A 72,089-nucleotide genomic window follows, 5' to 3' on the forward strand; every position below is an offset into this window, starting at 1 on the left:
ATCCTGCCAAAATTGTGGTTGTGAAAAGCATTTCCTCAGAATGGGGTAGCAATGTAACTATAGATTTGATTGTCTATTCTAGTCTACTAAAACACATCCAAATCATAAACCATATGCCAGATTTTTACTTACTCCACTTTTTCTAACTTTTATCTAATAAAAGTAAACTTTTGGTGAATAAAACTATTAGAAATCTCTGTAACAAAACTACTATAATGAAGTGTTTCTTTGTATTTACATAAATCATATTTTACTGTTATAAAATGAAGAAAAAAGGAAATTTTTGACTAATATATCAGTGGAAGAGAGTTCTTGTATTCCCTAGGAAGTTTGTACTTAAAGAAATTCCCTAAACAACACTATCTTTGAAGAATGTGAAAGCTTTGAGAAAGAGAATAAAATAAAAAGATAGGGTTATCTCTGTCTAGAACTTCTCATTAAATAATTATGTAGCCATGACCTGATCCTTCCAATTAGTTATAGCTCTTGTGGCTCACCATTTCTTTTGTTAGCAGGTTAGTGGTAGGAAGCCAAAAGGTCACCTCTCTACATCAAAGATGATACTAGAGTGATGGAGTCAGAACCATAGAAGTTCTAGTTCAATAACCTGTGCCTTGTTAAATCATTGCTTGTCCATTTTGTTGTCCTGTCTTTACTGTAAGAAAAGTTCAATTTTGCTGCCTCTGTAGCATTCTATTCTATCTTTAACTATTGCACACTGTTTTGATATTATTCTAACTATGAACCTGAAGTCCAATATTAAAATCTACTAATAAAAATATTTTCTTGGCTCTTGTTCTATCCTCTATAATAATACAGCACACAGGACACTATATTGAAAACAACTTGTTTTCAGGGTGGGAAGGTAGGGAGAGAAGTGATGGTAGGGGTAAATAAAGGAGGAGGTAAAAATGCTCACATGAAATGTACTCATTACCCTACTCATGTAACTGTAACCCCTCTGTACAACATTTTTACAATAAAATTAATAAAAATACAGTAAAATCATTTTTCTATGTATGTCTTTCATACATTTGAAGGATACTACCAGATTCCCTGCTTAATTCAGGGATGTTTAAATAAACTATTATTTAACATGTTTCACATATAGAAACATCTGATTTTTGAAGTTACTGAGTTTTTTTCTGGCTCCTGTTCTTGGCAATTTATCCGACGTAAAACCATGTGTCTGCATCCAAATTTAAACGCAGTATACCAGATTTAGGAATATAATTATAAATTGTGCTTTTACTATAATTGGGATTCAAATTCTCATTGTTTTAAATTTGGTACATTGTTAAATCCAGGAAATTATAATATGAATAGCTCATCTCATTGTCTTAAAATTCAGGAGTACTACAGAGGAATCTAGCAATTCTTTAAAATTGTCTTTCCTATTTGAGGACCGTCATCCTCCCCATTGACTTTACTTTTACTTTTAAAAAATATATACTTTACATCTTATTATCTTTAAGTGTTTGTACATGGTAGGTACCATTTAACAAATAACAGTTTATGCATACCATACATCTTGATCAATGTCACCCCTTCCAACATTGTCACCCATCTCTCCTAATCTCAAATTCCCTCACTTTTCTTACTTTTCTAGAATATACACTAAATTCCTTAAACTTTTTGCAATTACCTTTAACTACTTTTCAGTTTCCAGTAGTTGCAGGTAATATTCACACAGAGTTTTTTTTTTTTTTATTGTTGTTGTCAGTCTTGGGGCTTGAACTCTGGGCTTGGGCGCTGTCCCTTATCTCTTCAGCTCAAGGCTAGCGCTCTACCACTTGAGCCACAGCGCCACTTCTGGTTTTCTGAGTGGCTTATTGGATATAAGAGCCTCACAGACTTTCCTGCCTGGGCTGGCTTTGAACCGTGATCCTCAGATCTCAGCCTCCTGAGTAGCTAGGATTACAGGCGTGAGTCACCAGTGCCCCGCTCACACAGAGTTTTTGAATGTTGGCAATTATTAACTTGTAGATTGCTATCCAAGAGTGGACTGCCTGGCACATATGCCAAAATTGTGTTTACCTCTGTGAGAAGCTGCTAAGCAGCTAAAGTTCACATGATTCTCTCACCAAGAATCCACGAACATTTCAATTCATCATCCCCATCAGCTCTGGGTAGATTGAGGAGAAAATCAAACCAGTGTCTTTCAGTGTCTCCTAAAGATCCTTTTCATGCTAAAGGGATCTTTCCACAGTGAGATCCAGATATTCTGAGGGGTTTGTTGGTTTCCTTCTGTGAATCCCTTGAAGGTTGGAACAAAGGGTAAGGTCCTATTTTCAGTGGAATAATACTAAAAAATGAACAATGAGAAATGGAGGGAAACTGCAAAGCAGAAGCAATGAATATATGAAATTCTGTTGTTTTATGTGCAGTGGACAATAAAGTTTGAACAACAGAGTCAAGATATTGTAGAGCTCTAACAGCTGTTCTAAGAAAGTCTATGGGACTATTGCTGTCTTCTGTGGTAGACACACTCTAATTGCAGGATCCCTACAAGCTTTAAAATGTGGTTCTACTCTCATATGCTGCCAAAAGAGCATTTTGTAGATCAGTTTGTATTTTACTACAATATGTATACAGCCTAATATCATTCCTGATACTTCTAAATCATAGAGATAGCATAGTGTGGTGCATGGATCATAGATTTTAGATTCAGGAGGTTTTTCCATTTGAACCTCAATTTAGTTACTTGTGGTCCTTTGAGCCCAAAATTTATTTAAAGTATTTGGACTGGAATATATTTCCTATGTTAATTGTGGGTAATAATATTGACCTCACAGTGTTAGTTTTAGACTTGTGAAACCTTAGTCTGGATCCAACAGAGCTTTCTTTTTTGATAACCATCAGATCTTCATAGTCAAATGGTATTTCACCAATATCTGCCAAAATGTCCTAAAACTAGGGAAAGGTTGAAAGCTAAAAAGAAATAACAATCCTCATCTGTATAATTACAATATATTCTTGATAATTTTTCCTTTGATTCTGAGGGTTTTAGAAAGGAATAGTAAAATGAACAGTGTCATACCCCATCTTGTCAACGATGATAGAGGTTTTTCAATGGAAATATTTATGTAATATTACCCTTCATACATATAATTGATTAGAACTTACTAGAAGACTTGTTAATATGAAATCCTACTTAATATCACCTCAAAGAAGGACCCAACAGTATTACTAAACAGATGTAACATAACTATGGAATTCACAGCAGCATACAATATGACCATCATAACCTAGTGCATGACTATGTACATTAGTGACAGCTCATGGACAATACTTTCTGAGGTTGGGATCCTGTCCTAAAAATGAGATCTATACAATGAATCAGTATTGATTTCTGGACAAATTTCCCTATTTGAATATAACTCTGGGAACAAAGCCGTGTATCTAAGTTTGACCCCAGACAACATTGCAAAAGCATGCTCAAGTAATTTGTATGCTCTTTCCAGGAAAGGCATGTGCCACTGATATAATGATCTTCATACTCAGGGCAGTGGACCTTTCATTAGACATCAGAAAAAGTATTGCTGTAATCCTGAAGCTGAAGTTCTACTTTGCCATTGTGGTGTCTTTTATCAGTGGACCAGATGGAAAAGAAATATGTTACCATATTAGAGTATCTAATTCAACTCTGAATACTATGAAAATTAAGTATTTTTAGTACACAAAAAAGAGTAGGAAAGGTAGATTTGCAATCAAGAAATTTGCTGCTCTGTTTCTTAAAATTCTATTTCCAATAATAATAATACATCTGCCAAGATACATGCCAACCCCATAGGCATTGTATAGAATATTGTTTACCTGATGGTGCCAATTTGATGAAGCAAGAATAACTTAAAATACCTACATGGTTTACAAGAAAGAAAGAGTTTGGGAGCAATACAATGTTTGAGATTGGAAACAAGAGTAAGAAATCTGGAAAATATTCTTTGCAGATTGAGACACATTCAGGATGAATGCCAAGGAGAACTCACCATGCCACTTATAATTTACATGCATGCTAAGGAAAATGTTACAAAATTACGAAGTCATTAATCTGAATTTTGTTAACGCAGGAAACAGTATATCTAGTTTCTGCCACTGAATTAAAATAATAATGCTTTGCACTATGATCATTTAAGGAGACAGGATAAATTCAGCTTGTATTGCTATCAGGAACTGGAAGGCACAAATCAAAGAAGCCAAATATACTAATTGAAATTTTCTTAATGACAAGATAAGATAATAAATGCCCAGAAATCATTGATTTCTTGGCATACATAAGCTCACTGGCCAAATAACAACTTTAAACTTGGGGCCAAATTATTATACAAGACCTGACTGGTACATTCCCCCAACCCAAACCCACAGACATTTGCATTTTCCCTTTTGACAGATACTTAATGAAAAGATGTGTTACAAATACATCTTTATAAGCTATTGTAACAACAAAGTTCAAGATTTTATATAGGACAAAATAATCATCTTCAAGAAAAATTCATGCCAGAAATATTACACCATCTTAGTCATGGTATAGCATGACAGTTACACCATGAATATTTAATTTTCTATATTAATATATCTAAGCCCTTAATATAGACTACCCTCTCCCATAAACACTTCTAATTATCCTCCATATGCTCCATAACTTTTAAATGATTTCTTTTTTAGTTTCTCTCTTATAAATTAATCATGATTGACAATTTTTCTGAGATTCTCTTTGCATGACATTTTATGAAGGAAAAAATAATTCCACAGATTTTTTGAGCTGTCATCACATCGACCTATCTCAATCTGGACTTCTCTATTTTTTTAAGTGCGTTTACCTTGGAATGGGACTAACTTCTCGTAATTTTTACTGTCCTGTTTCCTTGCTGTCTCTACCTCCCCATGCCAGGTGTTTATGGAAAAATTTAGAACTATGAAATATTGACTTGTCTGATAGTTTCTTCATTCAGAGTGATTTCAAGTCATGCACATAAGGAATTACATGTGAACACCTGATGGCTTTATACTTTTTATTTATTGCTGTGACTAGACCACACACTTGTGCATGTGTACGCACACAGAGACACACATACACACACATCACTTGCTATAGTTTCCTTCCCCTCCCCCCCGCACCCCAAGGGTCTGCTACTGTTGTATTCAGTGTGGATTCTAAAGTCAGACATCCTGAGTTGGAATTTGGGCTCTGTTACTCATTGCATGTTTGGATTTGAGATTTTCAACCTTGAAAATACAAGTTCTCAACTTGTAGAATTAAGATGAGAGGAGAACTATGACATTAGGTTATTTTCATACTAAAAGAGGCAACTAATGCAAAGGAAGAATTAGTGCTACATCGTAATTGCTCATTCAATGTTGTCTATTATTAGGTTATGGAAATAGCTATTGCCAAAGCAATAGAAATAAGAAATATAGATTATACATCTTAAACTTTAAGGAATGAAATGAAAGGAGTGAGATAGATTATGTGAGGATAACTGTGTGTGTGTGTGTATGCATGTGTGTGTGTGTTTGTGTGTGTGTGTGTGTGTGTGTGTGTATGGTCATGGTGTTGTCTGTGTGGGTGGTGGGTACGATGTGAGTACAATGTCTCTATTTCTTACAACAGCAGACAAAATACTCCCCCACTTCCAAAAGGAAATCTTCATTTTGTGCTTCAGTTAGCATGCCATGTATTGCTATATACTCCAAAGTGAACTTGTAGCTCGCATTTGCTTAAAAATATCCATGCCCCTCCTTTGACCATAGTGTTTAGTTCAGAGCAGCTGTTGGTCTTCAAAGATGTGACATTTAGACTTTGAGAATCAGGAGGCCTCTTTTTCATTTATATCAGGAACCTAAGGATATCAGATGCTGAAATTTTTGCAAAATGTGGGAAGTCTATTTAAATATAATGATGATACCCCAAAATGAATTGGAAAGTGGAACTGGTTGAGCTGTGAGATCTGATTGTACCATAAGCAAGTTCCATTCCTAGACTTGGAAATTTTGTGAGTCAGGAAATCTACATATTTTCTCCCATGAATTCTCTGAGTTCAATTTCTGAGTTCAAGATATTGACAATATCTTGAGCCGAGATGCAGGAATTTGTAATACATTAAGTTCTAGAGTGGGAACTAGAAGATAGAATTTAAGTCTTTGCCACACTTTATAGATGTTAAAATAGGGTGACTTACTTAAATTTTTACTATAACTTTTCTTATTATAAAATAAAGATATCAGTACTAATTTATACCATAAAACTTCAAGAAGTAGAGTCAAACTTAGAAGGCATATTTTATGAATGAGAGAACAAACATTCAGGATACCTACTGTATGAATGATAAAATTGCCATACCACTAAACCACAACTATTTTACTATTTATCTACGTTAATCTACATACTTATGTTAACACTTGATTTGTAAAGTAGTAAGTACAAGATTAAGAGTAATGAAATAAAACTACAAAAACCAGTATTTTGTAATGTTACTTAAAACAAATTATTTCTTTCTAGAAATTTCTATTTAATATTTTCAGACTACAGTTGACCACAAATACCTGACTCTATGTGAAGCAAAACTGTAGATGATAGATGGACTATACTATGTTACAAAAATAGATACCTGATGAGAATATACTTTATATTTAAAAACACCCAAATTATAAATGTATCAGTGATACTCATTTTAAAAAAGGAAAACACCCAACAACCTTTATGCTTAAATATCCCAAACATTTTAGTCAGCTGTTTTTGAATAGAATAGGGAAAGAGAATATAATAAATGTAATCTTTCAGATTATAATACACACATCTGAGTGTCTATGCAGTTTCAAAGTTTTCCTAGCATAATGATTGATCACAACCTTTAAAACTGCATACTCAGCTTAGTTGTCAGTGCCTTATTGCTACTGAGAAGAATACAGTAGTACAGGAAGGAAGTCCTGAGGACATTGTTAAATATCTTACATAGATCACAAGGACTAAGTCAGTGAATATTGAGCCTTTTCCTGCACTGTTAATGGCTCATTCTTGCTCATGAATTATTAAATGTGCATCTGTCTGATTGCATGATATACATTCACACAACAAAGAAAATAAATGTAATGTGCTTTATACTTTATAATTTGGGGAGAGGAAGGGAAATAACAAAATTCTTAAATAAGGATACAGGTTGACCCATTATAACAGTGAGATGTACATGACACTGTTGAAAATGAATTTTACAACTTGGGGGAGAGGGAGGAGTTGGGGAAGTAGGGAGGGGAAGGGATGGTAGGGGAAAAACAAAGGAGGACGTAACAATGCTCTATAAGAAATGTACTCATCACTTTACTCAGGTAACTGTAAACCCTCTGTACAGTATTTTTACATTAAAACATATTAAAATATTTTTTTTGGTCGGTCATGGGGCTTGAACCCTGGGCCTGAGCGTTGTCCCTGGGCTCTTCAGCTCAAGGCGAGCGCTCTACCGCTTGAGTCACAGCACCACTTTCGGTTTTCGAGTGGTTTATTGGAGATTAAAGTTTCACGGACTTTCTTGCCCGGACTGGCTTTGAACTGTGATCCTCAGATCTCAGCCTCCTGAGTGGCTAGGATTACAGGCGTGAGCCACTGGCGCCTGGCTTGTATTTTCAGCTAAAAGCAATAATAAAGATTTTCCTTATTATTGTACTGGGATGAATAGGTGATTAGAGTAGCATTTGAAAGCACAAATAAGAACTATCCAACACAAGGGCCAAACTCTTATATCAGAGTTTCAACTCTGCCTGGAAACACAGTGTCATGTTCACTGGCCTATAGAACAAGTGGCTGGGGTACCTGTCTGAGTTCAGTGATCCAAAGCTTAAGTCTATTGGAATATAGAATAGAGATTACACGGGAGTGGGAAGAAGGGGGAAGGAAAGAGGGAGGTTAAATAATGGGCAAAAAGTCAGTCACAAGAAGGTCTAGTGTTATATAGCATAATTGGGTAACTGCAGCTCACAATCATTTATTGACGTATTTTATTAATATGGAAAAAAGGAGTTCAAAATCGGTCAACATTTGAATTTTCTTGATGGTACATATTGGATACATCTACTGAAATTTCATACACTATCGCATAAATGAGTAAAAATTTAATGGGCTATCCTAAATTTTATAAATGTTAAAAGAGAGGAAAATATTAAGGTTTTAACTATTGTCTATGATATGGACACTGAAATAGGACACTGTAACTTAAAAATTGTTATGGTGGAAATAAAGAGTAAATTTACAAGATAATAAAAATCTACTAAAACCATGATTATAATGTGAGTAAGTTTGTTAGAAAGATCCTAACTCTGTTCTGAAATGAATCCACTGTGTCTAATATGGTCACATGTACATAGCTTTTGACCTTTTCTGCTTGTCCTAGACATATACTAGTTATTGCAAATAAGGGAAACCATGGGACCTATGTTTCTTTGGGCCTGGCTTACTTCAATTAATATATTTTTTTCCAAGTCTTTCCATTTCCTAACAAATGGGACATGCCATTCTTTCTGATGGAGATACAGAATTCCATATCACATTTTCTTGATCCATTCCTTTACTGTAGGGAATCTGGGTTGGTTCCATAGCTTAGCTATGGTGAATAATGCCACGAGAAACATAGTTGTGCAGGTAGCTTTAGTATGGCATTGCTTGTGATCATTTGGGTAAATGCCCAGAAGTGGGATTGCTGGGTCATAGGGGAGCTCTATGTGGGGTCTTTTGAGGAACGTCCATACTGCTTTCCAAAGTGGTTGAACAAGTTTACACTCTCACCCACAATGCAGTAGGGTTCCCTTTTGGCCACATCCCCTCCAGCATCTGTTGTTATTAGAGTTCTTTATTATAGCCAGTCTAATTGGGGTGAGGTGGTATCTCAGTGTTGTCTTGATTTGCATTTCTTTTCTGGCTAGAGAAGTTGAGCATTTTCTTCATGTGTCTATTGGCCATTCTTATGTCGTCTTCAGAGAAGTCTCTCTTTAAGTCTTTATCCCACTTATTGATCAGAATGTTGTTTCTTTGAGGGTTTGTTGTTGGGGGATTTAATTTTTTGAGTTCTAAGGATATTATAGATATTAGACCCTTGTCTGTTGTATGGCTAGTGAAGATCTTCTCCCAGTCCGTGGGCTTTCTATTGATCTTGCTAGCTATGTCCTTTGCCATGCAGAAGCTCTACAATTTCATGCAATCCCATTTGTCCAATCTTCCTTTGATTTGTTGTGCTTCTGGGTCTTCGTTATGAAAAATTTGGCCTGTGCTAAGGAGTCCCAGAGTTTCTCCTAATCTTTCCTGTAATGTTTTCACGGTGTCTGCTTTTATTTCAAGGTCTCTGATCCCTTTGGAGTTGATTCTGTTGCAGGGTGATATATACAGATCTAGCTTTAGTTTTGCCAGCACAATTTACTGAAAAGGCTGTCTTTCTTTAATTACATATATATATTATGTATATATATGTAATATATATGTATATGTATATGTATGCATGTATATATGTATATGTATATGTAATATATACATATATGTGTATATATATATATATATATAAATTGCTCTCTTATCAAAGATTTGGTGTCTGTAGGTCTGTGGGTTCATTTCTGAGTCTGAGTCTTCAGTCCCATTCCATTGTTCCTCAGGTCTGTTCTTGTTCCAGTACCAGGATGTTTTGATTACTATGGCTTTGTAGTATAGTAGAGTTTGAAATTTGGAATTGACATTCCTCCAACACAGTTCTTTCTGCTAAGGATTGTTTTTGCTATTTTGGGTCTTTTATTGTACCATATGAATGTTTGGATTGCTTCTTTCATTTCCTTGAAGAATGAGGTTGAATTTGTAGAGAGCCTTTGGCAGTATTGTTATTTTCACGATGTTAATCCTCCAATCCAGGAGCATGGGAGGTTTTTCCACTTCCTTAGTTCTGGTTTAATTTGCCTTTTCTGGTTTATAAAGCTTTTGTCATAGAGGTCCTTCACTTCTTTAATTAAGTTAACTCCTAGGTATTTTATTTCTTGTGGGGCTGTTACAAAAAGGGTTGTTTTTGTAAATTCAGCCGCACTCTTCTCGTTATTGATATACAGAAAAGGCATTGATTTCTGAGGGTTAATTTTATACCCTTGAGCACTAGGTTTTTCCTTTTACAGAAGTAATCTGATTTAATCTTTATAATGATATTAATCCATTATATCCATTTTGCAACAGTCACGCTAATAATATAAAAGTGAAATGATTAATCCAAGAGTATATAATCATTACCTGCAGCATTGATATCTAAACCCTCTTCTGTGTTCTTACTGCTCTGCTTTTTGATATTTCCCTTTCTTTCTTAATTGTATATTTTAAATAATAGAATAAACTTTCAATCATTTTATTTATATTAGTAAATAAAAAAGCCTAAAGATACAGAATATTAAGGAACTCAATATATCATAACTAGTATACCAATAAAATCAATATATAATAAAATTGTTTTTAGAAGAATGTTTATTATTTCAAAGAAAAGGTGACATGTTCTCCTGGAGATATCCTCAGGCTAAGAAAAAAAGAAAGCAAGAACCATGTAATAATATAAGGGAGAAACACTATTTTTTTATTATAATTTTGAAAATACTGTACAGAGGGGTTACAATTACATGGGCAACATAATGAGTACATTTCTTTTTTTTTTTTTTTTTGTCGGTCGTGGGGCTTGAACTCTGGGCCTGGGCGCTGTCCCTCAGCTCTTCAGCTCAAGGCGAGCGGTCTACCACTTGAGCCACAGCGCCACTTCGGGTTTTCTGGTGATTTATTGGAGCTAGGAGTCTACGGTCTCTCCTGCCCGGGCTGGCTTTGAACCGAGATCCTCAGATCTCAGCCTCCTGAGTAGCTAAGATTACAGGCGTGAGCCACCAGCGCCCGGCATGAGTACATTTCTTATCAAGCATTGTTACCTCCTCCTTTGTTTCCCCTTCCCAACCCTTCCTATACCCCCCAACCCCCTACCACCCCACCCTTCCCCACCAAAGTTGTACAGTTCGTTTTCAACATAATGACTTGTACATCTCATTGTTGCAATGGGTCCACCTATATCCCTATTTAAACGATTTGTTTTTTCCCTTCCCCTCCACAAATTATACCAACATCAAATACAGTGAAAGCAGGGGTTATACCTTGGGGGAGGAACATATAAAGCAACAAAGAAATCATCTTATAAATATGTTAGAAACAATCGCATGAAAGAAAAAAAAACATTTGAATACATATCTTAGGGTTCATTTCCCTAACATCAACTTATCTGGCCTTTTCTGCTTGACTCAGCCATATACTAGTTATTGCAAATAAGGAAACCATGGGAACCTATGTTTCTTTGGGCCTGGCTTACTTCACTTAATATAATTTTTTCCAAGTCTTTCCACTTCCTAACAAATGGAGCCATGTCATTCTTTCTGATAAATGTATAGAATTCCATTGTGTATATATACCACATTTTCTTGATCCATTCTCTACTGAGGGGCATCTGGGTTGGTTCCATATCTTAGCTATGGTAAATAATGCTGCAATAAACATAGTCGTGCAGGTAGCTTTAGTGTGGTCTTGTTTGTAAACATTTGGGTAAATGCCCAAAAGTGGGATTGCTGGGTCATAGGGGAGCTCTATGTGAAGTCTTTTGAGGAACCTTCATACTACTTTACAAAGTGGTTGAACAAGTTTACGCTCCCACCAACAATGCAGTAAGGTTCTCTTCTGTTCACATCCCCTCCAGCATCTGTTGTTATTAGAGTTCTTAATTTTAGCCATTCTAACTGGGGTGAGGTGATATCTCAATGTTGTTTTGATTTGCATTTCTTTTGTGGCTAGGGAGGTTGAGCATTTCTTCATGTGTCTATTGGCCATCCTTCTTTCCTCTTCAGAGCAGTTTCTCCTTAAGTCTTTATCCCACTTATTTATTGGGCAGTTGTTTCTTTGAAGATTTGTTGTTGGGGGATTTAATTTTTTGAGTTCCAAGTATGTTTTAGATATGAGGCCCTTGTCCATTGTATGGCTAGTGAAGATCTTCTCCCCATCCGTAGGCTTTCTATTGAACTTGCTAGCTATGCCCTTTGCCATGCAGAAACTCTGCAATTTCATGCAATCCCGTTTGTCCAACCTTTCTTTGATTTGTTTTGTTTCTGGGTTTCTATTAAGAAAATTTCAGCCTGTGCCAAGGAGACCTAGGGTTTCTCCTATTCCATCCTGTAATTTTTTCAGGGTGTCTGCTTTGACTCCGAGGTCTTTGATCCATTTGGAGTTGATTCTGGTGCAGGGTGATATATAAGGATCTAGCTTAGTTTTCTACAAGTAGTTAACCAATTTTGCCAGCACCATTTCTGAAGAGGCTGTCTTTCCTCCATTCTATTTTTTAGCTCCCTTATCGAAGATTAGATGGCTATAGGTCTGTAGGTTCGTTTCTGGATTTTCAATTCTATTCCATTAGTCCTGGGGTCTGTTCTTGAGCCAGTACCAAGCTGTTTTGATTACTATGGCTTTATAGTAGAGTTTGAAATTTGGTATTGATATTCTTCCAGCAGTGTTCTTTCTGTTGAGGATTGTTTTAGCTATTCGGGGTCTTTTATTGTTTCATATGAATTTTTGGATTGCTTCTTCTATTTCCTTGAAGAGTGAGGTTGGAATATTGATAGGTATTGAATTGAATTTGTAATAGCCTTGGGAAGTATTGCCATTTTCATGATGTTGATCTTTCCAATCCAGGAGCATGGGAGTTTTTGCCACTTTCTAAGTTCTGTTTTGATTTCCTTTTTCAAGTTTTTAAAGAAGAAACACTATTGTTGTATCTGTGTGTGTATGTGTGTGCGTGTGTTTGTGTGCACATGTGAATGCATACATGCATACATGCCTGTATTCTGTGGCATGAATTGTTACATGACAGTGTTATGTATATAAATTGTTACATATTTACTCTATAAAAATTCATAATAGCTACAGTAGCTCTTCATACACACATTTAGAATGTTTAGAATCACTTTCCACATTTATGTGTGAGTCATTGCACATCACACCCCTTAGGCATTTTGTATTATTCAAGCAAACTTCGGCTCAACTTGATGGAAAGAGAGTTGCTTGTAGAGATGCTACTTAGGATCAAGTGTGACCTGCGCACTCATCTGTCAGGTTCAGTAAGAATGAACGGCACTGTGTACTAGTTCTGAGACGTGACAGGATTTGAATTACATGTTACTTAGAAATATGGCTGATCAAATTAATAGGAGAATCAAATTCAAACATCAATTGCTCTTTTTTAGGTTTCAGTTCAATAGTGTATAAAAAACACGTTTAAAATTGTAAAGCAGGCCTCTAGGATCTACGGTATACATTCTCCTCTGTCTCTACTGGTGCATATTAATTGATTAAAGAAATATATGTTCACTCTATATCTAGCTTTGCATTGTTGTCAAAAGCTTGGCACATGCTGAGACCATTTGAAAATTTTGTGTTCTCATTATTACCATTTACACATCCAGACAGATATTTGGGTTCCCATAAACATGGTTTCATTTCTAAAAAGGGCAATAATTTCATGTCTCTGTCGTTACTGAGCAAAGTATATTCAAGGTATTTTTTGGCCAAGTAAATGGATTTGAACCACCTCCAATGAGTTGGTTTGTATGCATGTTTCTGCTTAATAATATCTCCACTAGCATGTTTGAGTTGTTAGGGAAATTACTTATATGATGATTACAAATTCTGAAACTTTTGGCTTAGTTTTTTTCTAATATGGTAAAATCTAGTTATATCTATAGTCCTTCAAAATCTATCAAATTATTTGGAAAAGGAAACCATATCCTCCATTTTCTCCCCACTACTTACAAAGGTGAAACCAGTATTATGGGTTAATATTGCTTCTAAGTGAGGATTTTCATTTCCTGTTATGCCCTTGTGTAGCTTGAAACCTGATTTGTCTGTATCAGGTTTCTTTAGAATGACAATTTATACAAGTATAGTTCAACGCTACTCAAACAGGGTATAAAAAAGATGGTAAAATTTGGTTATTTATTACACATTACCAGATACCAGAGGTATCGACATTTCATTACTTAAAAAATTAATTTAGATGGTCATTGGTGACTCACGCCTGTAATCCTAGCTACTCAGGAGGCTGAGATCAGAGTTTCATGGTTCAAATACAGCCTAGTCAGGAAAGTCCATGAGATTCTTATCCCTAATTAACCACCAGAAAACTGTCAGAGTGGTAGCGCATTAGCCATGAATGAAAGAGCCCAGCAAACAGCAAGCACCCAGGCCCTGAGTTCAAACCCTCCAAATGCCGAAAATTAAAAATAAAAGAAAATAAATTTAACACTAGTTCCAAAAAACCTATGACATTATTTCAAATCACTTTGGTTTATTGATAAAATAAGAAACAACTTGTCTTACTAATACTTATATGAGAAGAGTTCATATGAATTTTTTATTTTAAATATGTTAGGAAGTGATTCTACTGTGTAAATATTTTATAATATATAGTCTGCAAACTGATCTGAATTCTTAGTATACTAAAATATGTTTACCTGTGATGCCTTTGATTTGATGGATCATTATATGGCTAAATTTAGGCTATAGCTATATACTATTTATAACTCTTTATGAAGAGATGGTTTCTTATTATTCTTACTACTGTCTGTTCCTAAGGTCCAAACTGATTATAGATTATAGAAAGATCTGGGCGCCAGTGGCTCATGCTTGTAATCCTAGCTACTCAGGAGGCTGAGATCTGAGGATTGCAGTTCAAAGCCAGCCCAGGCAGGAAGTCTGTGAAACTCTTATCTCTAATAAACCACTAGAAAACCAGAATTGGCACTGTAGCTCAAGTGATAGAGAACTAGCCTTGAGCTGAAGACCTGAGGGACAGCCACCAGGCACAGAGTTCAAGTTCCACAACCGAAAAAAAAATTGTACACGGAAGGTCTAGATAATAGTAGAACCAACAAAGGTAAGCTGAAAAATTTTGTAACTGAAGTGTAGTAACCCAAATCTGCCCTTCTATTCAAGCAAAAGGGAATGTAAAAGACATAGCCAGACTTGGGTTCAAATCCCTGAATTTTATATGCCAAGTATCCGATCTTGGTTAAGAAACTGCACCTACATTATCATCTGTTTTCAAATTCGTTAGAGTAAATCTTCTTTGAAAGCATGCATATATGATGCTGCTCAAGCTTTCTCATGATAGTCTGTAGAGTAACTTACCTGTAAATTAACACTGTGCCCTGTCTAAATAACAATTTGATAAACAAATTTCAATTCCAGGAGGAAAAATGGCAGACAAAGAATATTTTATCCTTCCCATGTCTTCAGTCCTGCAATGGAGAGAAAGAGAAGGCCATGCTAACATTTTGTAATAATATGGTAATAACAGGAATATTTCAAGGTAGAATGTACACCAAAGGCAATAATGTCTTAATTAACTTAAGAATCTTAGAACTGTTTGCTTCTTTTTTTTCTGGAACTGTATTCTTTTATTAAAAACAGGCATTTTACATATAGATGCACATACCTATACATACAAATGTGTGTTGCCTCAATCTCGCCTCTTAATTCACACTATTAATATCTACTTCTGAACATTGTTTTTTTCTTAGGATCTCAGTGATGGTGACCCAGACTGAGACCCTAGACTTACCTGGTGACTTCTCTCACATACCATTACTAGCCTGGATCATCCAACCTTGGCTCTGACTTTTAAAAATATTGATTGATTGGGGGTATAATTCTGTAGTAAAGTGCTTTTCCAGTATATGCATGTCCTTGGGTTTGATCCTCAGCACCATATACAAAAACTCGTATCCTGTGTTTATAGTTATTTTATATAATCTTGGTAATAAATACAATGTGCCCTGGTAATAAATACAATGTGGTACTGGTTGTTGGACTCAGTGCCATATGCTTTCTTGGGAGCCACTCTATCACTTGATTCATTCTTCCCGTCCATTTTATGTCAGTCTTTTTTTGATATAGGGTATTACTTCATGTTCAGGCAGGCTTGTACTGAGATCCTACCTATGCTTTTCCAGTTCTCTGTGATGGACATATGCACCACCATGCATAGCCTCATGCTTCCCCTATGGATGGTAGGATAGAGTGTATACCATTACATTCAGCCATTGATTGAGATGGAGTCTGGCAAACTTTTTTCCCCCTGACCTAGCTTTGCACCTCAGTTTCTTGATATCTCGCAATAGAAAGAATTCAACACTAGAGTCACAATGCCCAGCAATTACATTTTTTTTTCTTAGAAATGATCTCCAATTAGCCACCAGAAAACTGGAAGTGAAGCTGTGTCTCAAAGTGGTAGAGCACTAGCCTTGAGCAAAAAGAGCTCAGGGGCAGATCCCAGGCCTTTAGTTCAAGTTTTATGACTGATAAAAAAGCAAACTTGTAGAAATCTGAATAAAATCATAGGCATGTCACTATCATATAGAAACAATTACTGAGCAAAAACTGATTTGTATTGTCTTGAGAAGCAATGAACCCCACAGATCTTAAAGCTATTCAACTCTTACCCAATCTATTTTGTGATTTTAGGCTAACCTTCTTTCCAGATAAAAAGAAGAAAAGTAGGATGAAATACCCAGGTTAGGACCACAGAATGTTGGCATTAACAAAGTGTGAATTGGTGTGGATAGGTGCCAGACATTTGGGTTCAGTTCCAGATGTAACTAAATCTCTCTTATCTAAAAAGAACTTGAGGTACAAGAAAGAGAAATCTAGCCAAAGATATTTTTTGGCATGAGAACATCAGAAATACCATAAGCACAAAATTTTGCACAAGATGATATTTCATTGTTTGGACATCTGGCTGATCCGCACAGGAAAAAAAAAACTTTTGTAGAGAATATATGCGAACTCTTTCTTTTTTGATAATGAAATACTTCAATGGAGGTTTCGCATTAGTTTTCCTTTGTTATGTGTGTTATATTTGTTTAGCGAAGCAAATTTCCTTTTCTCTTTGTTTAAGGAGAAGTAAAAGAAGACTCACGCTTATTGTACAACCAGAATTGCTTTTACATTTTACCACACTGCTCTGAGAAAACAAACTGGAAAGCTACATACATTATTTCTTCCTGTTTCCAACTGAGTGGAAAATTAGTATTTCAAAATGTCGATGCATCACATATAAATAAACATACCTCATTCATCTTAGATGCAACACAGACGTCCTTTTGGATAAATGACTTGATGAGGCACTAATACAACAGACAAAAGATATGCCTCTGAAAGATTGTTCTGTTACAAGCTGCCATTTCTCTTTGCCAAGGTACCATTCTAACGAAATATTTCTAATTTAAATTCAGAAACATCCATTTTTCTTAGGTATTGAGCTGTTTCTCTGTTCTGACACGTCTATAGGTGGCAGTGATTCTTCACCATTGCAATGATATGGTTATAAATGCACCAGGGTTGTAAATGGGAGATGAATGCATGAAATGAAATCCAACCCTAAGAGTCTATTTTCATGGAGGGTCATCTAATTTCATGAAAGTAATGGCTTGTTTTATATAAAGTGCCCTTGTAAATAAGAATGAAGAAACTTCATCCACCAGCTCAAAGTGTAATGCAATGCGCCCCTTTTTCTGGTTAGTGCTATGGAAGATGTGTGACAGGAAATCTCTGTTTCTTCAAAGTCCCTGAACCCGCTAAACAACATGTTTGCCTGATTCAGAAAATCACAATTGGCTAATCATCAATATGATGTGAAAACATTTTGATTTCTCTTAAGGTTAGTAAGTACGTTAGAGAAGAGCAGGGTAATTCCATCTTTTACAAAATTCACACTTTTGTCTAGCCCTATAATGATTCTACAGATACCTTGCAGAGTGCTTAACGTAACAGTTATACAAATGTTCCATCGATTTCTTTGTTCATAGAACCTCTGGTTTCATGCCTTTGATAGAAGATGTAACTTACCAAACAATTCTTTTCATAGTGAAAATGTCAAAAACACAGAGTATTGTGAAACAGCATTTTTATATAAATTAATAAACCAATTGGAGCTCATAAACATGGCTATATTAGCTAGGACTAACAATATAATATATAATATATGACCCATTAAACTATAATCTTTAAATGGTTTAATTCTTTTTGCTCCATGAAACAACTCTACTAGACTCTATCAGTTCTGTATGCAAACTTTCCCATGTTTTAACAGTTCTAAAATAGTTCTTAGAATTGGACTTCTTACTGTTGCTATCGATAAGATAAAATCTGGGGTGGTATTTGTTATCACCTTTGTGTCTGAAAACATCAAAATCTCTAACCTCACCATGTGCAAAATAGATGTGAGAAGCTCCAGAAGAAACCTCTAATGGCCCAATAGCCAGACATTTATCACTCATCGTTGATCAGTACCTCGTAATATGCTCTAGGAGAAACATTGAATGGATCTTGTTGCAGGGCTAATAATAGGCACTTTAACAGTGCCACAATATATTAACTACTTCTATTCATGGGTTTTCCTGATAGATTGTAAAGATTTGAGTACACTCTCCAGGAGTTTTCTCCATGCTGGGATATTTATTGTAGGAGAATGTTCTCAGAGAAAGTAATGTGATTAATATAGGCCTTGCCTGGAAAGAAGTTCAATCACACAGAATCCTCTATTACTCAGAAAGTAAACAAAATCTACTTAAGTATGAGCCAAGTGGATCTGTCAACAATCCTAATGATATTTTGAAGATTTTGTAATTTGTTTCTCTAGATGTTATAATTAGGTTTTCCTTGTGCAAGTTTTATGAAGAGAAACTAGTAAGATTTCACTGGCGGCCGTAAGCAGTGACTCACACATTATAGCTATCTGACAGGTTGAGGTAGGGAGGGTTATAATTCAAGGCCAGCCCAGGAAAAATATTTTCAAGAACACATCTTGACCAAGAGGTAGGTACAGTAGCTTGCTCCTTTCATGGCAGCTATAGCATGAAATACAAACAGGAGGATCACAGTGCAATCTGACTTGGGCAAAATAGCAAGACCTTATGTGAAAATAATCACAAAAACAAGGCCTGTTCTACCTAAATGGTAGAAGACTGGGAGTTGGTGTAGTTCAGCATACTTAGAAGGGATTGGAATTTTACTGAATAACTATATAGGATGGAAAATTAAAGTGATCTTTTAATGCTAATAGAAATCATCGTATATGTATATGATTTTTAAGTTTCCTAATCATATTTATATCTTAAAGTTTATTTGATCTTCTCAATGGTTTTGTAATATATTATCTTTCCTCTTTTTCTAAATGAGGAAATTGTGTCAGAGAAGGTGATCTTTATTTCAATTTCAATGATTTCTTGCATGTATCCAAGCATTTATTCAGTTTCTTTTAAGCACTCACTGCATGCAAAATCCCTTCATAAACATCAGGTACAAAAAGTATGGATTTATCAATACCCTTTGAAAGTCACAACCCAATCAGGTAGGTAGACATTAAATTTATTCATGTGATAATGGTGTCTACAGGAACAATAAAATACAAACATATAAAACAAAGTTGATATTAACAATGTCTAAACTAGTCTAGTTACTACTATCTTGTGAAAATTTGATTAGTCCTGCAAATATATAGGGCAAGATGCTCTACATAGAGTCTTAGCCTTGAGCATAAAAGCTCAAGGACAGTGCTTGAGCTCTAGCTCCAGGATGGGCACACATGCGAGTGCACATGCATGCGTACACACGCATGCACACGCATGCACGCACACACACACAAACACTACATGAAAGTATGCTGGTTAAATACAATCATGACTTTGGTTAATGCATTTTCTCTGAGGAAGGTTTCACTAAAATTGTTAGTTGTCCACCAAATTTCTCCTGGAATTTGGAATTCTATCTATAAGGAAAGAAGCAGAGAAATGTTCTCAGGGAGGTGCTTCAGCACATGAGACCTGTGCTCACAGGAACACAGCGGCTGGGTGTGAGGTCAAGGACCAGCTGCCCAACTCAGAGGGCTCTACAGTTAACAACAGCTCTACCCTGAGCTGTTGTTTGTCCAGACCTCACTTTTACTTTCAATACTACATTAGGTCCTAATAGGAACTAATGACATTTTCAGTCCTTGGAAAGAAAGTGTATTGATTTAACTTGCATTGTTGGTAGTTCATCCCAAATTCAGTATTGTCCTGATTGACTTGGAATCTAAGTTTGTGTTGCTTTCTCAGAAAAGCTTCAAGTATTAGGGCATGTAAAATAGTAATGACTTTAGTTTTTTGTTTGTCTATTTGTTTGTTTTTTTGAATTTCATTTCTGGACCTCCAAATAATTAGTTATATATGTTCAAAAATTGTGGAACATGTATCCTTCCTTGTGAATTTTTTTCTCAAATGAAGTAGCATCTAACTTTGTCTGTTTTGTATAACAAACGAAAGGTTTGGTATGTATGATGTTTTAAAAGCCTGCATGTCATATGATGTTTTAAAAGCCTGTATAAGCCAGGTGCTGGTGGCTCACGCCTGTAATCCCAGCTACTCAGAGGCTGAGATCTGAGGATCGCGGTTCAAAGCCAGCCCAGGCAGGAGAGACCGTGAGACTCCTATATCCAATAAACCACCAGAAAACCAGAAGTGGTGCTGTAGCTCAAGTGGTAGAGCGCTCGCCTTGAGCTGAAGAGCTGAGGGACAGCGCCCAGGCCCAGAGTTCAAGCCCCATGACTGACAAAAATAAAATAAAATAAAATAAAATAAAAGCCTGTATATCAGACAGTCCCAATAGACAGCATTAATTGATACAGAAAAGGATGAAGTATACCAGGAATTTTCTGAGGTGAATTAAAGGTATTCTGACGTATCTTTTCCAAACAACCAAAATATATTTTTATGAAAGCCAAGTGTCTTTTCAATATTGATGTTGTTGAAAATGAATAATATCTCATATTTTTTCTTTCATAGACATTATGGACATGAAACAGAGATATTGCTCCAAAAGCAGTTGTCGGAATATGAAATGCAAGCCCATCTTGAAAGTCAATGTTTTCACTGAATTTATATTAGAATCTCAGAATCATTCTGACTACTTGTAGGAGAATAATCATGATTTAACAATGTACCCATTACCTTGCCAACCTAAGCCAGCTTCATGATTGTTTTTGTAATACATTTTTTTACTGTAAAGATACTGTACAGAGGGGTTACAGTTACATGAGTAAGGTACTGAGTGCATTTCCTCTTGAGCATTGTTATCCCCTCCTTTGTTTTTTTCCAGCCATCCCTTCCCTCTCCACCTTCCCAACTCCTCCCTCCCACCCCCAAGTTGTAAAGATCATTTTAAACATAGTGTCTTGTACATCTCATTGTTACAATGGGTCAATTTTGTTATTTCCCTTCCCCTCCCCAAATTAGAAAAATGTATATATAAGATGCAGGGTACTGGAATCAAATACAGTGAAAACTGGGGATATGCCAGGGGAAAGAAACAAGAGAAAGAAACAAGAGAAATCACATAGTACATTATTAGTACATTAAAAACAACAGCAACAAAGATGAAACCTCTTGTGTCTCTATCTTGGGGTTCATTGGCTTAACATCATCTTATATGACCATATGTGCATAACTTTTGACCTTTTTCATGGTTGGTTTTATTTTTTATTTTTTTTTGGGGGGGGGGGAGTCCGGTAATGGGCCTGAACTCTGGGCCTGGGTGCTGTCCCTCAGCTCTTCAGCTCAAGGCTAGCGCTCTACCACTTGAGCCACAGCGCCACTTCCAGCTTTTTTCTTTTTGCTTATGTGGTGCTGAGGAATCGAACCCAGGGCCTCTGGCACGCAAGGCAAGCACTCTACCACTGAGCCACCTTTCCAGCCCCATGGTTGTTTTTAAATGGTTCTAAAGCATTGCAGACATATTCCTGACTCATATTTGTGGCATGCTCTGAAATAGGCCACAGGAACTCATTATCAGAAGAATGAGAATTTTCCATGATTTGGGACTATAGAAATATAGAAAAACTTTGTTTCCTCCACATTCCACTATTGCTGACAAATATTTATATGTGAAAATGTTTCAAGTAATAAAATGACAAGTAAGAATCTTGGCCATTTTCTTATTTCCTGTGCTTGATTTGCAATGTCATAAAAGTCCAAATAATGTATCCCTAAAGAAATGTAAATTTTCATTTTCTTTATTGTTTTAACAACCAACAATATTTAAATCATTTACCTCCCATTATAGGTCATCACATTTTAAATCATATAAATAAGCCAAACTTAGCTTAAGATATTGACAGGAAAATTTAGTGTACTGAAAAACTCAACTGAGATGTATTCAAAAATTGAGATTTCTAGGCTCCATTTACAGAGTTGCTAATTAGAATATCTTGGATGCAGTCCAGAAATTTTCCTTTTCAATAAAGTGGCATTATTATTTGGATGTGTGTGACCTGTTATTAGTAAGAAATAAGGATACAGATTGACCCATTGTAACAATGAGATGTATAAGACACTATGTTGAAAATGATCTTTACAGCTTGGGGGCCAGGGGAGGGAGGCGTTGGGGAGGTGGGGGGAAAGGGATGGTAGGGGACAAACAAAGGTGGAAGTAACAATGCTCGATAGGAAATTGCACTCATTACCTTACTCATGTAATTGTAACCCCTTTGTAGAGTAGCTTTACAATAAAAAATATTAAAAAGAGAAATGTTATTTTAAGGTATTTCAAAATAACAAATTTTCACTTTCTTTGGTTCAGAAGAACCATGTCTAAGTTACAGTAATTATTTTTATAGTGCTGAGTATTGAGTCAACCTTCTTTAAGCATTATAAGCAGGGAAACTGGGCCTACAATCATTCCTTCTATGTGTAGAACTGATATTACTTCAATTTGGGCACTGAAGATATATGAATCTTTGAACAACAGTAGCTTCTAGTTTCCAAAATTACTGTTCTCATCTTTAAAATAGAACAATAAAATGGACAGGAGGGTTCATTAGGAAGCCTTGGACAGTAGGGTCCACATGAGAAGGATAACTGAATTTAAAAAAATGCTTTCCTTACAATCCTAGCTACTCAGGAGACTGAGATCTGAGAATGGAGGCAGTGCAGGCAGACAAATTTGACATTCACATCTCCTCACATCTCAAACTAACATACAAAGAGACAGAACTGGAGGCTGGCTTGAGTAGTAGAGTGCCAGTCTCCCGGCCAAGCTGCAGTAACAGAAAAAAAAATTAAAAGTTTCTTCTGGGAATGGACTATACCACAGGGGGAATCTGGGCCTACTTCTAGTACAGTTATAATTTTCTTTATTTGTTTTTGAATAGTTTTGGAATAGTTGAGATGTTAGGGGTGGTTAAGGGTTATCATAAATGAATACATTCTGTGGCGATAGGAGAAACACACATTAGCTTCAATGCTGAAACTTAAAGAACCTAATGTAAGGAATTTGCAGCAAGGCAACCGTGAAAGAAGGACAACCAAGATGGAAAGGGGGAAAGTAATCCATCTGCGAGCATCAATTAAGTTTAATGCTTTGAATAAATGGACAATCTCAGAAAGATTAACTTGATTTAAGCCACTCATTTAAATGTTTCTCTTCTGTGGTCAAAAACATTGACAAATGAACCAGTAACCCAGATTTTAGTTTGCAAGTGTAATGCTTCTATTGATTTCCACCTCTCATAAAAGCACAGACCATGGAACACCAGAATACACCTCACTCTCGTGATTTCCTCCTTTATGGACTTGTACTACCCTTAAATTTAGCTGTCCATCGTTTAGAGATAAAAGGTGTCAGCATTTCTATCTCTAGGTATAGATCCACCCATGCATCATGCATTTATTATCCATTTCTGTGTGTCTCTCCTGTCTTTAAAAATAAGAATTTGTTTTTGAGTTACTTATAGCAATATATAACCACTGGACCTTTTAATTACTCATACTGCTGACAAGCAGAGCACATTCAGAGTTGGAGAAAAAAATAAAAGCCTGGTGCATGAAAACTGAATTGACACAGCGAATGTCTGCCCCTTTCCCATTAGATCTCTGCAAAATTTATAGTGCAATTAGCAAACCCAAGACAATGTTTACAGCCAGGAGGCACCCAGTCAGTAGGCAGTGAATAATACGCAGATGTAATTGACACATTCAGACTGTAGCCAAATATGTATAGACAAGGATAAAACAATGAACCGGGAATCCTTTCCCTCTCCCAGTTATGAATCCCAATTAACTGGGCTTTTTCTAAGGGATGTTCTAAAAAGTGTTGGAAGTTTTACAGGTTTTAAGTTTTTTGTTTTGGTAAATATTCAACATACACCAGGCATCTAGAGTTAAGCAGTGACAGGACAGGTAGTTATCAAGCATATCTTATCCACGTTAGAAATGCTGTTTCATTTTTATTATATGGTCAGAAATGGAGCTCAAAAAGCAATAGTTTTGCCTTTGTTTTCAGGCAGCATTTATGGAATGCCTAATGTATGCATCATATTAACATTATGCACTGTATTTTTATAATGTATTCATTTATTCATATGAAAAATTAGTTCACTCTATTCCCTTAGTAAAAGGAAGTGCTAAAGGTTTAATGGGATAAATGAAAAAACTACATTACAGACTCAAGAAATTAAATGAAGTCCATGCTATCTATGACACAGGATTAGGGTTCGACTAGAAGCTAGTGAGGCTCCTACAGGAATTATGGAATCAGAGTCACTTTCCTATCTTTTATGGTTTAATGTATTTTAATAACTTTGGGTGTGTTTTTATATTAACATTATCTTGCATAAAAACTAAATATATAAAATGTGTATGAGGAAAACAACCTGCAAATATCACAAAATAATCTCAATTAATATTTTCTAAATTTTTATTCTAATTTTACTTTATACACATGTATTAGTAGATGAAAATATTAGAATTTGGTAGACTTAACACCAGTAATGTATATTTTAATATTAACAGTTGCACTTGCCTCTCTGGAATACTTCATTTCTTTTTCCACAGATAAAACCTCAGGAAGATCTTATCATTTTTCTGGTAAATCATAAATAAGTAAAAATTTAGCATAAGGTTATGATTCTAAACTTAAAGGTTTCTGTCTCTTTCAATTTTGACTCTCAGATTTATGATCTCTGGTCATATGCTGTATAAAATTAGAGTTAAAACTTTAAGATGTGTTGGAATTTTGACGTGCTTTTCACTTCAGTAGTCTTGAGACACAAAAGGATTTTCTAAGGATTTATATGTTCATGCAGTTGGAATAAAATACAAATTAGTTACTGTCTTTTTATTTAATATTGTATCACAAGCATTTTTCTACATTGGGAGATCATAATACCTACTGGTAATAAGAAAATATCATTAATTTCATTAATGATATATTCTTATTCCCATTCTTATTAATGTTCAATATATATATTAATCATTGTAAAATGTAAACACTTGTCTAGTTTTTGAATTATCTTTAAGGATGAATTATTGCTACCTTGTTCTGGTGTCTCACACCTGTAATCCTAACTACTCAGGAGTCTGACATCTGAGGATTGGTATTCAAAGCCAGCCAGGGCAGAAAACTTAGTAACACTATTATCTCCAATAAGGTACTCTGCAAACACTGGAAGTTCAGTTGTGACTCAAGAGTACAGTGTTAGCTTTGCGCAAAAAGAAGCTCAGGGACAGAGCACAGGACCAGCACACACACACACACACACACACACACACACACACACACACACACACACACACACACACACACACACAATGAATTAGAGTCACTGAACCAAGAGATCAACATCTGATGGCTCTATAATGGTTTAGACTTCTTAAAACAAATTTCTCGGGCATCATCTAAATTCAGTGATACCCAATTCACTGTACCTTGAACAACAGGAAGTTTCATCTCTTAACATGCCCTGAATAATCAGATTACTATACTGTTATCCACATACAGGATTTAACATAGTGATTTTTATATGTATTTTCAAAACTATGGTCAAAGAAGACTTCAACTAGTCAGAGGAGATCAAGAAGGTCAGTTAATATGAATCAAGAGAAGAATCCAGCAAGGGAACTTAACAATTGTTTACACACACATACACACACACACACACACACACACACACACACACACACACACTCACATATCCTATGTATCTATGTACTTACTTCATTAAGCCTACACTACAGCACTTAAAAGCACAGATGGATCCCAGAAGTATGGTTATCAGAGACTTCAATACCATACTCTCACCAATAGAGAATTTATTTAGAAAAATCAATGAACAATAAAAGCCCATCAGAATTAAATCATAGTATAGATCAGATATCCTTAAAAGATATCTAAAAAATATTCCACCCAGAAGGTACAAAATGCACTTTTCTCTCAGCAGTGGAACTTCCTCCCAAATAGGTCAGATATTAAGAAAATAAAAACAAGTATTGGCAAATCCAAGAAACTGAAAACAGTTCCCTCTGTTTTGTCTAGTATTTCTCACATGTCAAATGCTTCTTCCTCTCTAGGAAATGACCAGGTGTAAAGTAATGATATAAGATTTACCAGGACTTCTGTATTTTTCCAAAGCTCATATGATATATCTTTAGAAAATGATTTGGATAAAATATTGTGTCCTGATTTGTTTTGACCAAAAAAGAAGTATAAATGGATCTCATTTTTCTCTCTGCCTCTTTCTGTCTCTGTCTGTCTCTGTCTTTGCCTGCCTCTCTCTCTCTCTGTCTCTCTCTCTCATTCTCTCTTTCTCTCCCTCCATATCATCTATCTTTAATATATACCTTAAAATACCTATTTGCCATCTATTTATAACACATAGAGAATATGCAGACAGGCTTCTAGATGTTTGTGTCTGTGTCTGTTTCTAGCATATTTTAAGTTAGTTTCTTTGCTCAGGGTAACTTGGATCCATTTGAGATTAAAACTATTTTGTCTGTTCTATGTATATAGTAGAATTCTATCATTAATATTTAGTTATTTTATTTTCTTTTAAAACTGATCTTCAGCCATTTGCTATGTATTTAAACTATTCTTTCTCTATTGTAGAAATTAAACTGTGAGGTATTTGCTTAGATTGTACCTTATTGGTTTAAAATTCTGTCTACACTCTATCTCTTCTAAAGGAGTGAGAATATTTAGCAAGGAATGCACTATTTCAGCTAACATCTCAAACCTTAGCAGCTTGGGTTTACGAAGGAGTCTTATCTCAAAGTTAATTTATCAGGAAGACAGGATTTCAAATGTTTTCTCCAGAAAATTTGAGCAAAAGGAGTTAGAGACAAAGAATTTGATGAAGGTCAGTTTTTAAATGACCTTTTAGAGTTTGCATCAAAGCCAGCCAAAGCTACATGAAAAAAAAATATTGTGCAGAATGAAGCCATTATTAACGAGAAGAAGCCAATATGAAGGGGAGAAAAATGCAAGGGCATAGGAACATCTAGGGTAAGCAATGGTCATATAGCTCTGAGTGTTTGTGGTCCTACGAGCTTTGGGGCAAGGGTTTTAGTTTTGAGTCAGCTGAGTGAAAGCGTCTTTCTTGATATATAAGCCTCTAGTTTCTGTTTTTCCTGTGTACAATTTATCCACTGTCCTTTCCTGGTTACGAGCCCTTTAGTTATATTAATAGATCTTAACGTTTGAAGCAATAATACTGAACAAATATAAGACAATGAGAATATATAAAAAGAATGCACTTGACCAAATAAATTATTTTTTATGTAGAACACATTTGCTTCTATAACAAAATTTAGCATACAATAATGTGCTACCCCAGGAGATTTACTCTTGGGCCATAGACAGAATATTAAGGAATACCATAAGAAAGGCTGGTATTTTATTAGATCATATAATTCTTTAAAGTTTAATATATGTTATTCTGAAATTTTCAATAGGAAGTGTTCCAAGGAGAAATGCTTGGGTAAATGCAAGGATAAAAACATAGGTACAGTAAGCTGTCATAATTCAAGTCAATTTTATTGGAATTCTAATGACATTTTTGTTCTATGAGGCAAAAATAAGGTCATTAATTTGGACACAACTGATGGAGAATTCAAATGGATTTGCACTTAAGAAGTGAACTTAACACTATTTATTTTCTACTTTCTGGTACAACTAACATCATCTTCAATAGGAGAATTTTATGCACAACTCCTCCTTAATATATTATTTTCTCAATGATCATGGTTTTATTTCTAATAGATTGCTTTTTTTTTCTTCCTCCCACATTTTTCAAAAATAGTCTGAGTTTTAATTTATGGTATTAAAACCATGCTGAAATATCAGAATATTGTTAGATAATATGTGAGACAGAGCTAATAATGTCTTGGAGAAAATATAAACTTGTGTTTTTAAAGCTTGAGGAAAATCATTAGTGAAATACTCATACAGGCAGCACTGGGAGAAAAATTTGCCCATGTTTTTAGTGTCAGGATACTTTAGCTGTGCATGAGGTTTTGTTTGCAACTGTGTGAGCCAGGTCTAATAACAACAAACTCCCAGATGGAAACTCTTGTTAGAAGGGAAGATGATCAAAAGAAAATTGACTCAGCAAACACACACACACACACACACACACACACACACACACACACACACACACACACACGCACACGCACACGCGCACACGCACACGCACACACACACACACACGCACTATGGATGTGTTTTAAATGTTCTTTTGGGCCTGGCATTGGTGGCTCCACCTGTAATCTTAGCTTCTTAGGAAGATGAGATCTGAGGATTGAGGTTCAAAGCCAGCCTGAGCAGGAAAAATTCTGTGAAACTCTTCAAATAAACTCTCAAAAGACCTGGAAGTGGGGCTGTGGCTGAGTACACCTCCCAACAGCAGAGTATATAGGTCTAAATCACGATAGCCAGCTTTTGTTTAAAATGGAAGTCTCACTTTTTAACCTGAGCTGGACTCAAACTCTGTTCTTCTTACACCAGCCTCTTGTTAGTTGTGTTTACAATTTAGTGTCACTACTGTAGCTCTGACAAAATTATTTTGTCTTTATGACTAGATTTTAGCTGCTAAATTGTGATATTAATTAAAAGTGTCACGTAAATTAATCTTGCATGTAATATTAGTTACTCCAGAGGCTGAGATCTGAGGATCATGGTTCAAAGCCAGCCCTGGCAGGAAAGTCAGTGGGACTCTTATCTCCCATTAACTAAAAGAAAACTGGAAGTGGAGCTGTGGTTCAAAGTGGTAAAACACTAGCCTTGAGCAAATGAGCTCAGGGACAGTGCCCAGGCCTTGAGTTCAAGCCCTATGACTGACCAAAAAAAAAATTGTTTTTGTTATTTTTCACAATTACTGCTTTCAAAACCCAAAGCAACAAAGAGTTCTTTAGGAAAATGTCTATTCAGTTCATTTACTCATTAATTGGATTATTGATTCTTTTTGTGCTTCATTTTAAGACCTTTGTATGGATTCTGGATATTCTTTATTCAGTGACTAGCCGGCAAAGATTTTCTCCCAATTTGTGAACCTTCTTTTGATTTTGTACATTGTTTGCTGTGTAGAAACTTTTTAATTTGATAAAATCTAGTTTTTTAGTATTCTTATTTTCTGAGAATTTGAAATTATATTTGGAAAAGTGTTATATATGATTATATATTCAAGGTTTTCCACTAAGTATTTTCTAGCAGTTTCAGTTTTTGGTCTTACAGTATCTTTTGTTCTTTTAGAATTGATTTTTTAACAGAATGAGGGCAGAGGTAAAGTTTAAGTTTTCTACAGGTGGATGTCCAAGTTTTCCAACAACATTTGTTCAAAGGCTATCTTTTCTTCATGCGGATATTTAGTATCTTTTTAAAAATTCAGATAGGGTTTATTCCTGGATATTTTGTTCAATTCCATTGATCTACATATCTTAGTACTTCATGAAAAAAGATCCCAAATCCTTAGCAATAAAGGAAATAAAAATAAAATGACACATATATCATCCTACCCAGTCAAACTGGCAATAAGCAAGAATTCACACAACAAATGTTGATGAGGATATAGGGAAATAGGGATCCTTATACATTGTAGATGAAGATGTAAATTAGTGTATACACTATGGAAATTAGTATGGAGATTCCTCAAAGAAACCTAAAAGAAAAAGCTATAGATGTACTACCAAATAATCCATCTGTCCATATGGCTCCTGGACATATATCTGAAGGAATATAAGACAGCATACAGTTGTCATATCTGCCAGTGTTCACAATAGACCAAGTATGGAATCAAATATAGAATCACTCTAGGTGCCCATAAATTGATGAATATGTAAAGAAAATGTGGAGTATATACATAATATAATATTATTAAGCCATAAAGGGATGAAATTATGTCATTTGATGGAATAATGGATGGAAGTAGAAGACATTATGCTAAGCAAAAGAAAACAGAATTGGAAAGTGAATTACCATATGTCCTTTCTCATATGAAGAATATAGCTCTTAAAAATAATGACAGATGTGCTGGAAATTTGGCTGAGTGGTGGAGTGCTTGCCTAGCTTGCATGGAGCCCTGAGTTCGATTCCTCAGTACCACATAAACAGAAAAATCTGCAAGTGGCACTGTGGCTCAAATGGTAGAGTGCTATCCTTCAACAAAAGAAGCTTAAGGACAGTGTCCAGGCCCTGAATTCAAGCTCTAGAACTTGCAAAAAAAATAATAATGATACAAAGGAAACAGTTTCTGTTTAGAAACTGTAGGAGGGGATAAAGTTAAAAGGAGAGGATGTGAAGGATGTGTATGATTGAGTAAATGATCTGTATGCATGTGAGACAATAGGCTTAAACCTGTTGAATTTGTTCTGTCGGGGGGGGAGGGAGAAGTATAGAAACGATCAGGGTACATTACAATGCATTTATGGAAACATCACAATGAAACACTTTGAAAATAATATATACTAATTAAAACAGAATGGTGGGAAAAGGATCTTTCATATATAATCATTTTAGTTATGCTATTATATATTAGTGTTTATATTTTCCTAGAAGTGTATATTTTTTAATTTGGAATGGTTGAGGAGAAAAGATCATGTCATTTATGCTCAACAGAAAGTTCTCTTGAGTCACTATTACAAAATATGAATAATTAATTGAAAATTCACATTATAATTTCAAGCATGGCTCAGCTTGATGTGGCATATAAAATGCTAAGCACCTTGAAATGCTAAGAACACTTAGACTTGAGCTAGAGATTCCTCTTTTGGGTAAAGCATAATATTGGGTTTCTTTGGATCTAGTACTCCCACAATCATTTTTTATGGTTAGAGTACAAGTTTGAATTGACAGAAGAAATTAAACAGGATTTTTTATTGGATAATGACTGTATATGCATCAGAAATTTAAAGCAATTAGGAATTTAACAACAACATTGAAGAGTAGCCAAGTATGTTTATTTAGTGAGATTAGTTTAGCTTTGAAATTAGGACTTTAAGTAGACTAACTACCCTATAATAGCTAAACTGAATTTCTTATTTTGTGATTCACTTATTTTACCTTTATATGTGCAAATCTCATTTTCTTGCACATTTTAGGATCACCACATGCATTCCTATGGTCATAAAAGGAAATGAAAGGAGATTAGAATGTAAAGTCGTATCATTCAATTCAGGATGTGCAGGTCTGAGAATCTGTGGATTTGCTGTTTGTGCCCTGATAAAATGTTATTCAGATGTTCATGTTTTAATGTCTGATTACAGATAGTAGCTTGTGGCCACTCTAACTCATCATTTAAGGATCATATCTTATTCTCTCATAGATACTTGCCTTACATATATTAACTACATATAAAATGAATAGGACATGATGCACTGGGCTCACACTCCAGGAAAACAAGCCTGTCCCCCCAGTTTTCAAGAAAATTCTTTGTGTTTGTCCTGCATATTTGCTCTTTGTCCAAATATGACACAGTGAACAAAAACTATAGGAATCATAGCTAGATGTTAAGTACAAGCTATGTCACATAGAATGTGATCCCATTTAAAACATTTTCCTGTTTTGAATAGATCTTTTTAAGAAACCTTCTCTTACCTCTGCTGATGGATGAGTTGAATGAACTTAAGGAAAATAAAGAATTAATTGAATAAAAATAAAATATAAAGATTTTTTTCTGTTATGGGGGTAAGTGGGCTCAGCTAAATCTTGAGGAAATGTTTTGAAATGTTCTTTTCAAAATGATATATAGTTGGTTCAATAAAAGAAAAGATGAAGGCCTAGCGTTGATTTTCAAAATCTGGGATTGTCTGTTGTTATTTATGTGCTTGCACTGGGGTTTAAATTATAGCCTTGGGCTTTTTAGACAGGTGTTCTACCAGGTAAGCCATGTCCCCAACCCTTTTGTGTTTTTCTTATTGTTTCCAGAGAGGATCTCATGCTGAGCTACGATCTTCCTACATGGACTTCTTAAGAAGCTAGGATTACTTGTGTAATCCATGATGGCTAAAGAAATCTAAACTTGTAAAAAGAAGATGATGTATATTTTCAAGTGCAAACCATGTAATACATAAATATCAAAATATAGCATATTCCTATTTATTTTTTAAAATATAATCAAGAATCAGTATTTTCTTATCATTAGGATCTCATACTACACACAAGAAGGTGCAAGCTGTATTCTCAGAGGGGTGTGTGTGTGTGTGTGTGTGTGTGTGTGTGTGTGTGTGTGTGTGTGTGTGTGTGTGTGTGTGTGTCTGTGTGTTAGAGGTCAGACTTTGCCTTTCTTAGGAGGGATAATGATTTTTGGTTTTGTTTCCACAACTTCAAAACTATGATGTTTTTGTCTGTATGGGCATTTCTACTATTTATTTGCCTATGCTTACATTATTTTTTTAAGATTTGGTGGTAGTTTTGTTTACTTCCCATACTCATTTGAAGGAAGAGAAAGTGATAAAAGTTTCATGAGTTCATTAAAGTTTAACAGGCACTGCAGTTCCTGGAAGAATCGCTGCTGCTCTGTCCCCAGAGAAGCTCTGCTGGTGCAGCACCCTGGCCATTATGGGAAAAGGGATTGGCATGAGGATGGTCAAAGGACAGAGGACAGAGGCAGAGGAAAGCCACAGCCAAACACTGTTCTTTGGACAGAATTCAGGGTCTGGTAGCCTTCTGTGCTGCTCTGTGGAGCTTGACAAACACAATCCGAGAAGAAAATAAATCCCAGAAAACCAAGTCACAGTGACTCACAGGAAACTACTCAGAGTTAACTAGACCAAGGATCTGAGGTAATTTGCTGAATTTAAAGGTCAAGTTTAATATGTATTAAAGCTAATTTGCTTAATTTATTCTTTCAAAAGAGTTTCTCTGATGATGGATATTCTTAATTCCATGTGCTATCTGTACTTCTACTAGACAATTAGTTTATATTGTTTATTTGTTTAGTGCATATTTGGATTCTTGAAATCAGCACTTGGGTGCTGTCTCAGCTTTTTTGCTCAGGGCGAGCATTGTTCCAATAGAGCCACAGCTCCATTTCCACCTCTTTTAGTGCTTAATTAGAGATAACCTCTGGCTATCTCTCATGGACCTTCCTGCTCTGACTGGCTTCAAACCATGATCCTCAGATCTCAGCCTCCTCAATGGCTAGGATTACAGGTAACTAGAACACCTGACTGGGATTATTGATTTTTCATAATGAAGACATGGCTCTAAATTCATAGGAAAGAGCTTGTGCTCTTACTTGTTTTTAAACATTTTTGCCAAATTTATATATGTTGTAGAATGATAGTAGCATGTCATGTGGAGAGAAGGGAATGAATGACCACACTAATAGAATCACCCCGCATGTGGATAGCTGGGAGAGATATGGGTAACCAAACAACAATATGTGTGAAAAACATTGACAAATTGAAGTAATAAAAGAAAAGCAGTTGAAAAGTTATAAAATATTCTACCCCAAATATTCAGCTATAGCACCAGAATTATTTTAAGCTGAAGGCAATTAAATTCATAAAATATTTTAACTGCTTAAAAGCACATGCTCAAAAAATAATAATTACTTTTGCAAAATTAATCATCCATGTTGGAAAATAACAGAAACAGATCCTCTGGAAATAAGTCAATGGTCAGACATCTTTTCCCTGGGACCAACTGTAATTCCCACTTACTGGAGAGAGTTCATTAACCTCAAGCAGACATTTGCACAAATGATCCTATCTCCCATCTATTCTCCTAAAGGCCCTTAATCTTTCCTAGAAGCCATTTGACTTTTCACAAGTGCCTTATCTTTCCCCTCATGTTTCTAGGTATACAGAACCCAAACTCTAGCCACCCCTTTGAGTTGCTAATAATCAAATTTTATCTATGTGCCCAGGTGATGTATATGATAAATATGTATCATTTTCTCTTGTGAATTAGTCTCTTGTTATATCTAATTAGAAGATCTCAGATAACCTAGAAGAGTAGAGAAAAACGAGATTTGGAAAACCTAAGAGGGTGAGGGAAATTATACTTTTCCTCTCAGGTGCTGTTGGCCCTTTATATATGAACATTCTGCCTCTGTGAGTTCCATACTCATGGTTTCAAGTAACTGCAGATAGAAAATATTTTTTAAGACAACAGTGTTACCTAGTATTTGCCTAGTGTATTTGAGGCCTTAGGTTCAATCCCTGGCACCAAAAATACTTGCATATAGCATATATATATATAATGACTATGTACAGACTTCTATGTATCATTTTCCCTAATCAAGGCAGCAATAACAACTCTTTCCAGGGCATGAGATGTTGCCTTTGGTGCTCTATGTATTCTGGATATATTTAAAATAAGCAGGAAGAGGGATAAAGCTTTTATGTGAATCCTGTGTCAGATTCTAAGGACTTTATCTGTGATATGAAGGCATGACCAGGTGTGTTTGGTTTCAGTTCATCAGTGATGATGCTAGCTGCCTTTTGCTGGGCTATAAATAGTTCTCTGCAATTTGCATCCCTTCTGCTTATCAGACATCCACCTTACTGATTATTGTTGTTGTTCCTTACTGATTTCTACTGAATTGTCTGTGTTTCTATTTTATCTCTGACATACTATACACAAAACTGTCCACTGGGGTGTCACTGATTACAGCTGTCGGATTCACACACAGATGACAGCTCTGCTATTGTCATTTAATTCTGTCTACTGTGACACACGGGCAGTTTCAAATACCATGCTGGACTTCTTTGAATCATAGGCAGTTTAGTGGAGTTGGTTTGACCAACTCCAGTGTCATCTCACTCATCATCCTTCGTTGATTGCCCCTACAACAATCACCTGATAACAAAAGAGTATGATTCTAGAATCCTGGTATTCAACTAGGAATGGGGAATTCATAGTAAGCTAAAAGTGTTCCCATTTCTTGCTACTTAATCTTATTAATAATGATCAAAGTCAAGTCTTTCTTTTTCAAAGAGGTATAGCAATTACACAGTAGTGGGGTCCTTTTCCATTTCCCTAAGTTCTCCATCTAGAGAGTTTTGAAATCTCTTAAATGGTAAGTTGAGTATCTTTAACTAGTTTTGATACTATCTTCTGCAATTGAAGAAGACATTCAATTCTTACATGATAGGAACTGTACAAACTTAACACAATGGAGTTTTTTTCCATTGAAATAGGATATTGATCCTTTTCCAAAGGGAGGATGGAAAGTTGAAAAAGAGATGTGAGGGCCAGTAGTATAAGAATGTGAAATATTTTTCAGATTAATTTTCTTATAAAATAACATGAATATTTCTCAGGTCTCCTTATTCTCTGATGTGAATGAAGCAGTAGCTATTGGAACTTTGAAGGTTAGAGCTGAATACCATAGAAAGAAAGAGGAGAAATGGACACAAATAATGCACAATGATTAACATAAAGCATTAGGCTCACCAGTGATTAGTGACTGTTAGCTTACAGTTCAATGACTTTCTCGAGCTAAATTTGTCAGGAGGTACCAAAGAAACATGAAGGGATTATACATTTACTATCATGGTAAAGGTTGTTGTTGTTGTTGTTTTATTATTAATCGTTATTATTATTGGTACTTGGATTTGAATTCAGGGCTTTCATTTGAGCCATGGTTCCACTCTTTTTGTTTCTATTTAGTTTTCAGTTTATTTTTTAATCTCAATTTTGTCTGAGGATGGTTTTAGACTGAGATTCTCCTAATTCTGCCATCCAAATTTCTGGAATTAATTTATAAGGGTAAATGTGCCTTACCTTCAGTGTAAAGTTTCATTACTCAGATGTTCATAGGGAAAAAAAGAGTAAGAGAGATGAAGGTACAGGCAAGGAGATGACTATAATTATAGTTGATAAGCTTGATGCATCATCTGTTAGATAAGAAATTTGAGAATTATGAAGAGACTATAGATTTCTTTGGTTTAATGTCTAAAAGTCAGGGAAATTTTGGAGATTGGCAGTTGGGATGAGATTTGGAGGAGACTATGATCACATCTAATATTACTACGAACGGTGACACGATGTAGAAAAATAGAAATCTAAGACATTTCTATATTTGTAAATTATATGGGACGATTTGTAATGTTATATCATATTTGTGTTACAAACACAGTAACAGCTATTTTACAATTTACTCCACTTAAATCACAAGATCAATACTCCTTGGAATGCTTTATTTGATTCTTTAGGCTCAGCTAAGTTTTGTACAATTGTTTCTTGGAAGCTGAAGTAGTCAAGCTACACAGATAATCCTTAACTACTTTAAAAAGATGTGAGAGAAAAGAAAGATTATGCATGGAATAGTTAGCGTGTGCCAAGATCTATCTTAGGTTCATTTTCAAACATTATCTAATTTGTTCCACACAATAACTTTTCTTTCTGGGCCAATAAGGAAATACCATAAGCAATTATTTAAAAATACAGTCTTATCATAGTAAAGTCCAGAATGAAAGTGTGAAAATTAAGATCAACCAAAAACTTATTTTAATTTATTTATGCAGTAATAACTGATCACTTGAAAGGCCTTGAACATATAACCTTGCTACTTAAACTTTAAGCTCTGTATCTAACACCTAATATCAAAATTGATCATGTAATTGAGTTTCCAGATTAGCAGAGGATAAAGATGTTTCATCACTTTAAAGAATTTCATCACTTAAAAGAATTTTATTGATGAAAGGGTCAATATAATAAGTGCATTTATGTTAATAAAGTTGAACCTTTTGAATATGTTTTACTTTAACCTGCACTTCAATATTTCTTTCAATGTTGAGTGGTCTGTGTCCCACTGTATGATGATCCATACATTTATTATATGATCTAGGCATAATACATATAGTTTTAACTCTGTAGTTAAAATACTAATTTACTGTGAAATAATCAAGCTTCAATAATTGTACATGTGCATACAGCTACACATTCTTTTGGGAGAGAGGGTACTAGGGATTGAACTCAGTGTGTTGTTCTTGGAAGGAGACGTGCCCCAACCCCTTTCTGTCTTGACTATTTTTGAGGTAGATTCTTACTTTATGCCTGGGCCAGCCTGGGCTCAATCCTCTTACTTATATTTCTCCTTGTCATTGTGGATAACACTAGCTTCAGTCAATTGAACATCTCCTGGAATAATAGATACTTGCCCCTGTTACCTTTCATTGGTTGAGGTGATGTCTTGTGAACTTTCATGTCAGGGCTGGACTTGAACAATGATCCTAAAAACTGCTTCCCAAGTAGCTAGGATTACTGGCTTAGGTCACTGCACATTGTTGAATAGCTTTTCATTTTTTCAATTGCTTTCTTAAGCAGATCATCCATACATTTTAAATAAATATTTAGCTAAGAATATTAGTTATTTAAATTTTACTTAAAATATCCCTGCTTTTATTATATACATAAATATTATTTACTACAAAATTTAAGAATATCTGGGATTTATATTTGTTGGTTAAAATTTATTTAAGTATAGCTCAGATTTATTTGTGAATATTTTCTGGTGAAGTTATGTAAGCAGTAGCTTATTTTCAAATATATGATGAGAGCATATAATAAGAATTATCCCTATTCAGATTATTGTCTTTATCTTGTTTGTTGACTGTGTAATTTTCAGTGGGTATAAATACTGCAATTATTTACCTATATTGTTATAACTCCTTCTGAGACCATATCTTGATTTAGAAAATCACATGCTACTGATTCACATTGATACTTAAAATAAATCTGAATATTCTATAGTATGTACATATATTTTGGTTGCATATATTAGTTTCAGAGCAATATATCACTGTGGAAATTTTTTTGTCATTTAAGCAACTGGACACATTAGACAACAATTTCTAACAGAATATTAGAAAGTACATGAACTAAACTCTTGCTGCTAGGAATATGTTTTGTTTACTTTATTACTAATGTATTCCCAGGAACTATCATTTCTGTCTAATGCAAGAAAATAAACAGTAAATTGTTAGCTAAATAAAGAAATTAAACTGTATACTTATAAACTTTAAAATGACAAAGTATAAAAGAAGACCTCTGGTAAGTATGATAATTCTGGCTATGTAAAAATTTAGACCATTTAATTGTGATATACAAAATGTAACAGCTTATATTAAAATTATTCTATTAACAAATATTCAAAATAATTTAAAGATGCAAAGAGCAAAAATTCTCAGTGATAATAGTTCTGAAATTTTGGTTAGTCATGGGGATTGAGCTCAGGGGCCCCATACTGTCCCTGAGTTTTTTGCTTAAGGCTAGTGCTCTACCACTTTGAGCCACATGGCTACTGCTGGGTTTTGAGTGGCTAATGGGAGATTAGAGTCTCATGTGTACTCTTCTGTCTAGGCTGGGTTTGAACTGTGATTCTCAGATCTCAGCCTCCTGAGTAGCTAGGATTACATGTGTGAGCCAATGGCACCTGGCTATAATGACTTATTTTTGAAAAATTATTATAGGACACTATTTTTAAATGTGGCTACCATCTTAATACTATCAATGTAACTAATTAATTTTTCTGGGTATGCTTTAAATAAAAATGACAAATTGTAAGTCATACACCTCACAGACACACCGTATTTTTTTATTTGAAATTATTTCCTTTTTTATTGTAAAAATACAGTACAGAAGGATTACAATTACATGGGCAAGGTAATGAGTATATTTCTCATCAAGCATTGTTGCCTCCTCCTTTTTTTCCTCTTCCCATCCCTTCCCATTTCTCCCCCCCACCCTACCCCCCACCCCAACCAAAATTTTAAAGTTCGTTTTTCGACATAATGACTTGTACATCTCATTGTTGCCATGGGTCCACCTGCATCCTTATTTAAATGATTTGTTTTTCCCTTCCCCTCCACAAATTATACTAACATTAACTACAGTGAAAGCTGGGGTTATATCGTGGGGGAGGGACAGGGACATATGATTGTTTCTAACATATTTGTAAGATGACACACCATATTTTTTGAATACTTTCTATTATTTTACTAATCGAAGGACAAAATACATAGTATACTTTGTTTTAATGTGATTTTTTAGTACTTTGATATGCTTAGATTTACTGTTATAGCTAAACTATTTAAAGGATTATTTTGAAAAGAATGATTGAGACATCATTTGCAAAACAATTTCTACTTATATTCAAACTTAGTTGAACAAATTAATTACTTTTGGTGAATTTAAATGGCTGTGGAAGTGTAACAAAAAGGAATTTTAGAACGTATTGTCACTAAAGGTTCATCTTGAGCTGTGACCATCCTGATTCACACTTACAACCCCGGGTAACTGCTGCTCTACTTTCTGACTCCATAGTTTAGCTTCTTCTGCATGTTTCATGAAAATGACTCATATAATATCTTGTCATTCATATTTAGGAAATATTATTTTAATGTATGCATTACAGTACATTTAGCAAAATGTTTATATATATATATATTCAGATCATAGTTTGTATCTATGCTTCATTTTTTGTCAAGTAATATTTGATTTTGTTTGTTTATGTGTATCCTCAAAATCTGTGTGATAAAAATGTGGCCCCCAGTGGTGACCTCATAGTTGTAGAAAATTTAATCAGTAGGGTCTGGTGAGAGATATTAGTCCATTGGGAATATGATCTCGAAGAGAAGAGTGGAGCCCTAGTTACTTCCTTCTCTCTGTCTTCCTCCCTGGTTTGTAATGAGATAAATGGTGTCCTGCCAAAGTGGAAGACAGAACAAAGTATAAGTCCACTTCATCCTCAAAATCCTGAACATTATAAGCCAAAACACGCTTGTGTGGATGGATCACTCAAGTACGTGTTGCAGTAATGGAAAGCTAGCACATTATTCTACTACATGAATATACATCTTTTATTCTTGTCTTCATTAGCTGAATATGGGAATTATTGCTGATGTTTGGCTAGTGAATATGGATTTTGCTGGATTTTTTTTCAGTTTTTATTTAGGGAGAGGGCTTAATGAGCTCCTTAGTCATATGGATATCAAAAATATTATTGAAAACATAGTAAGGAATCAGTTTGAAGGGAAATAGAAAGACAATCTTGGTGAGATTTTGATGATTGATGGACATGACTATTGATTCCTTTACTGAGAACAGATTGTAATGGATATAAGCGTCTGACTTCTCACCAGCAGTCAAGGTCTAGTGATTTAATTCTTGAATGCATTTCACACTTAAAATAATTACATCGAATGAATAGAAATGTTCATAATTGTATATAATTGGATATTTAAAAAAATCCCTCCTGACAATCTCTACCTTTTGTTTCAATTGATTTCATTTGCAGTTAATGTCATTAAGGTGGTTGACTTTACCTCTGCCTTTTCACTTTTGCTATTTGTGGAATGCAATTAATTTTAATTACACTCTGAAAATACTCATTTGCTCTCTACCTCTCCTAACACCCACATAGTATTTATTTAGGATTCTTGATTGTAAGTGACAAAATCCCAACTGACCTGAAGTAATAAACGGACACACAAACAGAAGCAAATGAGTTTGCTGGCACTACTGAAAGGGTACCTGAACTATTTCTAAAGAAATTGTTACATATTTCTGTCCATCTTCTCTTTTTCTGTGTGCTCTTATTTCAGTAGCAAGAAGATCACTATTAGACGGATTTATAGTTCACCTGTTGGATGCCTGCAAAGAAAAGTGATTTTATTTTTCCTCAAATTTTGAACAAAAAAGTCATAGTAATGATCAACAATGTTTATCACTATGGCAAAAAAATTGGGTTAATTTAATTAGTTAAGCCTGTGTCACTGATACTCAAAGGAGTTAAAAGGCTTTTGCAAACCTTTTGTAGAGCTATTTAGTCTCGCTAAAAGTAAAACAAGACTTAAAGAGAAACTTTTCTGAAGAGGAAAGAAGGATGGCCAATAGACACATGAAGAAATGTTCACCCTCTCTAGCCATAAAAGAAATGCAAATCAAAACAACATTGAGATACCACCTCACCCCAGCTAGAATGGCTATAATCAAGAACTCTAATAACAACAGATGCTGGAGGGGATGTGGAAAGAAGGGAACCTTACTGCATTGTTGGTGGGAGTGTAACTTTGTTCAACCACTTTGGAAAACATATGGATATTCCTCACTTGTTCAACCACTTTGGAAAGCAGTATGGATGACCCAGCAATCCCACTTTTGGGCATTTACCCAAATGATCACAAACAAGACCATACTAAAGCTACCAACACAACTATGTTTATTGCAGCATTATTTACCATAGCTAAGATATGGAACCAATCCAGATGCCCCTCAGTAGATGAATGGATCAAGAAAATGTGGTATATATGCACAATGGAATTCTATGCCTCCATCAGAAAGAATGACATTGCCCCATTTGTTAGGAAATGGAAAGACTTGGAAAAAATTATATTAAGTAAAGAAAGCCAGGCCTAAAGAAACATAGGTCCCATGGTTTCCTTTATTTGTAATAACTAGTATATGTCTGAGACAAGCAGAAAAGGTCAGATAATGTGATGTTAGGGGAATGAACCCCAAGAAAAGTAAGTATTCAAATGTTTTTTTTCTTTCATGCAATTGTTTCTAACATATTTATTTATAAGATGATTTCTATGTTGCTTTGTATGTCCCTCCCCCACGGTATAACCCCTGCTTTCACTGTATTTGATGTTGGTATAATTGTGGAGGGGAAGGGCAAAAACAAATTGTTTAACTAGGGATACAGGTGGACCCATTGCAACAATGAGATGTACAAGTCATTTTGTTGAAAAACGAACTTTACAACTTTGATGGGTGGGGAGGTGGGGGGAGGTGGGGGGAGTATGGGAAGGGATGGGAAGGGGAAACAAAGAGGAGGCAACAATGCTTGATAAGAAATGTACTTGTTATCTTGCTCATGTAATTGTAATTCCACTGTGCGGTATTCTTACAAAAAATTATATGATTCCCGTGTGTGAAGGCTAGATCTAAAAAATAAGCTGGAGACCATGGGACCTATGTTTGTGTGGGTCTGGCTTACTTCACTTAATATTATTTTTTCCAAGTCCTTCCATTTCCTTACAGATGGGGCAGTGCCATTTTTCTGATGAAAGCATAGAATTCCCTTATTTGTAAAATTAGTTTACATCTAGGATAATCTTAGCAAATGAGCAGAGTAGCTCAATAGCTATATACATATGACCATATAAGATGATGCTAAGCGAAATGAATGTCAAAAGCTGGACACAAGAGGTTTTTCTTTGTTGCTGTTGCTCTCAATGTAGTATGTGATTTCTTTTCTTGTTTTTATCCTCCTATGGTTTATCCTCTGTTCTTACTGCATTTGATTTTGTTTCCTTGGGAATTGCATATAAGTTTACCGAACTAGGGAAGGGAAGAAGAACAACAAAATGGTGAGACAAAGAACAAAGGGGGAATTTATGCAACAGTGATACTCACAAGACAATAAGTTGGAAATGATCTGTACAACTTGGGATAGGGGAAGGGAGAAAACTGAAGGAAGGGGTAACACGTAATCACTACCTTACTTCTGTAACTGTAACCCCTCTGTACATCACCTTGACAATGAAATTTAAAAAAGTAAGAGGACATTATTGCAAAAGTGGGTCTATGGATGCTATGAGAATCAGCAGGAATTGGGAGAGGGAAAAGAGAAGCTATTGAAAGGGGATAGCATATGATCTCAGTCCATTGTATGTGCATATAAAATGTTGATTACAAACCTTAAAAGTTTCAAGAATATTGATTATTGAGTTTAAGGGGGCTTTAAGAAATCATAATAGTTGGGATGAATATTATCAAAGCATATTTATATGCATGTAATATATCACAATGAAACTTCTCATGTTTTACAAATAATATGCTCTATAAAGCAAAAAAAAATCCAGATACACTAGAGTGCATGGTGTCTTTACCATTAGCACCAGGTAAGATCTAAACCCTATAAAGAACTGAGTGCCACTCATTCCAGTCAGTCTTCAAATGTCTGCAACTCAGCTGACATAAAATGGAACCAGAACAGTTCCAACTAAGCCAATCTCAGGTTGGAGACTGAAAAGAAATGTGATGCCATTATTTTGAGTCATTATGTTTTGTATGACTTATTAAGAAGATATAGTGAAAGAACATGTGTATTTTTAATAATGCTTTTCACTCTTTTGGCTCTTTAGATCAGCTACACAAGAATTCATGTGAAGTTGTAGGATAACACAGCCCACTGCTACTGGTCTATTGAAAAGTATTTCTTCAAAGAGGAGGATATGATGATGTGGTGTATGTACATAATCTCATTTAGATGCTTTAGTATGATTGTAAGATGCTACTGCAAGCAATTTGCATATGTTTACCTGGAAAGATGGATATCAGAGTGAATTGTTCAAACTCTAGAGGGGACACTTGTGCCAGCAGCAATCAAGACAAATAATGTGCTTCTAGGATGTGATTTGTGACAGGCTACTGTGCCTAAAAGTATGATACTTAATTTACTTCAGTATTTACTACTAATCTTCATTAAGGTGGTTATTTAAATTTACATTAGCCCTGATTTGGGGTGGAATAATTTAGCCATGCATTTAAAATTAGTTATTTTAAGTCTCAAATTCAATTTTCCTTAAACAATTGCCTGTCTAAGAATTCACTATAGATTCATTATGGACAGTTCTTTTCTAGATAAAATTCTTTACTAAATAATTACTGTGGTGTTCTCCAAACCAAGAAGAAAACCAGTTATTTTCAGCAATTGGGATATGAGTGTATGTGCAATCATTGGAAGATAACTGACTAAACATACAGACCTCTCAGGAATACAGACACTGAAAAGAATGGGATCCTGACCTTTTTGCCCTACATATGACTCAGTTTCTTTGTAAATGAATGCCATGTATAATAACTTACATATATCTTTTTCTCAAAAATTTCTAACTTCTGAAATTGGTTTCAGAATTACTAAATCCCCCATTATATTTTCCTATTACATTTAGTTTCTGATATTTTCTAGTGTATTTTACTCAATAGCTTTTATAAACTTCAAATTTATTTTATCTTTAGCTACATTTTCTCATTCCCTAATTGCTATGTTGATCCATTTCCTTTTGATTGTTCTATACTAAAACTAGTTTCTGATTTTGTTCAATTTCATTTTTATTGTTAATTTCTATGTTAATAATTTACATACCTATTCTTCCTCATTGTTTATATTTATGTAGTAAGCTTTTCAGTTGTTTGAGTCAGTAAATAAATTTCTTGTTATTTTTAATGGTTCTTTGTATATTTTATATTTTTAATTATCTACAAATAGTTGTACAAGTAGATTTCAACTTAACCTTTCCATTTATGAGTATAATGCATCTTGATCACATTCACCTTTCCATTTTATTTTCCAGTCCTGGGGCTTGAACTCAGGGCCTGGGCACTGTCCCTGAATTTCTTTTGCTCAGGGCTAGCACTTGAGCCACAGTGCCACTTCCAGCTTTTCCTGTGTATGTGGTACTAAGAAATCAAACTCAGGACTTCATGCATGCTAAGCAAGCATTCTACCACTGAGCCACATTACTAACCCAGTCACCCTTCTATTTTTTAAGTGGAAATATTTTCTATTTCATGGCACTTTGTGTTCCTCCTACAGACATTCTAATTTTTTCTTTTGTCAAGTGATAAAGAATATTTTCACATTTGGAATAGTGCATGTTCCTTGAACTTTTCTTAATGATTATATGAGATGAAGTAGTATAGCACTTACCATAATGACTTTGTGTGTGGTTAATAAACGTTTTTTTCTTTGAATATTGGTGATAACATTCATAAAATTTTTAATTGTCAGGTTTAATTATGTTCTCATTTTCAACTTCAGTTCACATTTATAGCATTCCATACATAGAGGTAGCTTTAATCTTGATTGTTCCATTCTGATCTTACTTTTCACACAGCACTAGTAATTCTAACCATTTTCAGCCTTACATCTTAATGGCTACTATTCCTTCAGTTAAATGCCTCTCTTTATAGTTTGTTTTTGTCTTTGATATTTGCACAACATTATGCATACATATATGTATACACACATTACATAACAATAAAAGTCAGCCTTATTAAGAAATTACACACAAATTCCTTTTTTTATTCCTGTTTCATTTTCTGTTTCACATTCCCTTTCCACCAGTATAAACACTTGATATTCCATAGACATATTCCCTTTTTATTCCCTTTTTAAAAAATATTCTTCTGTTTAAAATGCCCACCTCAACCCAGCCATAGACTCTATTTAGCTGACATCTGTTTTTAAATGTAATTTTCTTGTCAAGATTATGTACAGAAGGGTTACAGTTTCATACGTAAGGTAGTGAATACATTTCTTGTTAAACATTGTTCTAAACTCATTCACAGCTCTTCCCTTTCCTGGAAGATTTTTCATGTTGGTAGGATGCATTCTCTTTTTGCTTGTACCTCTATAATATTTGTTAGAACTTCTCATTTAATACTTCTTTGTCAACCTTGTATATCATGTCCTTCAAAATAAATTTGAAGTTTATAAAAGCTACTGAGTACAATATACTAAAAAGTTTAAGAAACTAAATGTAATAGGAAAATGTAATGGAGGATTCATAATATAACATAACAAGGCTAAATAACACAACATAACATAATGAAAACATAAATAACAATATAACATAACAAGGCTAAAAAATGGTGTATATTAGATAGAACAGCATTCATGGTGACCCTATGGAACAAACCCAAAAAAGTCATGATTCCAAAGTGGATAAAGATCAAATTTAAAGACAAACACACACAGGTAGTAAGAATATCAAAACTGAATCAAGAAAAGACTCAAAATTGTTAAGGGTAATTTTAAAGTGGAGATGAGCTGGGCTGTGTGGTTGTACCTTAGCCAAAAAGTAACACAGTGAAAAAAGTCCCTTTGTCTTGTTTAATGTCTTTCTGCTTTTTCTTCTATACTAAGCCTCGTATCAAATCACCTATTGTACTTCTCTTTGGTAAATAGACTAAAAATTTATGTAACTATAAATATGTTTATATTTTATATAAATTTATGTAAGTATATATGTTTATATATAACTTATATATGTATATATTTATATATAGTAAATATTAAATAAATAATAAATAATATTAAATATAAAGAGAGAGTAAGAGGGAAAAAACACAAACAACTTTCCTCTGTTTTATAAGTCCCATGATTGGTTGATTTGTGAATATTTCTTTTTCTTTTTGGAAGAAGTTCAAATGTTTTAAAGGATAAGTCATTAGAAAGCTGATCACCAAATCCTGGTTTTGGAGGAGTGGGTTTAGTGGATTTATAGATCAAGCTGTACATATATATATATATATATATATATATATATATATATAAAATCTATTATGGAGGTGACTTGTGCAGGTGAAAGGGTGCATTCTGTGTATTGTATGTGTGACATGAATCCTTAGCTTTGTCAGATATGTCATGATTGCTATCAGAGCTTCAGGTAACTGCAGTCCTCTCATAAATCCCCAAAGCTCAAGGTAGTAAACTTTTAGACTGACATGCAAGCACTCATTTTGACATATTTAAGGAATATAGACAAAACCTTCAGCTTCCTGTGAGAATAAACTTTCATAAATTGATTAATCTTACTGAAAAGAGAGTTAGTGCCATTTTTGGAGTGGCCCACTTTGTAAAGGTAGCCTGTCACTTTACGCCATTATAGCAGCAACGTATACCAGGTTTTCATAGGTAAACAAATACACACTAAATTAAAATCAACATACCTTCTTTCAGTCATTGAGGTAAGCAGTTTAGACTAAGATCTACATTGCCAAAATCCAACAAAAACCAAAGTAACTGTTATATAGTTGGGTGCAAGACTGACACTGACAGCATAGTATCTCAGGATTAAAGTTCAATATGAGACAGCAGACTGACAGTGCAACACAAAATAATTCTGAAAACAGAGTGACCAGACTACTGGTAGTGAGTGAATGTGGTTTCCCGAGAGGATTAAAATGACTGCTAAAGTGTAGGGCCCTCTGCATTTAGCTCATTGTTCTCAAACATGGATGAATTACAGTGTACAAGAAAGCAGCAAGTATGAAGAGGAAGGAAAACAGATGTTGGTGATATTAAGCTGTTCTGCTGTAGAGTACTTAAATTAATACTTGAATTTTGGGGAAATTGTCTCTTAACAAATACACTTTCCACGAGTGTTGATCTGGGGCATATATGTGCAAAGCTGCAGTAGAAAATGTGTTTTGTTGGTATTGTGACTGGTGGCTTCTAAATATTAGTTTCCTTAAATCAATTTCTGTTTCTGTAATAGGAAGTATAGTCCTTAGCTTTGATCTAGTTATTAAAAAATATGCTTTTAACAGATTTCTAGTATAAGAAGTTTTATCATGAGTGGCATATTCTTCACTAGAGTTTTATAGACAACCATATCAGGAAAGTTAAATTGAATATTAGATCATGTTTTGTTGTGAGCTTTTGTCCTTGAATGTGAACTCTCCATTTCCCAGCTTTTCTCTTTTTCCATCTGCTTTCTCCTTTAGACTGTGATGAAGCCTCTCAGTAAGGCTTCCCAGAACTCTATGGCATGATTTCTGTGAGCTTTATCTCTGTACAGAGTGTAAATTACCTTCTTTTCTTCCATCTCAGCTTTGTCCGGCTATGTTCTTCAGCGTCAATGCTTAGTATTGCAATCACAGTGTACTTGCCTTGAGTTGATAATTTCATGGCAGTCCTGTCACACCTGGGTGCTGATCACATTCAATTCCATCTCCCCTTTATGGTGTATCTGTGTCTTCTATGTGCTTATTAAATGCTGTTCTTTTCCTACTGGGTAACTATTTAAAGTTACACTGACTGTGTCTCCCAGAGAAATTTCTGAAGTGTTCAGCTTTATTTTTTATTTCAAAAGATGCCACTGACTAAATCACAGTGATTCTTTTCTTTAGAAAATTTCAACTTTAGAATAGACAGTTTATATTTGTGTTGGAGGTCAAGCAATCTTTTATTCTCCAGTAGTTTCTTAAAGACATATGACTTTCTCAAGGAGAATCTTTATTTTGAATCCAAACTGTAGGCGATGTAGGAAATGGGTCCCATCTTTGATTTCTTTCAGAATTCCAACTTTGTGAAGAAGCTTATATGTACTTTACTATAAAGTCATTGATTACTTGATTCCTATAATTCAAAGGCAACTGAATAGATAGTAAGGAATTCTCTATGATATTACTTATAATTATTAGCACCGAAGGTCTTTGAGGTTTTTCAGGTTTTTTGTGCATATTTATGGGGAATGCTTTTGGTGAACAGAGACTAGAAAATGATCAAAGTTGTGTGTCCCATGTATAGTATTTGTTCAACTGAAAAGAAAATAAGGATTAAAATATAGTAGCAACAGTAAAATGGAAGACAAAGATGAGTAAAATGTGTGCATAAGGAATTAAAAAAGTGAAATTTGCAAGTTAAAATTTAATTTTAGAACTGGGAAGTTGGCTCAGTACAGCAATGCTTGTCTTGCATGCATGAGGCCCTGGGTTTGATTCCTCAGCACCACATAAGCAGAAAAAGCTGGAAGTGATGCTTTGGCTCAATTGGTAGAATGCTAGCCTTGAGCTGAAGAGCTGAGGGACAGTGCCCAGGCCCAGAGTTCAGGCCCATGACTGACAAAAAATTAATTTTATATCATATTGTATATGATTATAAATACATTTGTTACTGAGGGACAATGTCTAGAATGTTTGAAACTTGATTTTTTTGGAGATCTTTCCTAGAATAGCAGGTTTTTTGAAAATGATTTTATCTATATTATTTACATTTTCTTTGATATAGTTTGTCACTGCAAATAATATTTAAGGAATTGAGATACAGGATAGAATTGGTATATAATCATTGATATGTATATGATATCAGAAATGAAACATAGATTTAAGAAGATGAGAAGGGGAAACAAAGGAGGAGGCAACAATGCTTGATAAGAAATGTACTCATTACCTTGCTCATGTAATTGTAACCCCTCTGTACAGTATTTTCACAATTAAAAAAAAAGAAGTGGAGAGCAAATTCCAAATCAAACAAATTCTGCTCTTGATGTGCTGAAGTTGAAGTTATTAATCTGGAGAACAATGAGCACTTTTTGATGATCAAGGGCAGAAGCAAAGTACAGGCTTTATTGGCAGGTCGAACTCTTGGTGTGGTTCCAAGTGGGCACAGAGTTATGAATGGGGATGAGGTTCACCTGAGTTACCACCTGATCATCACTTTAATGCACACAGGACATGTTCTCCACCTCAAAGTGATCATACATTTTGCAATAATTGCCTGAATTAAATATCTCCTTACCAAGCACATAGCTTTGGGTCCTTTCTAGCAAATATCCAAGTGAATAGTTAGCCACTGACCGTGGCATGTTCTTAGACCTCTGGGATGGCTCTGGAGATAATTTCACACAAAGAACATCCATCATGTAAAGGAAGCCCCAGGGAGCTATCATAGGCTCACTTCAAGAACTAATGCCTGGTTGGGGACATCTTGGTTTTGCTATGGCTTGGCTGAAGCGTAAACCGCAGCTCTTCTCCCCAGGGACTTCACTCCACAACAGTTTATCTATAAAGAATATTTTCTGCTATGCTAGGGACATAGCAAGAGGCAGTGTACCTCCTTTAGAATTTCCACCTTAGCATATCAATAGTAGAATTTCTAACCTGTAAAACACTTATCCCAGGTCTATCTACTTGGCCATAAGCATTATTCTCCTACTTCCAGAGTGTTTAAAGCACGCAGAAAATGCTTACCTGGAAGACATGTTGGTGATGACATGCATATTGTGTACAAACATATATGCCACATTAGAGGGAGGGATTGGAGTTGGTAAGCTGCAGCATTCTGCTAGTGCACTGCCTGTTCTGTGAGGGGAGAGACCTGGATAATTTCTATGCCATGACCATGTCACCTGTGGAAATTGTGGGGTTTTATTCAGTTACATTTCATAGATTCATAAATAAGGAGATTATATTTAGTGTGTAGTTGGGGGTTCACACACACACAAACACACATATTGCTGAGTGAAATTAAACAAATGAATGGGGCGGATGCTTATAATCAGTATCCTCACTACCAGGTAGGGATTTTTTTCTCTAGGGTTAGCAGAGTACTACCATGACTAACCACTTCTCTCTCTTACCTAGTTTCCTTGCAGTTTAAGTGTGGCAAGGGTAGGATGTCATTACTGTCTACAATATACCACATAGCAAACTTGCAGTTGGTTGAATCTATCACTCTGATCCTACAAGTCTTAAATAAACAATGCTCAATAGGAAATGTACTCATTACCTTGCTATGTAACCTCTCTGTACAGCATTTTTACAGTAAAAATGTACAAAAAATCTCACTTAATCTCTAGCTATTATAGATAAGAAAGTAAATGGTGGCATATATATATATATATATATATTTAAGAAAGAAAGAAAAGAAAGGAAGGAAGGAAGGAAGGAAGGAAGAAAAGAAAGAAAGAAAGAAAGAAAGAAAGAAAGAAAGAAAGAAAGAAAGAAAGAAAGAAAGAAAGAAAGAAAGAAAGGAAAAAAGAAAAAAAGAAAGAAAGAACAAGCTGGGTGCCCTAAAATCCTAGGTACACTAGATGTTGAGTTCGACACCAGTCCTGGTAGGAATGTCCATGAGATTCTTATCTTCAATAAACCATTAAAAACCCACAAGTGGCCATATGGCTCAAAGATAGAGTGCTAGCTTTGAGCAAAAAAGTTTATAGACAGTACCCAGGCTCTGAATTCAAGATCCATGACTACCAACAACAACAACACAAAGAATGAAAGATGGCTTGGTTTTTAAGGCCATGATATGGACTTGTTTTCTAATATGCAGCTTGCAGTCAAACTATATAGTGATAAATTGGTCTTTGCCCTGTTTCATACCGAGTTGCTGGAGCTCTGAGATTCAGAATATGTAGCAAAAATGAAGTATGCACTGGATTAGAGTTGTCCCATCATTGTTAGAATAAGTCTGAGACAACCATGAGATCAAAGCTTTGAGAATGTGTCTCAAGCATTTGGCTTCACTAAAGCAAGCCACAAGTAGATCAGTAATCTTCATTCCTTGCTCCAGATAGCAAATTAGTCTGAGTTGCAGCATGAAGCACTTACGTGGTTGAATAGTAAAGACATTCTTACTATACTGCCCTAAAATATGACTGCTGGTAGAGCTAATTTCAATCTCACTTGAACCTTTCGGTCTCAGTGAATCCTTCCAGAACTCTCTAAGTGGGATTCTATTTCCTTATTTTACCAAGTCAGTAGTTGTATTGGAAATCTTTCTCTAATGCTTACATATCTTTAACAGGATGACTCCAGAATAACAATGCCAATACTGCTAACCTGGTGTTGTGAAAATAAGAAGAAAAAAAGACTCTTCTGGGAGCACCCTAGTCAGTTTACTAGGTGACTTGGTATGCAGGGCATATGTATTCTGTAATTTGTTAAGGTTCCTCATGCTTTGGAAAGATGCTACTCATGCCTGGCTATAACACTTGGAAAGCAGAGCAGATACTGAATTTCAACTCCATCGATTCCTAAGTTCGGTGCCCTTGTGCATGAGACAAAAGCTGGGTAACTACATGCATGGCTTAGGGACCATTTAAAAATTTCATTTTCTTGCAGTGTGTCTTATCCAGAAGTTGTTTCAAGGCTACATCTTTTACATATGTGCACCCTAACTTATCATAAAGAAGCCCAGGATCTAGAAGCGAACATCAGGTTGACAAATGCTGAAGGAACAAGAAATTCTCATATCCCTGAGGTTTACCTATTTCTCTTAACCTAATGTCATTTGTACTACAGTTTTTTTGAATATAAATCTCTATAATAACTAAATCCAACACTGAGATCAGTGCTAAATACATGAGGCAGGTGTAATAAAATAGACGGGAGTTAAATTTATGAACAATCACACCCTAAGCCATCAGTGACTAACGTGTTCAAGAACCAGAGTCAAAGTTGCCCTAAATTTACCATAACTGTCTGCCAGGAAAATCACCCCACTTGTTCCACACATCCCAAGGCATAATAATAAAGTTAGAAATTCAATTGAAAACTGTTACTAAAATGAAAATATCCCTCTATTTATTTTAATTTTACTGTCATGGTGATGTACAGAGGGGTTACAGTTACATAAGTAAGAAAGTGATTATATTTCTTGCCTAACTTGTTATTCCCTCTCTCAGTTTTCTCCCTCTTTTTCTCCACCTCAATCCCCCCCACAAGCTGTACAGATCTTTCCCAACATATTATCTTGTGAGTATCACTGTTGCATAGGTTCCAACTTTGTCCTTTGTCTCACCATTTTATTGTTCCCCTTCTGTTCCTTAGTTCAGATAAACATATATACAATACCCAGGGTACCAAAATCTAATACAGTAACAACAGGGGATAAACCATAGGAGGAAAAGCACAAAAGAAAAGAAGTTGCGTAGTACATAGAAAAAAATCATATTATGTGAAGTAAGCTAGACCCAAAGAAACATAGGTCCCATAATTTCCCTTATTTGTAATAATTAGTATATGTCTAGGATCATCTTAGCTGATGAGCAGAATATCTCAATAGCTATGTACAGATGACCGTATAAGATGATGCTAAGTGAAATGAACTTGAAAATATCCCTCTTCATGTAAATGAAAAGAAATAATACATTTCAGAAGAAACATTCAGTTGAATGAATTAGAATGCATTTGGTAAATTAACTTTCTAGAAAGAATTAAAATGTCACAGATGTCTATAGCACATTATAGCTATTTATTACTAGGATAATAATAGGAGTGACGATACTGGGAAAAATTTACACTGATTGTTGTAACCTGCCATTGAATTTTCCCTTGGATCTTCATATTTGTGGCTTTTTTAGCATTTTATAATTCCTTGTAATAAGGTTTTAGGTTACATTTCCATGCTTTTTCTTTGTGGATGACATTTTCCACATTCATCTTCACTCAGTCAGTGAGTACATGTTGTGAGGACAATATTGTGAGAGATATGTTCTTTTCCAGCCTAAGGGATTATGTACCACTAACAACCAATGAAAAGCATTAGTGGCTATTTGTATGTAATAGAAAATTTCAACTGCTTGGACAACTTGGAAATGCTTTAAGAAGGAAATGAATGTTTTCTTCTCAAAGGTGTCATTTTGTATTAGCGGAAGCTGGACAGTGTGAGAATTATAGCTTGTATATCTGGAATTAAATTTCCTGCACTTTGAATGCTCATCCTTTACACTGATGCTGTGCTCTCAGAAGTTTAGTCAGTAATAGAATTTTCTGCCACAATGAAGAGAAGTTTGGGGGGAGTTTATCACAGTTACTTTCCTTCTGTACTGAACACAATGAATGATCATCCATGGAACAGATAACAAAATAATCGAGGAAGAAAACTTTTTCTTTATTCTTTTTTAGCTCAAATTCAAGGAGATAAGCACACATGCTAAAACTGATCAGCTAAAGAAAGTACAAAAATAAACTGAATTTGCTTTTGTTTGGAGAACAAGAGATAATGATTTGATGCCTTTCTGGAATAGAAAATACTGTTTGGACCCAACGATATGAGTAAGTTCTATTAAAATGATTACCAAAGAAAACATTGTATCTCAAGAATAGACATGACTATTTCGTCAATCACTTGTCTTCAATCATCCCACTTGGAGGAAAATGTTTTATTGCATGTCCACAAAAGAAGAAAGGATGCCCTAAAAATAAAAGTGGCCAGAATGCAAAATATATAAAACAGAACATGAATTAAAAAAATCTTTTTGCTTGTGATTTTTTTTGTTTTATAGAGTACCCCACTCCTTGCACTATATTAATGCAAATGTAGATACTGATAATATCTTCAAAACTGATAGAATCATTTACTAAGTCTTTTAATGTTACAACATAAAATGATATTGTAAATCTACAATGGCAGAACATAGTGGTATTTGGGTTTGGCTCTACAAACCAGAAGGCATGTGGGTCTGAGAAACGCAAGAGCAGTTCAGGTATTTGAAACAGCATTCAGCAGATGTAGATGGGTATAGAGAGGGCTTTGAGAGCGCACAGAGTCCTTAAGGAGGAAGCTGGCCGCATGTCTGGGTGACATGGTCTGTGCTGGCTGACATTGCTGAAGATCATGGTCCATAGGAAAGGAGGGTGATGTTTGCCATTTTCAGAGGATAGGCCAAAGTTCTCAAAACATATAGAGGCCATTGCTATCTCCTTTGCATTTTAAAATGGAGATAAAACAGGCACTAAATACAAACAATGCTACAAAGCTATAATTTAATAACTTCAAATAATAAGAGTGTTAACTGTTGCCTATAGTCTAGATTTGTAATACGAGCTGAAAGAATATTGGAAAGATTTCTTACAAGCATACTATTTAAATCAGAGTCTCAAATGTAGTGCTGAGAAAAAGAGGTTTGAGGTCAATTTTGAAGGATTTTTTTTGTCTACCTGGGGTTCAAACTCTGGCTTTGGGCACTGTTCTTGAGCAACTGCTCTACCACTTGAGTCACAGAGCCACTTCCAGCTTTTTGTATGATTAATTGACATAGGAGTCTCATGGGATTTTCTGCCCAGGCTGGCTTTGAACCAAAATGCTTAGTTCTCTTCAAGTCTCCTGTGTAGCCAGGATTACAGATGTGAGGCCACCAGTGCTCGGCAGAAGAATTTCTAATAGAAAGCTGTGTGATCAGGCTTCCTTTTGGAAATGGGCATACTGGCAGCAGTGTGGAAAGTCTCTTGGGAAGAGGAGAGTGTGGAGTCAGGACACATCTTGGCTCATGAAGTTGTGTATAACACAGGGCTTATGATGACAGTGTGATTCGTTATACATCGAGCAATAGTGTAAGACAGGGCTCAGATTGGCAGGGTGATTAGTTATACATCTGAGCAATAGCTACTAAGGCACAAGGATGAGTCAGGAATTGGATAAAGGTAGAGTAGTGGCACAAAGGAGGAAGGGCCTGCTTTTATGTCTACATAACTTGGAGAGACTGTAAATGAACAAATCAATGCTGATTTGTTAGTGTATGTCAGGGAATAAAATAATTAATATGAACAATGGTGTCAAGATGTAAAAGGGACAAGAGACCAAACTAATAGTGGGAAAACACATTCATTTTTAAAGATCAAAATTAAGATTTTTGACAGAGAACAGTGCTCTGGAATTTTATCAAAAACACATCTTCAAGTGAGTGGGGAGGTTGATAATTGGGTATTTGTTTTCAATAATCTGCAACTCTGTAACAAGTTTAATTAATCTGTATTCAGCCTACTGATTCACACGTAAATTCAATATATATTGATTGTTAGAAAACATAGAGCTGTCACCAAAGAATTTATTATATAGTATTAATATCTACCATTTGATTTGTCTTTCACATTTGCACATGTATTTCATAAACAATTCTGGATATTTTATAAGGTTTTTTTTTGGCTAGTCCTGAGGCTTGAATTCAGGACCCGTGTGCTGTCCCTGGGCTTCTTTTACTCAAGACTAGCAACTACCCATTGAGTCACAGTGCCACTTCTGTTTTTTGTTGTTGTTTTTCTGAATAATTCATTGGAGATGAGTCTTACAGAGTTTCCTGTCCAGGCTGGCTTCCAACTGTGATCTTCAGATCTCAGCCTCCTGAAATTATAGGCATGAGCCAGCTGAGTATTTTAATTTGAAGTTAATGCAAGATAAATTTTGTGTATTTATATTGATTTTTGCAAAATTGAAGATAGAATCAAAAAACTCATTCTTTATAAGTGAAGCGTGTTCTGCATTTGATAATGCATCTTTACAAATGTTTATGAAGAAAATGAAAAATGCTGATTTTTAATGAAAATGTGTATCTACTGTATTATTTAATTTGTGATATTTGAAATTTATAGCTTTCATAATTAAATGGCTTAACTTATTTGGTAAGATTTATGGTTAATCTCCTTAACTCTGTGTAGTTTAAAGACCAAAATCTCAAGTCTTTTCCTTGCTATTTACATTTGTTTAGTTTTTATTCAGAATTTAGTTTGACTACTTCAAAACCAATTTGTCTACATAAAGTCTCTTAATGTACACTAAACATGTTCTTTATCTGAATAGATGTTGAGACATTTTTGTCTTAATTTATCTATTTAGGACTGAAACTCTCTTGAGATAAGTCATGCATGAAGTTAGCAGGCTATATTTGACTAGCAGGAAATGAAGAAAAGAGTTATTCATTTGATTGATGGATGGCCAAGGAGTGTGCTTCAGTGCTGAAACCTTATTGTTTACCAATGACTAAAGCAGTTAAAGGATTGCCAGATCTTGTTTTTAGAGGCATGATATCATAGTGCAATTTATACAGTAAAGCCCCTGCCTGATGTGACACCATCAGTCATTTGACGCAGCTTCATGAGTCAACAGCTTACATTTAGTTTGGCTCTATCTCAAAAAGATGGCTTAATAACAGTAACTTGGTTATCCCATAATTTAATATGTATACGATTTCAATAGAATAGTTTAGGTGTTATTTGTAAAGAAGTTGCATATGTAAAATGTACAAAACAAAACTACATCTGGCTCCCTTTCTGTTTTTCATGTAAGCAACATGAAGACATTCCAGTCTTTTGTAGACAGGTGTTGTTCTTGCATTTAAGTTCTGGCTCATGACAATAAGCAGAAGCATTATGTGGAATATTTCTAAAGGTTACTTACATGTGCTGACTCAGAGAAATGAGCAATTTTGTATATCCCTTTTTCTTCTTAAACTGCTGTCTCCAGAAGCTATGGGGTCATGAAGCAATCTTATAAATCTGATAAAACTAACATGCTAATAATGAAGATTGTAAGAAAGAATAAAGGGTCTAATGTCACAGTGAATTCATGAAAAATCTATATGAATTCAGGGCTACAAACCACCTGACTTCTACATGAGAGAAATCTTATGTGCTTTGGTCACTATTGGTTGTGGTTTTTTTTAATATAGACAATCTTGTATTGCTATACTCTCCATATATATACATAAATATGTAAATATGTATATATACACATACATTATATGTATGTTTGTACATATATGTTTTTATACGTATATACACACATATTATTATACTCTTACTGATGTAAAAAGGTTTTTACATCAGGAGAAACACATTGCATTTTTGGATATTCATCAATAAGTCAAATGCATCTGAATTTGTATATGTTCAGTAAATATTGTATAAGTAAAAGAAAAAAATAATTTTTGGTCTGAATAAAGTTTAATCTTATATGTAACAAAAATTTTAGTAGTACATATACATAGCAATTGTGAACATAACATTTTATCCATAGCTCAAAGAAAACCCGAGGAAGTCCATTGCATTGCACAAAAATGAAATCAATCCTCCTAAAAGGCAAATGAGTCATTTTCCTGTTGGAATCCTGTTAGTCTGTGGCTTGGAGCAAGTTACTCAAGATCTTAAGGATTTTGCTTTCTCAGTGATAAAGTAGGTGATTTTTTTTTATCTTGACCATAATGAGCAAACACCCAAAACTGCCCAAAACTGTACACAATGTAATTCCTAGATTTGGAAGAAATCCCAGATATTATCTAGTAATGAAAATGATCATCCAGTCTCTTAGATGATTTAACTTCTGCTGAATTTTAAATAGACTGTTATCTATGAATGAATGCAGTGACATTTGTTGTGTCTAGTTATTTTGTTGTTTTAAACCACGAGAATCTGGAGACAACACAAGGATTAAAAATATGTAGATAAAGACAGGATATTAAGAAAATGAAATTACTGAAGGATGGCAAAGAATGACAAACACATTAAAACAATTCTGAGCATGTCTGGTAAAATATGTGAAATGTAAATCACCAAAGTACACTCAATGTATTTTTGTTGTTATTTATATATATTGTTTTAAAATGAAGCATAAAAATTGAGAATGCTGGATTAGAAAAAAATGTACATTTGAGTTTATCCTGACTCGATCACTTGTTAATAAATTCTCTTGAACCTTCAGAGCTGTCAAGATTTGTCTGTAATTATTAAGCTCTCAAAATTCTTTCCCTTTATCATTTTAGATTCCTCCAAACTTGGGTTTAAAACCCTGACTTTAATGTTATGTTTCCTCTTAACATCAAACACAGAAAGATAGAAAAGGAAGGATTTTTGCAAAGGCAAAACAAACAATATATATATTTAGTAGTTAATATATATACATATATACATTTACATTATAAACACCCTACTTTTAAATCATTCTTTCATAGTCAACTTCCAATTTTCCCCAGTTCAGCACTTTTCTCAAGACATTTAATGTGTCAATGTAAATGGGAGAAATATTGTTTTCTTATTCAGTTAATAAAAAATACTCTAAGAAATAAGGATAAAAATCATCTGTAAGAAGAATTTTAATGAATTACATACTGTGATTTTATTTTCATGGAAAGTGCTTTGAAAATTATGTTCTTTACATTGCATTTATCTCTACCAAATTAATTACTTGATTAACCAGTCAAACAATGACCTACATGTTTGAAATATTAAAATGCTCTAATGTACATATTGTACAGAAATTAATAGTACTTTATTTTATGTTTCTCTGACATGAATGTTCATAAAATATTGTAGAATTTTTAATGACAAGTGTAAAAGGAAAAACAAAATAAAGCTAAAGCAATGATACCATTGCTATTCAAAGGGGGGGGGGTGTAGATTAGAAGTTGTTTGGTTAATTAAAAGTTCCAAAATGGACTGATTACACACTGATGTAATACCAAGTTTATTTTACAAACTTTAAAATGAAATGGAAATAGGCAATTTATGGAGATCCAGTCTCTGCAAAACTGATTTTCTACAAAGGCTTTCTGTATGTTATTACGTTATTGAGTTAGCTTTAGTGTTTCATTTGAATTTAAAGTACTGAAAAAAAGTTTAAACAGAATTACCTTAGTGGGAGATACTGAACAAGCTTATGGAATAAAACAATCTGAATGAATTTTTCAAAAAAGATTTTTGTTTTCAGGGTTATTTATTTATTTAGTGCCAACACAGCATTTGAACTCAAGTCCTGGAGCTCTCATTTGGTTTTCTTGCTTCACTTTGCATTCTATCACTTAAACTGTTTCACTACCTTTTCCTTTTGCTGGCTAAAACTCTTGAAGACTTTTCTACTTGGGCTGACTTTAAACTGTGATCCTTCACATCTTAACAACCTTGGCATCTAGGTTTATAGATGTGAACCACTGGCACTTGGCTTTTCTTTTATTTATTTATTTTAATTTTAATTTTTTTGTTGTGAAAATATGGTACAGAGGGGTTACAATTACATGGGTAAGATAATGAGTACATTTCTTATCAAGCATTGTAGCCTCCTCCTTTGTTTCCCCTTCCCAACCCTTCCCATCCTGCCCCCCACACCCAATCCTCCCCGCCCCCCCCACCAAAGTTGTAAAGTTCGTTTTCCACATAACGACTTGTACGTCTCATTGTTGCAATGGGTCTGCCTGTATCCTTATTTAAACGATTTGTTTTAAAGATTTTTATATCTATGGAATTCTAGAAAAGGTAAAATGATAATGATCAAGAGATGGTTGTTCTCTGAATACATGAGAAAATATGCTGAGTAGTAGTCAGGGGTTATGTTAGTACATATTTTTAAAAGTACTGTACATTTAAAGTAGGCAGGTTTTTGCTGTAAAATATAGCCTTCAAATGTACTACGGCATAACTATTAAGGAGATATTTAGAGACGAAACCCAAGTGAGCAAAGCCAAGCTAAGAGCTCAGACTTGCAGCATATCATAGTGAAGAATTCACATCGTATGTTTGGCCTCAGATTTTCTGAGTTCATTAATATAATTTTACATTTTACTGTGCAGTCAAAATATTTAAAATACCAAAGCAATTATTTTATTTTCTGAGTTATAAGGGATGAAAGTGAAAATATTCTGAGTTTTTTTTTTACTTTTCATGGCCAATTAAAGACTGCATCACTGTTTGTGGAAGGCTACACCAGTGCTCTATCAATAATTAACTCACTGCCATACCAAGTGTGAAATAAAATACTCTAAACAACCTATGTCTGTTATTGCGACAGGATTAATGGACCTTCTAGGCAACAAAGAAAACTTTATGATCTTCATTTGTTTTAAGGACAAATACACATCTATGTACAACTTCTTTAGAGAGAGCAAAGACAGAACAGTGCAGCCAATATTTTAATAGGCAGATAGCGGTTAGTGATTTAAAAATATCGGTGTTCCTTAACTATATTTTCTACCAAATTAATCTTTATCCTAACTCTACAAATAAAAGAGAAAGTTTCAATAATGACAAGTAGGTATGAAAAGAGCTGAAAACTCACTTAATACATCCACTTAATAGGAAAGTATAATTCTACTATAAAAAATATTTGCTTTCCTCTCTAAGTACCCTCTCCGTTGAGATTAGCCTTCTGTAGAGAAAATACGATATAATAAAATGGTTAAGCATGAAGCAAATGAGCCAACAGTGCTGAGGCTGATGAAGGAAATTTACTAGTGGTGCCATGGTGCTAGGTGGGCTGTGAAGATTTCAAGCTGTTAAAACACTTGCATGCATGCACTAGCTAGTTGTAGGCTCTGGAAATTTTCTCTCTTTAATGGGGCATGGATCAGTCAGTCAGCCAATCCTCAGTTTTCATCTGAAATATACAGACATTACTAGAAATGGAAAGGGAATTGTCATTGCCCGCAGGAAGTTTAAAACTGTATGGAAGACTAGAAAAAAATAAATACAGTCATGTTACAAGACATCCATACAAATCTTACTCTGATGAGTGAATTTATCTTTTATATACATGTGAACTACTCACTTGGTAAATTGCTAATAGTCTCACCATCTGTACTGTGTATCATAACCATAACTAATTTCCTTTGGTTTGTGATAGTATTGGTTCAATGAGAACAATGTATTTTTAAATCTCACTTAAAAATCAGAAAGTTAGTTGTCATGTTAATAAAGAATACAGCCCAAAAATAAAATAAAAATCATTAAAAAATTATGGGATAGGCATTCCCCATTCCTATGCACTTGAACTAATTGAATGAGAAATACAGAAATATTTAAATACCATAATGTCTGGGCAAGTTATAACTATTATGCAAATGCCTGTATGTGGAAATTGGAAAGTCAGGGCATTTACTCCTTATTTTAGGCATCAGAAAGAATCCTATTTTAACTACCAGCCCTTCCAAAATAATTTCTTATATTGAGCTTGACTCTTTTAAGTTCTACTACCATGGTCATATTTGACCAAGGATATTCCATTAAAAAAACAAGAGAAACAGAGTGGAAGGGAAGAATACTTTTTTTTTCCCTTACTTCTTTTTTTTATTTTTTTATTTTTATTTTATTTTATTTTTTTTAAATTGTATTTTATTTTATTTGAGAACATACTGTACAGAGGGGCTACAATTACATGGGCAGGATAATGCATACATTTCTTACCAAGCATTGCAGCCTCCTCCTTTGTTTACCCTTCACTTGGGAAGAATACTTTTGAAAGGAAATTAATTCATTTTCCTTCCCAAAGACTTACAGAATTCATCTGAAATCAAATCATCAAATTTATTTATCGAACCATAACTAATGTCTCAATTTGTGATTATAATGTTTCCCCCACCTGGAATGAATTTATTCACTCCTAGTTTCTATTTGTATTCACATAAAAGTAATGTTAATTCTTTAAACATTTTCTTAAAATGTATTTACTTAATTCTCTCATGATATAATTTTTTGGACCAAACAGACTTGTATTGAGTTATCTCCCTTCCTAGAAACTTGCTCATAACTTTTGAGAAAAAATCTTGCTTAGTATGTGAGACTAGAATTAACTTGAACTCCTGACCTCTTTCCTCCTCCCTCCAAGTTGGAGCCTTACAGGTTTGAGCCACGATACCTGGCTCTCATTGTGAATTTTTCATTACTCTTTCACCCATGTCTTATTTTCTTAATATTTCATTCTAATGTAGGAAATCTGTTGATTTTAGGCAAGGGTATAAGTTTTTTGTTAAGTATGGATTTCATGTTATATCCAAGAGAATATGCATAGTAGCTTCTTCTGTTTTGGGTTGTAGAAGACATTTACTATAAACTCAAACTGTTTAAATATGGGGGTATCATGTTACTAGTAATAATAAGAAAAGCTTGGAACACCATTTACTTCTTAGGCATTTTTTTTTCTAGGAGAATGACTTTCATTGTTTGAAAGAGATATTAAAAATAATTCATGGTCTAATACAGAAATTTTCCTGCTTTGCTTGAACAGTAGGCTTACACCAATTCCAAGCCCTTGAAAAAATATTTCATTCACATAGATGATAACATCTACATGATTGAGTTTATTTTACAGTGAGGCAAGTATTTCATAGGACTCAGGAAGAGGCTTAAATTAAAAGTTAAATCATGCTAAATTATAATTAAGTAAGATGATAAAATCTTGCTAATGTACAAAAAGAATTTTTGTTCAAAATTAGGAAAAAATCAATATAATTTTTTGGTAAAATTCTAGGTTTCACATAAGAATAAAATAAGTTAAATTTGTAAAGGTTTGGAATGCATTTTCTAAAGTTAATCCATGTTGCATTTTATATTTAGAGATGAAACATCTGAATTGGAGCCAACAGGAGGACTGTCTTTTAGAAAAGGAAATTTAGACACTATACATGCTACATGCTCTAAGGAAAGACCAGGTGGAGACACAGAAGAAAAAGGCCATTTGCACAGCAAGCCGAGAGAGTTCAGAAGAAACCAAATCAGGGATGTCTTGATCTTGGGCATCTGTCTTTCAGAAGTGTGGTAAGTGTGATGTCTTCTGTGAAAGGCATTTTGCCATTTTTGGTTTGTCAAGGCAACCCCAGAAAACGAACCCATCTTTTAAAGCTATTGTCATTGTCCGGCTACCTCCAAAGGCCTTTCTGCTGCAGACCCTGCTTGAATAGATTATTCTGTGAATTCCCTCACATCTAGTCTGGAGGGAACATTTACTTGCTACCTTAGATGGCCTAGATAAGTAAAGCCTCAAAGATCTTGTCTTTAGTCCCATATGAAGTAATTGTTTCTACATGACCTTAGTTTTTCTTTTCTCTGACACTATAACAGAACAATGTCCAATGGTAACACGTTACAAGGGAGAAAATTTAAAATGCAGAAAATCTGAGGGTTTTTTTCTGCTTTTATTGTCAGATGAAATAGAAAAGGAAGTCCGTTAAGTGATTGCTTCTGGGAGCTAATTAGGAAGATTAGAATGTGCTGTTCTCCATGGGTTACCATATAATTTCCCAGCATGGTTCAATAGCAGGATACCAAGAAACAGAGCCAAAAAGATCATCATCCTCACTCCCTCAGTGTCGTCATTGCTAAGATGATATAATGAGAGGGACTAACAGTGTAATGCAGTAAGAGGCCTCCACACAGCATTTGCAAGATGTAAATTCTGCCCTAATGGAGAAAGCCCATTTGTGATGTGTTCCACTATTATCTCCACATTATTGTTCAAAAGGGCAAGCAGATATCTTTATCTATGTTTTGAATTCTTTCCGTGACACCTCTTAGAATATTCTGCACCAAGAGCAGCCCAAACTGCCAATCTTTACCTTCTTAGGGTATACTCATGGTAAGTGTACAGGTAATGACTATTGAAGTTCTATTTTTTAAGTTTGCATTATTAATTATATTAATGGAGCTACACAGCTCCATTAATATAAATGTCACTTTCCTATGTATTGTATGAACTCTATGGCTATTCCGTGGGCATGTACTAAATGAAGGCTCAGGGTATACAATACTGGTACTTTCTAGTTACTTTGGTTTATTTGTCAATTTACTGTGGGTCGCAGAGCTATTAATCAAAACTGAATGTTGGCCTCAGGTATCATATGGCCTAGTGCAGATGATATTTCATGTATACAAATAAAATACTCACAAAAGCTAAAGGATGTGGGCAGGTTAAAAACTGTCTTTTAACTCTTCCTACATTCAGAAATCAGTAAGATAGTCTTGGATGAAAATTTGACAATCATAGACAAGAAAGTATCACACACCATTTTTTCCTGTATATCATATTACAAAGAAGGGGATTCTAGAGATTAGACACGTAAGTAATAGAGCACCTAAAATTTTCTCCTGTGCAAATGATATGTCTGGAAACTGTTTGGGGGAAGCAGTAGGAGGTAAATTGTTTTAGAATTTTTTTAATGTAGAAACTGCGAGTTTGCCTTTGGTAAAATGTGAGAAATGAAAACAAAACAATATGGGTTATAATATGAAGTGACCTTCAAGTCAGGCAGAGTTTAATGCATACTGCAAGGAAGTAAGGGTCATTCAGGTACTCTCATTCAATAGAGTGTGTGCTCAGTGATTGCTAGAGGAGACTGCTGATACAAAGGATATTCAATGAAATGCTTCCTACACTTTCTGGATTATAATACTAATCTAATTAAGACTCATTTTTTTTCTAGTTAAGTCATTTCCTGTCACTTTCAGGTGCTCTTTTCTCCTCTTCTACCTAAGCATTAGTTGGGGTTGTATCAATCAACTACCACCAGGCTGGCTCAGAAGTCTGTTTAGTTTCCCTCTAAGCCAGCCAGGGATGGATCTATGTAAGACTGAAGAATGTATCTACTCTTGTACATTAATTACTTGTGGAATCATTTGTAATGTTAATTAAATGTAGTTCTTAAAGTAACTGACTATTGTAGAATCGTTTATAATATTAACTAAATGTAATTCTTTAAGTAACTATGTTTCTGACTTACTCATATTATTGCATTGCTAACTTTCCCTTGGGCAGATAGAGAAGCTGATCTGATAGAGAAATTTGAGAAAAGAAACACATTTTGTTTAGCTTTTCTGTTCATATGGGTCAGTAAATTGCTGCTAGAACTGGGATTGTTTACTTCTGTAGAAATTGGGTTTCTGGGACTAGATAGAGTGACTTTTCGGGCCTGAGTTCGATTATGAGTGAAACAGCATGGACAAAAGCCTTAGCTACGTCTTCCAACATGGTCTCTCAGTCCATGAAGTAGAAAGGAGATATTTGTGTTTGGAATCACCATGTAGAAATATTCAACCATTGATTAGATAAAATTCCATATTTCAATAAGAACAAAATAGGTGGTGAGTATATGAATTATGATTATCCAGAATAACATTGAATTATTTTTTAGCAGTGGCTACTCTTAAAAATGCACGCACACACAGACACACAGACACAGACACAGACACACACACACACACACACTCACACACACACTCACACACACACACTCACACACACACACACACACACACACACACACACACACACACACACACACAGAGTTCTTGCTTAAATTACATCTTACCTGGCCCTAACCCCAGGTATACTCTAACTACATGATTTCTAAGATCACTCAGACATATAGATGTTAAATTATTGTATAGATAATAATATAGAAATATATTCCTAGAAAAATACTTGTGATCCTCTTTCTGTTGTGTGTTTGACATTTTGACTTTCATAGTCTAGCATTCCCCAAGAGATAGACTTATCTCTACTGCCAGTAGGCTACCAGACTTAGTACATTCATTTAAATTTTAGTATCAGTGTTGTAACTATGTTATAAAGTTTATAACTCATAGCCTTTTAGTAAAGTCATATAGAACCAGGGGCAGTATCGTAATTGCACAAAAGGGGCTGTTAAGTATACTGGCTGAAGGGAAAGAAGTTACACAGGAGCTTAGATTAAATTCTGTGCAGGAAGGGACGTGGTATTTTATGTTGCCTGCCTTTGGCCTATATGGCTTGGTGAGGTGACTGCTTTCAACAAGCAGGTGTGAAATTTACATATGTACATAGCAGCCATGGGCCACATTGCAAAGACACTGCATTCTGGCCCTTTCTACAATATTATAAGGCAATGAAACAACATTCCCTTCATCACTGATTTATATGGAAGTTATTACCTACAACATCTGTACTCCCAACACCAGTGGATTCAATTTGACCAGATTTCCTGGTAATCATATATACATTGACCTTGAAAGGAATCTTTCTCTTCTTTCTTAGTTTCTTGAAAAGTAGAACCATCATCCAATCTTTCCATTTGAATTTAATATGTTTTTATCCATGACAGCCTTTTGAGAGTAGCTTGCTTTTAAAGAGTTGGAAAGGTTGAGATACATTTACTTGGCATCATTCTCTGGGAAAATAGAATTCTAGCATTTTTTCCTTGGAGTTTGTATGCTAGACAATGAAATGCTGAAGCTGAACAAAGATAAATGTTCTATTTGCAGCGAGGCTATGTGAAAATGGAAGGTTTTTAATCACTGAAAAAACCTACTATGTCATCTCCTTCATTTCCCTGAAAGCACACAGTGGCTCCCTCTGGTATAATCTTTATTTTTTTCCTGTCCAAAACAGACTTAAATGATACCAGATGTTAGCTGTCCACTAATATTTTTCTCATTTCTCAGATGGAAAATAACCTTTCTCTCTTCTTTCTTCATGGAGATTTCTCATCTCTTTCTAAAAAACAAAACAACAAGACAGTAAAGCAACATTTAACTAATTATTGGTATTAGCAAAAAGCTAATTTTAATTTTGGCCTATCCCAATTATTGAAGAAATATTTAAATGAATGTTACCTATAACATCATTATATATAACATATATATCCTTTTTACTATATATTTTATTTTGTGTAACTAAAACTGGTAAATATTTGACTTGAATATTTTCTATATAAAGGAGTTATCACTATATGGTAAATCTAATAATCATCTCATTGATTTAAAAAGCATTGCTTCAGCTAGAGAATCTTGGTGCAAAGTAGAGAATTTCCACAAAAAAGTAATTTGGATCCAAAATTTAAGAAATGATCAATCATCTATATGCTTTTGAATATAAATGTTTATTCAGTGAATGTATGTACTATATGTTGGACATACAGTTTATATCCTTGCATAAACCAAGAAAATGACAGCATAATTTATCAGGAAACCATTGAAAGTAGTGTTGAGAGCAGAAATTCCAGAAGAAATTACATTTGCCCAAGAAGGACAAAGAAGTGTATGGAGGTAGATTCAGATACAGATTTGCAAGGGTAATGACTAACAAGAGGTTAGCAAAGCAGAAATGGATGGCACATTGCTAGTGTTCATTTCTAGGGTTGCCATAACAAACTACTGAAGAGTGAAAGGATTCAATAATCATTGTTTTCTCATGGTTCGACAAGCTGGCAGTTCAAGATAAAGTTGTTGACAGGTTTGGTTACAGAATCTGAGACCATTGCTTGGCTTGTATGTGCTAATTTTGTGCCATGTCGTCTTGCATGTGTGAGTGTGTGTGTGTGTGTGTGTGTGTGTGTGTGTGTGTGTGTGTGTGTGTTTTACTGATGTCATTCTCTGTACTTTCTAAACTCATCTTCTTATGAGGAAATCACCTAGATTAAATCAAGGCTATCTCCTCAAGTCTCCTTTTATAATTGAATCACTTTTTTTAAAGTACTTATTTCCAAATATATTCAGATTCTAAAATTCCCTGAGTTGGGATTTTTTAATGCACAGATTTGGGGAGAATATGATTCAGTGCCTTACAGTTGCTGTGAATGGAAGGAAAGCAGATACCCCAATGGACTTGGGAGACATAGATACCTCCTCTGACCAGTTTTATTTTATGTTCCAGAACCAAAAAGAAGTCCTGTGAGTTTTTTAATGGACTAAAGAAATATTGAAATGACTACAATTGCCCTGAATTAACTAAGATTGATTTCTGCATTCTGAAAAATATGAGTGCACTAATTGGAAAGTAGGAAGCTTAGCTTTTTTCCTGCTTGGTGTCTGGGTTCTGAGATAGTTGTGACATACGTGCAGTCTACAGAGCTTGGCCATCTTAGAGCAGTGAGCAGCAAATAATTGAAAAAGATTCAGCCTCATTGAAGAAAAGCAATTTGTTGGAAAGTTTTGGGGAACTCAGAATTAATGGAAAGTTTCACGGAGCAGAAACAGTAATGACAATAAAGAGGAAGTCTCAGAAAGACAAGAAGCAGGGAGATGGGGGCAAAGCAATGGTCATAGAGCTGAAAGGACCTAAACAGAATGCTGAGAATAAGACCTGAGTAGTACCATCACTAGGATAAATAATTCCTAGCCACTCTAGGGATTCTTCGACCAGTTGCAAGAAACTTTCCCAAAGGTTTCTGGAATAAGGAGAGGAAGATATAGACCTTTGACTGAACAGGAAGACAATTCCTTGGAAGTTTCGTTCAAAGCCATATACAATCAGCATACACAGGTATGGTGGGGAAGAAGAACAAAGTTTAGGAAGCCAAAAAAGACAACACTCATTGTAGCCTGACGCTACAAGACCTGGTTGAACAGCTGTTGCTGATTTTCTAATAAGTATCATTGTATGCTTTCAGACCAATTGAATAAAATACTGCAGACTCAACATTTCCTAGGGAAATAGGAAATAGGTAGGTGAACATATCCAAGAATAGTTGGCTGGTGTTCGGTAGCAGCAGGTGTTAGAAGTGTGCTGATGGTGAAAGATGTGCAGGATTCTAATCATTAGAAAATGAGATGCTGCATCATCTGGGGAGGGCAGCATGAGCATGGCGGAAATGGAAGTGAGTGCATTGGACCAGAATGGAGATGTGAGACGGGGGGAGATGAGATTGCTTCTGGCAAGTTGTGACACATCAGCACACAGTCTTCCAGTGGGAGCCGCAGCGGAGCTCTTGTGTTTCCACAAGGAGGATTTTGATTTATTGGCCGAAAGGAAGCCACTGAAGGTTCATGAGCAGCAATTTCCCAATGGCCCCACATCTCCTTTGTTTGAAATTTAAGGACAGAACAGCAGAAGTTGTTCAGAGGCCTGTCAACCACAGCTGCCATTAATTTTCCTTTTAGCTACTGTTAAGAGGTTCTCTTCTACTTAATATTTCTTTTTCTCTGGAAATCGTGTTACTGTTTCTCTTTCTTTCCTTCCAAATTAAGCAGGATTCATCCTATTTCCTGTTTCCTTAAAGATAAGATGGTTTCCTCTATCATATGATGGACAATACAGTTGGTTTGATTTTTTTTCCCTAATGAAAACAAATTCTTAGATTTAGGAAGTATTTCTGCTATCAAATAGAAACCACATAAGCCAGAGAAAGTTAGATAAGGAAAATTTTCAGTCCTCTTAGGTTTTCACAGAACTGATTTGTGAGATTCACATTGTATATAAATGTATTTCGTTGTAACCTTTCCATTCGAGCTTTCAAATAAACATTTATTTTTCTCATATGTCATAGTATATGGAAAACGTTTAAGGGTTTGTTTTCCTATTATGTTTTGATACATTTGGCTGACATTGTTTTATGTAGAAGTCAATACAGATCCATGAACTATTTCTTTTTAAAAAGAGAGAGATTTCCATTAAGAATAGTACCTAAAAATAAGGCTATAATTACTGCTAGAACTTCTGACCTCTGCTTCTGGTTCCTATGCCTTTGATCATGTAGACTTTCTTAGTCAAGTATTGATCTGAGGTACCAGGCATCATGGGAACTGCAACAGCAGCAGCCCTGGGACAGACTGGGAATGCATTATGTTACCAATGGAGAAGATCGTTTTGATCCCATGCAGTTCAGTGCTGCTGGTACAGAGAAGAGGTAAGTTGCTTCTCCAGCTCCTGCACACACGACTGTTGATTTCCTAGGACAGTGGGAATGTGAATGATAAGAAAGATTAAGGTGTCCTAAACTGGAGACATCACAGATAAACAGCCAAGTAAAAGAAGCCATTTCTATTTACAAGTTATCAGAAAACTGTCAGAATAAGTCCAGGTTAGACTAGCAGAAGAAAAGCTCAAATGGACAGTACAAAGAATTTTGTTTAAAAGCAATCATTGACTGTAGGCATTCATACACCGTGAGACTACAGGAGGATACTCTTAAGAGAGGAACACATAGGTGCAATGCCTATATGCAACTGATTGGATAAAATAATATTTATTGAAATGAACTCCAGGAAATGCAAACAAAAGTTTTTTTTCTGTGTTGTCTTTGTTTTCTTTTTCCTTTTGGCATGTTTGTTCATTTTTATTCAAATATTTAAATATTTATTGAGCACGTATGTACCAGATATACATCTCAGAGCTGAGGATGTAGTTATGAACAAGATAGACAAAGCTGGGCATGGTGGTGCATTCCAATAATTCTAGCTATTGGGGAGGTAGAGACAGCCAAATAATGAGTTCCAGGCCAGTTCAGCGAACATAGTAAGACCTTTTTCAAAACCCAAACTACAATAGCCTAGAAATAGAATCAGGCAATGTGTCCTTCAACACATGAGTGGAAAAAGAAAACATGGGTATATACACAATGGACTATTATTCAGCCATAAAGAAGTATAAAATTATGTGAGTTCCAGAAAAGTGCCTTGGAAGACATGGTTGCTAGGTGTGAGGCTTTGGGTTCAATCCGTAGTAGCTAGTCAATAGAAGAAAAAGAGATAAAAAACACTGCCTTCACAATTCTTACATGCCAGTGGGGCACATAAAAAACAAGTTGATCTAAAACACATGATCAAGTAGTGAGTGAGTAAAGAACAAATTTGATAGAAGGATAGAGCCTCGCTAGCAGGGTGTTTGTCTAGGTAGACTAGGCAGGGAAGGATAAAATAATGCTTAATCAAAGACCAGAAAGTGTTGGAAGAAAACTTTGCCTGTGTGAGGGAGATTGGCAGGATGCAGCAGGAATACAAGTGTAAAGCATCCAAAAGAGAAGCTAGCTTGGCTTGTGAAAAGAAAAGAAAAGAGCACAGAAGACAGGGTGTATAATAGGAAAAGAGGTAGGTGCTGGAATATTAAATATTAGGTATTAGGTTTTCCTGTAGACCCTAGGTAAAACTCCTTTGTTCCTTAATATATATTTTTATTGTAAAGATACTGTACAGAGGAGTTACCGTTACATGAGCAAGGTGATGAGTCCATTTCCTATTGAGCATTGCTACACCCTCCTTTGGTTTTTCCCCTACCATCCCTTCCCTCCCTACCTCCCCAGCTCCTTGTTTCTTCATTTATCTCTCTTTGAGAGGTAAGGGAGGCACAGAAATGACAGGACAAAGGGTGAACAAAAGCAGCATTGGTACTCACTAGACACTATATGGAAAATGAACTCTTGTGGGTGAGAATGGGAGGGAAAAACTGAGAGAGAGAAGAAAGGGGTGACACTGTCCAAAAAGAAAATATTCTACTTACCTAGCTTATGTAACTGTAACCACTTTGTACACCACCTTTGTGTCAACAATATTTTAAAGAGCAATCCTTACTATTTTATATCATATTAGGAGGTATTTAATAAAAGAAGCAAGAAATGGCTAACTCACATGTATGCTATTTTAAAATAATTTTCTCTTTGATTCAGTTTGCATAAAGATCCAGTACCAAATATGAGTCATTTTACAGTTAAATGCTTGTTAAAGATGAGTCAGTTGTCTCTACCAGCATTGCACTAATTCTCAGGTCACAGTTCTAAAACTGGGAAGCCAAGGAAAATATCTTGACCTAGGTTTGGTATGTCAGGCTTAAAGGGTTGATTCACAACATTCTGTCTCTCAGAAGTTAAATAGTTACTCAGAATTTCTACTTCTTAAAGTTAATACTTTAATGTTGATAAGAAGATTGACCAGAAAATGTTTGTCTTTCTATGGTAACATAAATAAAAAGATGACTGTTTTGAATGGTATTATATCATCTCAGCCTTGATAA

This window comes from Dipodomys merriami, unplaced genomic scaffold (assembly GCF_024711535.1).
Source record: "Dipodomys merriami isolate MVZ:Mamm:240054 unplaced genomic scaffold, mDipMer1.0.p SCAF_12, whole genome shotgun sequence".
NCBI lineage: Eukaryota > Metazoa > Chordata > Mammalia > Rodentia > Heteromyidae > Dipodomys > Dipodomys merriami.